This window comes from Schistocerca gregaria, chromosome 1 (assembly GCF_023897955.1).
Source record: "Schistocerca gregaria isolate iqSchGreg1 chromosome 1, iqSchGreg1.2, whole genome shotgun sequence".
NCBI classification, from domain to species: Eukaryota; Metazoa; Arthropoda; class Insecta; order Orthoptera; family Acrididae; genus Schistocerca; species Schistocerca gregaria.
In genome coordinates, this window is record NC_064920.1 from 457,191,807 (window position 1) to 457,263,895 (window position 72,089).

Sequence of the window (72,089 nt, forward strand, 5' to 3'; positions counted from 1 at the left end):
TGAATATCAACAATTCTGTGACCGTAAAATACACTCATTCTCTGTGCTTTTTATAATGTTAAAATATTTATTTAAAAAAGAAAATATTAGCAATTCATTGTGACCCACATCATTTCTCTGTGCTCACCTTAATATTGTACTAACAACTAAGATTAAAGTATTTTATTTTCATTCCGCTAACTCTGAAAGAAAAACACGGACTTCTGATGACCCCACCATACAAGTATTGCAGAGACAACTTCAGCATACCAGTTACTCTGCACTGTAGTGTGCGCTGATATGAAACTTCCTGGCAGATTAAAACTGTGTGTGGGACTTTGACTCGAACTCGGGACCTTTGCCTTTTGCGGGCAAGTGCTCTACCATCTTTTTTTTTTTTTTTAATTCAAGCACAAACAATGATTAAATTCTGAACGGGAAGACTAATCCATTATCCCACCCTTCTTGTCATTTTTTTTATATACGTGCGGAAGAGAGAAAGTGACAAAACGAAGCTACAAGGGTGGGGACTCAAGTTCAGACAAGAAAGAGGGGTCACCGGGGCACTTAACACACAGACGGTTAAACACAAGAAAAAGCATATTCACAAAAAGCATTCGGCATGGTGGCAACCGCTGCCATTGCCAATGCGCAGTCGTCAGATAATGGTAAAAAACGCTGAGATCTGGGTCATTCCCGCCTTCAACGACACAGAGATCATAGTAACCCAAGAATCAGACAATCGTGTTCGTTTTCGTCTGAGGAAAAAAGGATATGTCCGGATGTAGGGAAATGTCGTCTGGGAAAGCAATTTCAGGCCTTCGAGTAAGGAAAGGTAACTGACGGCGGACCCAGAGTCAATGATCCCATCCGCAAGCAACAAGCCTGTGAAGTAAGGTGTCAGTTTGATGACATTCCTCACACTGATCAGTCGGACGAAGGCCAATACGAAAAAGACGATCAGCAATAGGTATCAGACGGTGAATGACCTTATACTACGTTGAATCAATCTCCATCGGCAATATAGGAAGACTAAGATGAGACCAGACCGTTTTCCAAGACGTTGAGGGGAAGCGAGTTGAACAGAAGAAAGGGGACAAGGTGCACCCCAACGGGGTGATAGCATGTTGGTAGTAATATGCGTCATAAAAAGTATATCATCACCTAGGATACCCATAATTAGAAAGCATTCACGACTGTGCCGCAATTTAGGATTAATCCGTGCAACATCAACAGAAGGGGTCAGACGGAGAGGCCGGAGGCGGGAAAGTAAACGAGAGGTAACTGAATGCGGAACCCGCGTACAGGTTAAAACATTGCGGCGGGCAAATGAGATGGATGTCTTCACTTTGATATCGGAAAGACCCAGTCCCCGAGCTTTCGAGGCCTGGCCACGACTTCATACCGGACATGAAAGATATGGCGGCGCCACAAGAATCGACCAGACTGCTGTTTCAGTCTACCCGCCATCATCGCGGGAAGCGAGAAGACCTGTGCAACCTAATATACTTTACGGGTCTGCAGCTCGTGGTCGTGCGGTAGCGTTCTCGCTTCCCGCGCCCGGGTTCCCGGGTTCGATTCCCGGCGGGGTCATGGGTTTTCTCTGCCTCGTGATGACTGGGTGTTGTGTGATGTCCTTAGATTAGTTTGGTTTAAGTAGTTCTAGGGTCTAGGGGACTGATGACCATAGATGTTAAGTCCCATAGTGCTCAGAGCCATTTGAACCATTTACTTTACGGAAGACATAGATCCCTAAAACTCGTATTTTGTGAAGGAGGCAAAAGGAACGGCGTTCATGTTCAAGGATCGCCCCATGAACTCGACTCGTAACCTCACGCCAAATTAGTGTCACTATTTTGATCGGACTGCGATCCACTAAGTCCCTAAGGTCTTATGGCGACTGAAGACCGTCACCCAAGGAATGACGGTAGGAACGTGCATTTACGATCATTAATGCGAGCACCAGCAAAACGACAAAATGAAACCAAGGTATCCTTAAGCCTTGGTATGTCCTCGATATGTGCTAAAACCATGACGTCATCGGCTTATGCATGGACCGAAGAAAGTTCCCCCAATATAATTCAGCCACGTAATTGTATGTCTAGGCGGCGAAGTAAGGGCTTTAAGAACAAAAAAAAAAGTGATATGGATAAGGGACATCTGATCGATATCCCGGGGGGGGGGGGGGGGGGAGGTAGGTTGGCTGTTCACAATCACCGATACACTGATACCGGTAAAAACTCGAGTTAAGAGCTTTCGAGCAGCATTATTAAAGCCGACAGCGGTGAGCACTCTTGTTAAAAAATCGCGACTGACACAGTCAAACGCTTTTTGGAAATCAAGAAAAAGCAATGCCCCTGGGATATTAACGGCAGCCGCCACCGAAATTACATCGTGACATTCGAGAACAGAAGTCAGCATCGTGTCTCCAGGCACACAGCTTTGGTGGGCGGCAATAATGGTATCGAGCAGCGTAGAGAGATAGATATTAATTAGACATTAATTGCTCGAGCGCCAATTTTATAATCGAAGTTAAGGAGAGTAATAGGACGGAGGGAATCAATCGCAGGGCGACCTGTGGATTTTGGAAGGAAGACCAGTTTACCCTTCTGAAAAGGAGCAGCAAGTGAGACTTTCCGCATCGGTTCATTTACCATTGACGTTAAGGTGTCACTAATGAATGGCCAAAATTGGACGTAATACTCCTTAGGAATACCGACTAATCCAGGTGACTTGTGGGACTGAGATCTGTAACTATCTCATATATATCATCCTTGTGAAAGGGATGCAGAAAGGCGTCATTTAATTGAGGAGTGACGACGCGATGCAGCAAGGATGTGAAGTCGTTCAGAGAGTTTGCAGCCGTGACATGGGATTCATACAGATCAGTAAAATAGGTGTAAATAAAGTCGGAAATGTGACGGTGAGAGGTGAACATGCGACCGTCAGCGGTTGTGAGGGAGGCACGGCACACACGTTTCCGGCGCGCCCGTAAACGGACTGGATGGTATAGTGACGTCAGTTCGTCTTGTAAAAGGGAACGTGGTTGAGAACTACGTCCGCAGTCCCTCCATTTGAATGCGTTTGAGCTGCAGTAATTGGGCTTTGTTGCGCTGTATATCAGTAACCCGTAGGGCGGCATGCGTAGCACTATCGTACAGTTGATGTAAGACTGAGTAGTAAAATTCTTGCGTTCGTCGATCTTTTGCTACCTTCGCAGCTTCAACACGCATTAGAGCCCTACGGATTTGATGTTTAGCATGCAGGGACCACCATGCCACAATAGACGAGTAACAGTCCATAGTAAGAGAACAACGAACCTCCAGGACGACACCACGAGAGGTATCTTGCAAATAGGCTATATTGAACATACATGGAGGACGAAACAATTTTACCGGTTGCTCCTCGTAATTAAACGTCACGGCTACGGTGCAATGATTAGTAAACCGGCTGGTATCACATCAACATCCAGAAGTTGCCCACACAAGGAATCGGAAAGGTAAAAGTGATCGAGGCGAATGCTAGGCGTGGGAGTAAAAGTAAAATATGTATGTCGCATAAGTGTAGGATAGCGAGAAACCCACACGTCGCGCAGGCGCAAGGAGCGCAGCGGGTCGTCGAGTTCTTGACTGGAATTAAAATTTGGAGACTGATCGACCGGCCGTAAAACACAATTGAAGTCTCTCACCTAAGATAATCTTTGTCGGGGATTTACAAAGCAGGTAAAAGGTTTATTCTTTATAGAAACTCGAACGTGCGGTAGTACGACCTGTGCCAGAAGGGCATAAAAAAGGAGTAAACTAAGATCCCAAAACGTGCACCCGATCCCCCTTCTACTGTCGAGTACTTCGTAATCCATAAATCCCCTATAAAACAAGGCACTGACCGTAGAAAGTTCGGAAGCTACATTAAAAAAGGTTAAAAACCCAGGAATGGAAAACTGGTCGAATAAGACTTCCTGTACAAAAACAACATCTGCCCCAGACTGATATATAAACTGTCGCAAAGCGGCGAGCCGAAGCTCAGAACATATTCAGTGTAAGAAATGTGTTTGTTTGCATGGAACTTCAACCTAGAAAGAAGAACAAAGAACGGTTAAAATCCATCAGTTGTTGAATCAACTCACAAGCAACCATATCAGAATCAATCGCCGAACCAAAGAGAGAGAAACTACGAAACAGAACCCTTATTTTCCCACTGCTTTTTCTTCGGCCGTGACGCGGCTGTCTGTGGCTGTTTACGGATTCTACTGCGGCTCCGCGGCGCCGACGCTGCCGCGTTCGGTCGCGTGAGAGCACCATGTAGGTATTCCGTTTCAGATTGCGAGGGAGAGGCCTCTACATGCCACTCGTCCGCAGACATGGGTTCACGGAGGGACGGTTGGTGAATAACAATGGGATCCACCGGCTCCTGAGAATCAATCAATTGTTTCATGGGAAAAGGCTGTGACCCAGAGGGGGCGACAAAAGTCGTAGAAAGGGGGTGGGAAACAGAATCGACAGGAGAGGTGTCCGAGAGAACCGGAGAAGACACGTGGGGACTGGAAGCAGGTTCCTTCACGGATGTCTCCGAAGAGACGGCTGCGATAACAGGAACAACGCCAAATAAGGTGTCAGGGATCTCCTGCACAGGTATGAATGCACCTGTGGCGTACTCATCCACGATTTTCGACTGAGAAGGAGGGATCTATACTGGAGGCCCATCAGAAAGGTGAGCCAATAGGGGAGGTTCATCTGCCGCATCATCCTGTGTTCGGCGACGCTTGTTGTGAGAAATCGTGGTGGGCACATCAGGAGTAACGGGATCTACATCCCTACGCAAAGACAGCGGGGAAAAATCACGGGCGTTGTCGGTCAACGGACCACTACATCCCTCAGTAACAGAGAGCGATTCAGTCTGAGATCCTGCGCGAGAAGATCAGCTAAAGTCAACTTTTTACGCTGTTCGTATTTAGGTTTTCATACCTCTGCACGCCGCGTACAATTAGTACGGAAATAACCGGTTTAATGACAATAATAACATGTTCTTTCTTGGCCACTGTATGTAATATGAACCCTATAACCACGTACCTGTAAATGAGAAAGAATATGTTTTTTTATCTCCATTTTCACCGACCGAATACCACTATAAACCTGTAAGCGGTGCTGAGCAGACCAGCGTTCCTTTCGAATATGACGAATTTCCCCACAAGAAAGCAAAACGGGCCTCAGAAAACAGTCGTCTACCTCGGGCGAAAGGTTAAATGCCGGCCGCGGTGGTCTCGCGGTTCTAGGCGCTCAGTCCGGAGCTGCGTGACTGCTACGGTCGCAGGTTCGAATCCTGCCTCGGGCATGGATGTGTGTGATGTTCTTAGGTTAGTTAGGTTTAAGTAGTTCTAAGTTCTAGGGGACTGATGACCACAGATGTTAAGTCCCATAGTGCTCAGAGCCATTTGAATTTTTTGAAAGGTTAAATACCAGGACATTCGTATATATCAGTTCTGCATTTGCCAAGAGAACCACACTAGTGGAACCATCATGGTGCATAAAGGGTACCTGAGAACCGTGGCGAGAAGGTATCCTATCAACCTGGAGCAGGTCAAGAAACATAACAAAAAACACATAATTCGCTGTCATAATATGCAGTATGCACCTGATCAGTAGTGACTTTAATTGTATCGACTAACCAGTCATGTATGTCAAAAGAAGTGGGCTGGACGTGACGAGTGGATTGGTCGAAGGTGAAGCTGACAGTATCTACACGTGGAATTTTCGTGGAAACCATGGTGGATATCACGGCGCGAGACGACGCCGCGACAGGAACGGCCTCATGAACACTAAACACTAGCCGACAACCAGAGATACGACGCGCACGGATACCAACACGACACTACTTCACAGAAGCTCTCCCGTGAACCTTGCAGAACTAGCACTGCTAGAAGAAAGGATATTGCAGAGACATGGCTTAGCCGAAGCCTGGGGGTTGTTTCCAGAACGAGATTTTCACTCTGCAGCGGAGTGTGCGCTGATATGAAACTTCCTGACAGATTAAAACTGTGTGCCGGACCGAGACTCGAACTCGGGACCTTTGCCTTTCACGAGCAAGTGCTCTACCACCGGAGCTACCCAAGCACGACTCACGAGCCGTCCTCACAGCGTAAATTCTGCCAGTACCTCATCTCCTGCCTTTCTCATTCTGGAAACATCCCCCAGGCTGTGGCTGAGCCATGTCTCCGCAATATCCATTCTTCCAGGAGTGCTAGTTCTGCAAGGTTCGCAGAAGTGCTTCTGTGAAGTTTGGAAGGTAGGAGACGAGGTACCGGCAGAATTGAAGCTGTGAGGACGGGTCGTGAATCGTGCTTGGGTAGCTCATTTGGTAGAGCAATTGTCCGCGAAAGGCAAAGGTTTCGAGTTCGAGTCTCGGTGCGGCACACAGTTTTTATCCCGTCAGGAAGTTTCATACCAGTTACAGGTTAAACTCTCGAGTTACCGCGCGTTGTTTGCCGCTAGCGCCGTACCACAGACAACAGGGACTTGCTTGGTGTAGAACCAGAGTGAACTTGATCGTTTAGTGGCTTTCCATAACGTCCGGTGATGAGTGTCCATTAGTGGTTGTGGCAATCAGATAACCGCTACAGTGACCGTTGAAACCTGATGAAAGGTCTCACGAAGCATGCAGTCCGGAAACTCATACTCCAACTTCTAGCATCACGGTGCGGGGAATATTTGTGTGATAAGGAGATTGATTTGGTGATTGTTGAGAGAGACTGAATGCTCTGCACCATGTGTCAAATATGACAAACCCTGTTGTAATATCTATCATGATCAGGATAGAAAACGGAATATTCCAGCAGGATAACGGAAGACTTCAAGCTGCAGCTCACACCAGAGATACCCTTGGGAATGTATACTCGCATATTACAGACGGTTCCGCCCAGTCTATTGATTTTCCACCCATAGCCCATGACTGGGATGCAATGGAAAGACGTATGCTTTCATCCCAGGTTCCAACCAGCAAATTTAATGAACTGACGCATGACAAGATTTTCCTCATGATGACATTAGCAGGTTCTTTGCTTCCATGCGACAACGAACAGAAAAGTGTTCTCAAACCCATGAGTAGAACAGCTCAGCTCGAGTTTATTTTGATGATGGACGTCAGTTGTGAGTGGAATGAAGGTTTGGTCATCTAATAGCTCTTAAGCAATTGTCATTTCCACAAAGTTATGTAAGTATCGAAGTGACAGTTTGTAGGGTTACACTTTCCATTTCTGTAAGAGTATTAATTACGTGTTTGATGATATTTAACATTGTGCAATCGTCGCAGTTTCAGTCACTAAGTATTTATGTTGTGCCATTGCTCGGTGTGAAACCGGTGCCTGTTCAGATTCCGAGTCTTCTGCCGTAGGTGGCGACGACACCAGAGCGCACCTGCGACATGTCGCCTGCTGTGCCAGCCGCTCAGCCACCAGAAAGCCGGAGCACCAACCCCAACGTCATGGAATTGTTGTACCGACTGAAAAATATCCTGAATAACAAGAACACGGTCAGCGGGTGAGTTGCCGTCACAGCAGACACTGCCATCCCAGTAATACTATTTCCTATGTGTCAAAATATTGAGGGGTGTCTTGTCGAGTGACGTGTTCTTGGTTAGATGCCTACACAGTTGAGGATATCGGCGGATCTATCAGCGGAAAGTAACTACTTTATGTTTGAAAGTTAAGGGACAATGTCAATATTAACATATTGTCTATTTGCGTTACATATAATGGACAATACTAGATACTAAAATTTGATGTGCCTGTTACATGGTCCAGTCACGTTACTGAGGCCTCCTGTGAGAATCTTGAATAACACATTGTTGTGGCCCAGATGCGCAGGAAGAGAGTCACTAAGGTTCTGGAAAACACCGACAGGGATGTGGAGTGATACTGAGTCCACCGTTGTGGTCAGCTGCGCTAGGTTTCCCTGCTGTGGATCCATGGGGCGAACAGCTAGATCGAGGTGCTCCCGCGGAATCTCGATTGAATCTAAACCCGGCGAGACTGGTGGACACGGGAGCTAGGTAAACTCAGCCTGGTGCTCTTCGAACCACGTACATACAATCCAAGCTATGTGACAGGTTGCATTGTCCTGCTTGTTTTAATACCAAAAAAAAGATAATGCCTCCAGGGGTCCCAAGGGTAGATGCATATTTGAGTTGATCCACAGAACCACAGAGCCCTCCAGAAAGATGAGATCAGTCAGGGAATGCAACTAAAACACTCCCCAGACAAAAACAATCCTTCCTCCAGCCTGGCTCCTTCCAACGATTGCTGCAGTGTGTCGATCGTCTGTCCAATGGAGCATAAAACGTGTATCATCTGAAAAGGCTATCTGTCGCTACTCAGTGAACCTCCAGCTGCGGTATTCACATACGAATCCCAGCCTTTGTCGCCGATGAAAAGTAGTCAGCTTGGCTGCATAAAGCAGGCGCTTGCTGCGGAGACCATAGGCAGCAACGTTCGCTGAATGATCGTTGAGAAAACGCTGTTGGTAGCCCCTGGACCATCTGGGTTGTCAGTTGCTCAGCAGTAGGACATCTATTCACCATTACGCATCTTCGCAGTCGTTGTTCACCCCTGTCGTCTACGGTCTGCGATGCACCAGAATTCTGCCGGCGCTTGATCAGAATAGGACATCTATTCACCAGTACGCATCTTCGCAGTCATTGTTCATCCCTGTCACCTACGGTCTGCGATGCACCAGAGTTCTGTCGGCGCTGGATCAGGATGACATCATTTTTCCACGCACAGTATACTTAAACGATTCCATCCTTGGTCCAAAGCTAATGATCATGCCCACTTGGACGTCACGTAAATTGTTCCGTTTCTGCATTGTAACCAGCGCACTATTGTTCACATCCATCTGACACGCTTTATGTACCCTTCACTTCAAGTGCTGTCACCTGTCTTCTGTGTGGGTGGTTCTTGCACGTTAACGTTGAACGTAGGCTCTGTTTACATAAAATCCACATACAATTAAAATGGCACTCGATGAAGATGTAGCACGTTAAAACACAGGCGGCACGAACAGCACAATTTAAAACGACGTTCACCGCAAGAAACGACGAAACGTCACTCACTGCACTGATGTGACATACACGGCGAGCACCAAAACATGACAAAGTAACTGCAGCAAAATTTGAAGGGCCTGACATGGGAGGGGAGATCGGAGAGGAGTGAGTGAGGAAAGAGAATGAGAGTTGACGGAGGAGTGGAGCAGGAAGGGGGGAGAAGAGGTGGAGTCTGTAGCACACCATGGAGCAGGAGATGGGGAGTGAGCGCAAGGGCTGGCAAAGGAGAAGTGAGAGTGACAGGGGGGGAGGAGGGACGAAACATCAGAGGAGGGGGAAGAGGAAGTAGAGGGAACCCAAGGGTGGACGGGAGGGAAAGAGGAGGGTCAGAGTTGGAAGAAAGGATAAATATTGGTGTGAAGCACATCATATCGGATGGCGAGATCGTGGAAGTTCCTTTGGGAAAGGAGGTGGAGTGTGTGGACATGAAGAGAGAGAGGAGACACATCAGTAAAGGTGGCGCAGGAGGTGGGGAGTGGAGAGGAATGGGGACACCAGGGGGTGAGGGGATGGAGGTGGCAGTTGGTGCAGAGAATAAAGTTGTGTTCAGAGAAAAGGAAGAGATATGGGAAGGGGATGAGGTCATAGAGGATCCTCATGCGGCATAGGAGACAGATAAAGAAACTGAGGCAGAGTGCAAGGTGTTCAAGGATTTGGAGAGCTTTATAGAATTTAGGAGGGGTGGAGATCCATGAAACACTACCATAACAAAGCATGGAATGGGTCAAGGATTTGTAGGTATGAAGGATTGTGGAAGGGTGCAAGTCCAATGTCAGGCTGGACAGATGTTTCAGGAGACAGAGTCTATTGCGGTCTTCGCATTGTATTGTAAGGAGATGGGGAGTCCAGGTCAAGAGATGGTCAAAGGTGAGGCTAAGGTATTTCAGGGTGGGGGTACGTTGGATAAGGTGGTCATAGATGGTGAGGAAGAAATCATGGAGCCAGAAGGAGAGGGTGAACATCCAATAACGATTGGCTGGTCTGTGGAAGGACTGATTCGAAGGAGCCACTCGTTGCACAATGTGGTGAACTGGTGTAGTTGGATTTGGAGGGAGTGCTGAGAGTGTTGAAGGTAGAATAGAGGGTAAGGAAGGCTGTGTCATCACCATATTGAAGGAGGTGGACGGGTGCTGATGATTTGGTCATATCAGCAGTGTGCAGGACATACAGGAGAGGAGAAAGGATGGAGCCTTGGGACACACCAGCGGTATGGTATAAGGTATAGGAATTAGTATTGTGAATGGTGACATAGGAAGGACGGCGGGAGAAGAATGAGGCAGTGAGAGGATAAAACTGATAGTGAGGGTGTAGGTGTCGAGCCTGAAAAGGAGCGCAGAATGCCGTTGCACGAATTACGCCCTCTTTGCTGCAGCGAGTGTAGGAAGAAATTGATTACCGGCGAAAAGTTTGCGGCATCAGAACTGTAGTAACACGTAACAAAACTTTTATGTGAAACTTGAGGTTCTTTTCTAGAAAATGACACCTCTACCGATTTTGTAAGTTAGCTTAGTAAATTTCTATATCATTCCAAAATTGTGAAATTGTTTTTGACTTGCCCTGTTGGCAAGTTGCAGCGTAGTGGCCTGGCTAGGTAAGCCAGAGTGGGGGATGGGCAGTGTAGCCACGTTGCAGCTAGCTGTGAGTGTCTTCTGTCTGGTTTGATGCGGCCCGCCCCGAATTCCTCTCCTGTGCTAACCTCTTCATCTCAGAGTGAGACATGAAACCTACGCCCTGTATTATTTGCTGGATGTAACCCAATCTCTGTCTTCCTCTACAGTTTTTGCCTTCTACAGCTCCCTTTAGTACTATGGAAGTCATTCCCTTATGTCTTAACAGATGTCCTATCATCCTGTTCCTTCTCCTTATCAGTGTTTGCCACCTATTCCTTTCCTCTCCGATTCTGCACAGATCCTCCTAGTTCCTTACCTTATCTGACCACCTAATTTTCAACATTCGTCTGTAGCACCACATATAAAAGTCTTCGATTCTCTTCTGCTCTGGTTATCCCACAGTCCATGTTTCACAACCATACAATGCTGCACTCCAGATGCACATTCTCAGAAATTTCTTCCTCAAATTAAGGCCGATATTTGATATTAGTAGACATCCCTTGGCCAGGAATTCCCTTTTTGCCATTGCTAGTCTGCTTTTGATGTTCTCCTTGCTCTGGCCGTCTGTGGTTATTTTCTGCCTAGTTAGCAGAGTTCCTTAACTTCATCTACTTCGTGACCATCGATCCTGATATTAATTTTCTTGCTGTTCTCATTTCTGCTACTTCTCATTACCTTCGTCTTTCTACGATTTACTCTCAATCCATAGTCTGTACTCATTAGATTGTTCATTTCATTCGGCAGATCATGTAATTCTTCTTCACTGTCACTCACAATAGCAATGTCATCAGGAATCGTATCACTGATATCATTTCACCTTGAATTTTAATTCCACTCCTGGACCTTTCTTTTATTTACATCATTGCTTCCTCAATGTAGAAATTGAGCAATAGGGGCGAAAGGCTACATCCTAGTCTTACACCATTTTTAATACGAGCACTTCGTTCTTGGTCATCCACTCTTATTATTCCCTCTTGGCTGTTGCACATTTTGTATATGATCCGTCTCTCGCTGTAGCTTATCCCTATTTTCCTCAGAATTTCGAACATCTTTACACTGTCGAACGCTTTTTCCAGGTCGACAAATCCTATGATTGTGTCTTGATTTTTCTTTAGTCTTGGTTCCAGTATTAACCACAAAGTCAGATTGCCTCTCTCGTGCCCTTACCTTTCCTAAATCCAAACTTATGGCCATCTAGCGTATCCTCAATTTTCTTTTCCATTCTTCTGTGTATTATTCTTGTAAGCAACCTGGATGCATGAGTTCCTTAGATCATTGTGCGATAATTTTCGCACTTGTCAGCTCTTGCCGTCATCAGAATTGTGTGGATGATTTTTTCCGAAAATCGAATGCCAGACTCATACATTGTACGCGCCAAAGTGAATAGTCGTTTTGTTGCCACTTCCCCTAACGATTTTAGAAATTCTGATGGAATGTTATCTATCCCTTCTGCCTAATTTCATCTTCAGTCCTCCAAAGATCTTTTAAATTCTGGTCCTAATACTGGCTCCCTATCTCTTCTAAATCGACTCCTGTTTCTTCTTCTATCACATCAGACAAATTTTCCTCCTCATAGACGCTTTCAATGTATTATTTCCACATATTCGCTCTCTCCTCTGCATTTAACAGTAGAATTCCCTTTGCATTCTTAATGTTATCACCATTGCTTTTAATGTTACCGAATCTTGATTTGACTTTCCTGTATGCAGAGTCATTCCTACCAATCATAATTTGTTTTTCGATTTGTGCACATTTTTCGTGCAGCCATTTCGTCTTAGCTTCCCCGCACTTCCAGTTCATATCATTCCTCATCGACGTGTATTTTTGTATTCCTGAGTCTCCCGGATCGTTTTTGTACTTACTCCTTTCACCGATCTATTCTATTGAAGTATTTCTTCTGTTACCCATGGTTTCTTCGCAGTTACCTTCTTTGTACCTATGTTTTCCTTCCCAACTTCTGTTATCGCCCTTTTCAGGGACGTCCATTCCTCCTCAACTGTACTGGCTACTGAGCTATTCCTTATTGCTGTATCTATAGTTTTGGAGAACGTCAACCGTATCTGGTCATCCCTTACTACTTCCGTATCCCACTTCTTTGCGTACTGATTCCTACTTAAATTTCTACCTACTCATCACTACTATGTTGTGATCTGAGTCTATATCTTCTCATGGGTACGCCTTACAATCTAGGATCTGATTTCGGAATCTCTGTCTGACCTGAAAATCCCAAAATGGTATGGGAGGTTGTGCCACCGCCTACTGAAGGAAATGAAGCAAAATGGCCACAAATAATGAACATATCACAACTGAAACTTAGAATACCACTGAAAACACTAAAATTACTTCCAGGCACGTTACTAAAATTCTGACGTGTGGTAGTGAGATGAGATCATTAAAATTATTAAAGTCATTATTAAGAAAGTTATTAACATTTATACAAAAATATTTTATAAAATCAATGACAAATGACGCAGACGCACATATGCTTTTGATACACTGGTAAGTGGGTCTTGAACTCGGAGAGGGAATGGCCATATAGCTATTATTGTTAGACAAATAAACAAATAGAATAACTCATATAAAGATACCAAAACAAAGATTTTTTTCTATATGTACACTAAAGATCGCCAGCTTGAGAAGTTTGTTCCATTATCCCATTATACTTATGCTTATTTAGTGAAATTTAATAACCTAACATATGTGAAAGTGTCATTTAAGGAACATAGAAGTGCAGCAGCTAGGTGAATAAAGTTGTCAACTCGACTTAGTTACAGAATTTCTGTCTGTGGTGTATAAAATTGAATAATCTCAATTATTTAGCTATGTTTAAAATTGTACAAAATTATATCAGATTGCTGATCAATCAAGACTATGTGTAATACCAATTTACAATGTATAAATGTTGTGATATGTATAATCTTACGAATGGTCGTCAAGGTGTTAGTTGCTACATTGTGTCAGCTAGTGGGTCACACGATCAAGTTTTTAAATAGGCAGGCACAGCGAAGATTGTGGTCTCTTTGCAGGTGAGATCCACTTTTGGTAAGCCTGAGTTGCTTGGGCCTATGCCTTAGTCGGGACTGTAAACTATTCGATGTGCATTAATTCAGAAGGTATAATTATTTTGGGACCTTATGCGCTAGTGAACATAGACTCACTGTTGCGCTAGTAGTGTCTGAACATTTCGGAGCGGTGAATTTTCTTACTGTGTAAAGAGCCTGTATGAAGCCTGAACTCAGGTTCTTTAGCTTATATTCGTTACTGCCTACAAAAGTACTGCTTCCACTGCAAAATTAAACATTTTGGTTTCTTGTATCTACATTTTCTTCAGCAACAACATGTGTGAGGCAACCATTTGGAGTAAATTCGTGAGTGATTCGAATAAAACGAATAGTCAAGATTAATCGTTTGATTATGGCCCACATTATTATCGTAAGGGATCACATTTTTAATGTTTTTTTAAATATTTTCAATCCACTTATTAATTTGTTTGATCATTTCCCTATGTCTGTGCTAAATTAATGTGCGTCATGACTGATCCATGCTCATATAAGGGCTTAAAGGAACAGTGCATGACCAGAAACCCTCTGCTTCAGATGTACCATATTCAAATTGAAGTTCGTGCATTCGCCCTCTGGTGCAACGAATTAATGCTGACTGCCGAATATGTTTTCGTTCTTTGCTACCGAAAATCCTGTCACGTTGCAAACCCACTACGACTGTATTGAAGGTACAGCGCCGGTTTTCGGTTCAAATAGGCCAGAGATATACCATAACATCTCAAAATAGCTCAAATGGCTCTGAGCACTATGGGACTTAACTTCTGAGCTTATCAGTCCCCTAGAACTTAGAACTACTTAAACCTAACTAACCTAAGGACATCACACACATCCATGCACGAGGCAGGATTCTAACCTGCGACCGTAGCGGTCGCGCGGTTCCATACTGAAGCTCCTAGAACCGCTCGGCCACTTCGGCCGACGAAACATCTCATCAAACCATGACATTTATGGAACTCCGAAAGAGATGGATCAGGTACACAGCTCTGCTAACTTCGGGATATTAACGGAAACTACTTGAATTTCGAACGGTCTTCTCTTGATAGATGATTTTATAACTTCCTTCATATTCCCATTAGTTCCCCATCATACGACACGATAAAATTGGCTGATGGCGTTGCTATGCTCGTGAGACAGTATGAATAGTCTGAGGAGCTCAACATATGCAGTGTGTTTAAACAAAGGAAAGACGAAGTAATGTAAGTCAGAATGTGCGAGATTCGGTCTTTAGTGCGGATGACAAACAACCGTCCATTGAAGTACTGTGAGCTCTTGTCAGACTTGTGTGCGACCTTGCATTTTGGTGGAGAAGATGTTCATTTGTACTTTTGTGGCGACGAACACGCTGAAGTTGTTTCTTCAGTTTCCTGACAGCAACACAATACACTTCCCAGTTGATTGTTGCAGTTTGATGGAGGACATCAAACAGAATAACTCCTTTAGAGACTCAGAAGGTACCCGCCATAACTCTATCGGCTGATGGTATGGCTTTGAACTTTTCTTTTTTTCTAGAAGATGTGGTGTGGCACCATTGCATGGACCGCCGTGTTGTTTCCAATTCGAAGAGATGAAGTCATGTTTCTTCGCCTGTGACGATGTTCAACATAAAACTGTCACGCTCAGCCTCATGAAGCGCAAGCATTCCACAAGCGCGTGTGAATATCTGTAATGTTCTGGTCTTCCGGCAGAAGAAGCTCAGTGTCAGCTCTCTGGTTGGGACTCACCTCCGTTACAGACGCCACTTTGAAGGCTATGTGGAGCACCACCACCTATCGCAACTTCAAGAAACTATAAGAGCCGAAGCGGTAATATTCCAAGATGTTCCACAACAAATTCCGCCTTTTTTTCAACCGAAATTCGCAGAGGGAAAAATGTAATCCGTTGTGAATCTTCAGGTTTTGGCGGCGCAAAGACTGTTCCATTACGTTTCGGGTGTGCAGCCGCAAAGAATCTCCTTCTTCTTCTAACATTTCGGCTGTATAACGTTCAGCCATCTTCAGAGTGAGCCGCAAGACTGCCGCTCTAGTGCTCGCTTCGTCCCTTTAGACTGTTGTACTGCACGGCTGCGCATGCGGCCAGAGATGTAAATCCGCCAGAGACGTTGGTCGGCGACATAGACTTGCATAATGCGCGAGTTGTATCTATGACTCCCGACAGCCGAAATATTAGAAGAAGAAGGAGATTTCTTGCGACTGCACACCCGAAACTTAATGGAACATGAAATCCGTTATTTATTGTGTTGTGGTTGGCAGGAGAGCCAACACCATGTTGAAACGTCCCCTTAGAACAATTAAGGAGTTACTGTGCTTAAACTGACACACAATAAATTTAGCGCAACGCAATCTGACTTCCAGTAATCCCTACAAGAGAGTGGCCCTGACTAACATTAACCTATACGTTTCACAAATCAATTACCTCACAAAAATCTTCGTTACTCAAGCTACTGCAATACAGCGAGCGCCACTACTGCCAGCTAAATAAAAGATTCAAACTACTGAAGGCACTAACTACTGATAGGCATAGTTAGCAAATGAAAGATTTTAATAGAGAACAAACAAAGTATTACCTCACTAGTCATAATATATATAGCAGTTCATGACACCAATTCTTACAAATTTCAAAACTCCGCCATCTCTCTCCCGACATCCACCACTGCTGGCGGCTCACCTCCAACTGCGCAACGCTACGCGCTGTTAACATCCAGCTGCCCAACACTACAATGGCGAGTATTACAATAATGCCAACCAGCCACAGACCGCACACAGCACAGCCAGTGATCTTCATACAGAGCGCTACGTGGCGTTACCAATATAAAAACCTAAACAGCCTACTTACAGTGTTACTAGGGGAGGCCGAAAGGCACGCGATATAGCTCACGCAGGCTGGCGTGAGGTCTGGAACAGGATAAAGAAATTAGAATTTAGAAACAACGGACGTAGCTGGTGGAATACTTAACTTTAATCCATTAATGACAAACGTCGCTCTTGACGGTACATGATTCACAATATCAATAGTAACTGAATATGGCGCCTTGCTAGGTCGTAGGAAATGACGTAGCGGAAGGCTATGCTAAACTATCGACTCGGCAAATGAGAGCGTATTTTGTCAGTGAACCATCTCTAGCAAAGTCGGTTGTACATCTGGAGCGAGTGCTAGGAAGTCTCTCTAGACCTGCCGTATGGCTGCGCTCGGTCTGCAACCACTGATAGTGGCGACACGCGGGTCCGACGTATACTACCGGACCGCGGCCTATTTAAAGGCTACCACCTAGCAAGTGTGGTGTCTGGCGGTGACACCACATTCCATCCCCGCAAATCGGTGTAATGTTGTGGCATAAGGCTTCCGCCCGCCGTGAGGAGGACCCCATGTTGACGTATGCGACGATGTGGGGAGCCTAACAACAGGCGAGGCTGTGCCACCCGCACCCTGCCATTCGGACCGCGGGGAGCTAGGAAACGCCTGAAAACCTGCTCCAGGGTGCACGCCAACATGAGGTGTATGCGCCCGTAGAGAGACAGGAGGGGCCGAAGGGTCGACCTCCATCGGGCCGCGGCAGCCGACGGGCGAAGACGACATATGGTCCGGAGCGGGCAAGAGTTCCATGTCGGAGGACAACTTGGTCACGGGAAGCGATCGGCGGCGCGTGACCCGACGGCTGCAGCAGCGCGTCCACTGCAGTTGTCGCCGGCGGGAGAACAGGCGGCGGCGGCGGCGGTGCCGGCAGCCCGTCGCCACGGGGCAAAATGGAAGGCAGCGTCGCTAACACCTGGGGCTGAGGCGAGCCAGTAGATGGATCCCCGGGGCGCTGACCGGACGGCACCCGCACTGAAAGCAGACGGCGAGCGGCAGATCCCGTGCCACGACAGAGTCGCAGCTGATTGAGATGCCGACGCACCTCACCAGAGGCCCCCAAAACCAGATACATAGCGCTGCCGGGGCAGCGAAGAATGCGCCCTTCGAGCCAACGCCGTGAACCTCGATAGTGGCGATAGTAGACAACGTCGCCTGGAGCAAAAGCAGGTGTCTGCCGCTGCACAGGAACCTGATGCGGGGGATGTAGCAATGACATCAAGGTTCGATGAGGGCGACCGTGGAGCAACTCAGCCGGCGAGCGACCATCTCGGTGCTGAGAGCGATACGAGGACAAAAAGAGCAATAACGCGTCCTCCCGAGAATGCGACTCTTTCAACTTCAACATCTGTGACTTGAAAGTCTTGACCAATCGTTCAGCGGCACCGTTTGATTGTGGCGAAAACGGCGCGGACGTCAGATGTTGAATACCATTGGCCTTGCAGAATGACTGAAATTCTGCGGACATGAATTGTGGGCCATTGTCGGAAACAATAGTCTGTGGAAGACCTTCAATGCAAAAGATAGCAGATAACGCTTGGATGGTGGCAGATGACGTCGTGGAAGACATCCGGCCAACAAAAGGAAAATTACTGAATGAATCTACCACAACCAACCATCTAGCATTCCAGGATCTGATCGCGCAATTCCACGAAATTGCGGCGGTGCTGGTGTTGGCGTTTTAACTACTGTTTCAACATGTCCCACAGCTTTTCTATGGGGTTCAAATTAGGTGAATTTGCAGGCCAGTCAAGATATAACAGGGAGGAGAAATGTTCAGAAAACCAATTACATGTTCTTGCAGGTCAATGAACTTTGCAGTTATCGTATATATGTGGCTGTGTTAGCAATGATCACTTCGGTGTGACCGACTTCAAATGTTCATTGCAAGCGGGTCTCGTCTCTGTGATCTCTCGATGATGTGTTGAGATGGACCTTCGTTCACTGCCTACAGTAAGTCTTGTCAGGTTTGGAAACGGTTTTGATCCAATAGACTTGAAACGCATCTCTGGTTCCTCCGAGTAAGGATCTTTTTTCGACCATTCGTGGCCACAGGTGTTACACCACTGCTTGTACAGCCGTCGAACAGCCCGCCGCGAAACACCAACAAAATCAACAACGTCACGCATTCTTTGGTCATGGTTATGGACAAACACGACTGAACCTTTTTGCTACTCCGTGAAGTGGCTATATTTACACATGTTTACGTACAATGTCCGCTTGTAACATTGACGACTCATGATAAGTACTACTTTATGCTCACGTAGAAGCAGCGTGTGCGTCGTTGAGCACGTGACTCGATCGCTGTGTCATCTGTGAAGGGTGGTTCATCTGCGTGCGCCCACTGGGGTCACAAATTTTTTCACCGGTTAGCTGAGTAACAGCTGCCAAACAGGAACGCTATCTTACTATCTCAATCACATGTCAATCTAGAGCTTAGAAATTCCTCTTTTCTCCGATAATCAGTTTTGGCAACATCCATTTCCTCTGGGAAAGTGAAAATCAAATACTAACCACAAATTTCCAACAACCGCGCACACATAGTAGTCAGGCGTGAATAAAATTTTCAATGACAAGTCGAAAATAACCATATGTCCTTAGTGCAACCTTTCTGTGTTGACCTACAAACTTAAGCGTCATACTTGCTCCCGCAGATCACAGAAACATTTGTACACTTCTACGCTTTCGTCAAGATACTTGGACTAAACAACGTGCTGATGATATCTGGTTGGTTAGGCGTGCCGTCAGCTGTTCGTACCCCAGCAATACGGAAGTACAACAACGTTCATCTAATGAACGTACTGCAGGGGCCGACTGAGATGAAGCGCTGTGCAACTTCGGTGAATCGTCTCTGGGTACCAGAGCGCCAAGGCAAGCGAGTACGTGGGCCTCCGCAAAGAGGACGCAACACATAAAGGACACATATTCATCCGCAATGTCAATACGCCAATCACATTGGCGGATTTAAAGAAAATGTTTATAACCCATGGAAAGAAGAATGGGAAGAAACATGATGGAAGAGGTGCCACTAGTACTACAACCGTGAAACTACTGCCTTCCCTACTCTAGTCCCCTTCGTAGATCATGGCTGAAGATGCGGCAAAAGATATCTAAAGTCAACGACATGATTGAATTTCCAACCTGAAATTTGAGAAGTCACGCCCACATTACAGGCATTAGAGACTGCTTAACTTAATGGTGCGTGTGTACGACAAACGATGATTTAAACCACGTGTGCCTTTCGTGTGAGTTGCGTAGCGATTAGAAAATGATTGTTGAAGAGACTAATAGGCGGACACACTTTTTCACTAAAACCACCAGTGAATCAGAAAATGCAACACCTGTAAAAAAAAAAAAAAAAAAAAAAAAAACGGCATTTAGGGAAGTGTGGCTTACACATACACTACTGGCCATTAAAACTGCTACACCACGAAGGTGATATTCTACAGACTCGAAATTTAACAGACTGGAAGAGGATGCTGTGATATGCAAATGATTAGCTTTTCAGAGCATTCACACAAGGTTGGCGCCGGTGGCGAAACCTACAACATGCTGACATGAGGAAAGTTTCCAACTGATTTCTCATACACAAACAGCAGTTGACAGGCGTTTCCTGGTAAAACGTTGTTGTGATACCTCGTATAAGGAGGAGAAATGCGTACCATCACGTTTCCGACTTTGATAAAGGTCGGATTGTAGCCTATCGCGATTGCGGTTTAACGTATCGCGACATTGCTGCTCGCGTTGGTCGAGATCCAGTGACTGTTAGCAGAATATGGAATCGGTGTGTTCAGGAGGGTAATACAGAACGCCGTGGTGGATCCCAACGGCCTCGTATCACTAGCAGTCGAGATGAGAGGCATCTTATCCGCATGGCTGTAACGGATCGTGCAGCCACGTCTCGATCCCTGAGTCAACAGATGGGGTTGCAAGACATTAACCATCTGGACTAAAAGTTCGACGACGTTTGCAGCAGCATGGACTATCAGCTCGGAAACCATATCTGCGGTGACCCTTGACGCTGAATCACAGACAGGAGCGACTGCGATGGTGTACTCAACGAAGAACCTGGGTGCACGAATGGCAAAACGTCATTTTTTCGGATGAATCCAGGTTCTGTTTACTGCATCACGATGGTTGCATCCGTGTTTGGCGACATCGCGGTGAACGCACATTGGAAGCATGTATTCGTCATGGCCTTACCGGCGTATCAACTGACGTGATAGTATGGGGTGACATTGGTTACACGTCTCGGTCACCTCTTGTTCGCATTGACGGCACTTTGAATAGTGAACGTTACATTTCAGATGTGTTACGACCCGTGGCTCTACCCTTCATTCGATCCCTGGAATCCATACATTTCAGCAGGATAATGCACGACCGCATGTTGCAGGTGCTATACGGGCCTTTCTGGATACAGAAAATGTTCGACTGCTGCCCTGACCAGCACAGTCTCCAGATCTCTCACCAATTGAAAACGTGTGGTCAATGGTGGCCAAGCAACTGGCTCGTCATAAAACGCCAGTCACTACTCTTCATGAGCTGCGGTATCATGTTCAAGCTCCATGGGCAAATGTACCTGTATACGCCATCCAAACTCTGTTTGACTCAATACCCAGGCGTGTCAAGACCGTTATTACGGCCAGAGGTGGTTCTTCTGGGTACTGATTTCTCAGGGTCTATGCACCCAAATGGCGTGTACAGGTACAGCTCCCTATGCAGCTTCAACACTATACCGCAGGACTTATATGCTCGCATGGTACCATTTATAATTTTAATTAATATTGTGTTTATACTGGTTGCTGGTGAGGAGGAAAGTTAGTTGTTAGTATTTTATTAATGATCTCATTCATTAGCAGCCATATCAGAGTCATCACTGTCGCTCAAGAAAGTTATAATTAAGCTTTACTCATTTAATCAGAATCGGACGATGACTCTCCTTGTCCGCAGTCTCGATGATTCGAAGTGTTCTGCAATCCTGTGTAAATAAAATGTCTTGGTTCTATTTCGTTGTGTAGTCAGTCGGGAAACCTCAGATCAGCGGAAAATTTGCTTTGATAGAGTTAAATTATCCGATGAAGTAATGGAGCTCTTGGATCTAATAACTGCAGGTTCGTTTCCATTTCATCGGAAGTTCCCTTCTGATTAGCAATGAAACGACACCTCCGTGCAAATTTCCAATTACAGAATACATACATAATGAAATTCCTTACACGCCTTTGATGTTAATGCTCATTATATATTTTCTTTAGTAGCATACAATATATTTTCAATCTCTTTCTTCCAGTAATCTCGCTAGCAAAATTACAATTATTCAATGCGGCTATTTGGCACGGAGAAGATCCAAGAAGTCTTCTCAACACACCAGAGAGAATATTACAAAGAGTACTTTGCGCTCATGGTATAGTAATAGTACTGTACTACTTTGCGCATCGATTCTGTGAGTATATAGATTGTCAAGTAGGAAACGTAGTTCACTCATACAGTTGTGCAGGGATAATTAGTAGAATATAAAGAGATTTTACACACTTTAGTGGTCGACATCTGAACCAACGTCTTGCTGCATCAATCTTCTCTCTATCGTCCACGTACCCTTTACTGCAGAGTTCATCCTTCATAATTGGGACAAACAGCTGAAAGTTGAAAGGTGCGAGATTCTGGTTGTACAGAGAATCAGGGAGAACAGTGGAACGACGTTTTATGAGCTCCTCTCGGGTGTGGAGACTTGCGAAAAGCCTTGCGTTTGCATTTTTGTGGCAACGAAAACGGCGAAGTCATTTCTTTATTTTCCTGAGAATAATACAGTACAACTCAAGAGTTCATCGATACACCATGAGGATGGACAAGCAGAATAATCCCTTCAGAGTCCCAGAAGACCGTCGACATAATTATACCGGCCGAGGGTGCGACATTGAATTTTTTGTAGGGAACGGAGTTGGTGTGGCGTCACTCCGTGGATTGCTGATTTGTTTCCGGTTAGAAGAGCTGAACCCATGTTTCATCGCCTGTGACGATTTTCGACGAAAAAAATGTCACAATCAGCTGCGTAACGCGCAAAAAATTTCTCACAGATGGTTCTTCGTTTCTCTCTCTCTCTCTCTCTCTCTTTTTCTTTTTTTTTTTTTTAAAAAAAAGCCGACGAAGGACCTAGCGGGCACACAGCTTTGAGTACTTCAATTGAAGGACAAGTGTGTCGGCACTACCGCCATGGACGTCCAGTTGAGCAGCATGGTGTTTGATTGTGATCTGTCGGTCACCTTGAATGAGAGTGGCCCCCCATTCCAACACTGTAGGAGTCACAGCTGTGAGCAGCCGACCGGCTGACAGCTTTGCCATGATGATAGACGCCGCGTCCAACGACTCACTGCGCTTTTGTTTACTGACAGGTACAGTTTTTCGTAGACATTCTCCAAGCGCCTATGAATATCTGGTTTTCCGCCAGTAGAAACTCAATGGCAGACAGCTATTGCTTGGAACATACTTCCGTTACAGATGCGATTTTGAAGACTACGTTGCCACCTATTGGAACTTCATGAAACTACAAAAGCTGAAGCGAGAAAATTCCACGATGATCCACATCAAATTCAGCATTTTTTCATTGGAAATTGCCCGAAAAAAAAAATTGTGTAACTTACTGAAGACCCCTCGTTAGTTGCGTACCTTAACAGATAAATGAGGTGATTTTAGTGCAGGGTCGCTTAATGTGGATTGCTCAGAACGAGGAGGGAAACGTAATCATTTGGTTCTGCTGCTGCAGGTCCCTGCTGTCGCAGCTGGACTGGATGGAGCGCGCGTGCCTGGCGATACTCTCGAACCTGCAGCAGCGCGCGTCATCGCGGCTCATCTTCAGCTCACAGAGCTACTGCGATGATCGCAGCAACAGCGGCAGCTGAGCCAACCGCTCCTCTCTCTGAGCCCACTCTGCAACTCGAAAACCGTCAAAATCATCTGAAGCCTCAATTTTGCATGAAGCTACCGCTAGATAACATAATTCTCATAACGCAATGACTGTTTTGGAACTGTACTTCGTTTATGAATTGCTATTACTATGCAGGCTAAACGTCCATATAAAATAAATTAGATGGGAGACTCATTTCTTAGCTTAATATGAGTATATTTACCGTATGGAAATATATTTTAAAAAATATTTAAATGTGTGTGAAATTTTATGGGACTTAACTGCTAAGGTCATCAGACCCTAAGCTTACTCATTACTTAACCTAAATTATCCTAAGGACAAACACACACACCCATGACCGAGGGAGGACTCGAACCTCCGCCGGGACCTTTATTTTAAAAACAATTAATTAGTGAAAGTGTGAACCACTATGTAGAAACTTGTGGGCTTTCAAATAACTACGTACCCTCAAACTCAGAGTTGCAATGTTAAAAGTTTTTGCTGGTTTGGTTGTCTAGGGGTTGGGATACTTAGTTTCCGCATTACAGGCCAAATACTGCTGAGTCTACAGTATACGATAAGAATACAGACATGAATCGAATGGTCGAAGGTTTCTATCACTCGGCAATTGCGAATTGTGAAAGTAACATATAAATTTATAAATGAAAGACTGCAGTTAAATAAAATCTGCAGGTACTATATTAACGATTTTAAATGACGAGTATGATAGTAGAAGTACTTTTGAGAATGCGGTATAATTCTACAAAACACTTATTGGTGTCCATGGTCCAGCAATTAAATAAAATATAAATTGAATAACAGGGAAACAATAGATTCCTACAGCACGTAATTAGTTATGAGCAACAACATACCTCGGGAGATATCACATCCAAACGCGTACTACGTCTTCACTGCAGAAGCCACGAAAATTTCACAAGTACACAAGTCGGCATTACGAAATATTTTTATCTCTCGCGACCACGCGCAGACTGCTCTACTCCAAGTCTTTCCCGCCACTGTGCGCCCGTCGCGCCGTCCGGCACCTCCCGTGTCCTGTGCGACTCTCCCGAACTCGCTTCAATCCAGTCTCCCCATTCACGAGCGCTGTTATTGGCTAGAGCGCTCGCGCCGTGTCTTCAATTCAATATAGACTAACAAACATATTTAAACACATACGAAATACTGGACCTACATTTAAATAACTTGAAATTAAATAAATATTCCTACGGTTGGACCATAAACACGCTCTAACAAACGTTATTAGATATATAAACAAATTAAATGAATATATATCAAAAGAGTAGAACAAAAGGTAGGCCAGTAGCTTAATGTCTCTGTGCTTTGTAAAATACAGTAAATATTTAACCAATTTCTTCATGAATAGTACATATCGGATATAAACAAAGACGTAGATGAATAAATACGTTTATAAGCATGCTGATACCGTTTTTTCATGTAACTGTGGAGTACATATGGCCTGACGCGATCGACAGTAATCGGTCACTTTGACTTCCAATAACTCATGTACTATTCAAATTAGATGCCTGTAATTCAAACCAATTTAGGTTTACACTAGTAGCTTTCTAAAGACACGGCGATCGACAAAATCGGATGAAGCGTTTATATTTTGCAAATTAGTTGCTGTGTGTTACTTGTATAATTTATCGTCAGATACTAAACTTTAAACTAATAAATTTACTGAAAATTTGATTACACTATCAGAACGTAGTGCAAATAATGGTAATGTGCATGTATATTTTTGTGGTATCATGATTCATCTGGCTACTATTAATTTCTATACGAACTGTGAAATGTGTGCCATTAAGGTTTAACGAAGTCCGCCGTCCCACGAAAGGCAAAGGTCCCGAGTTCGAGTCTCGGTCGGGCACACAGTTTTAATCTGCCAGGAAGTTTCATATGCAGTACTTGTTTAACACTGCTGTGAGTAGTTCTTGTTCCATTCTTGGACAGTGTTTTACAATTATCACGAAGTAAACCTGTTCCTTGTAACACAGTATCAGTTCAGCTGAATGGCTAGTCCTACAGACAGTATGCTCATGTGCCCGGCACCCTTTACACTGATAACTGATATCTACCATATTTTGCTCCTTCTGTCTCTGGAAAAAAAGTTTTTCAAACGGAGAATACGCATACAGAATGTTCGAAAAGTCACATCTAGCGGTGATAAATAACTTCTGGGGGTAACTTCTGTTAGACACGAAATTTTTACTGATGCTTCCCAGCGACGTTAAGCGTTTTTACGTACTGGACAGCAGGACAGAAGCACCCTTTTGCGTGTCTGTGCGTTGTGTATTGCCTGTAATCCAGTCACCTGGCTTGTATGAAGAGCAATAGGCGGAGCAAAATTTACGTTACTGATTCGCTCCTAAAACATTTCTCTATGCTTAGATACACTCATTGCCAACGTTTTCTTGCAAAAGTTCACTGTGTCAAAAGAAAAAATGTCCCACACAAATTGCTTTGGAATTTAATGACGATTTCCTTTCTGCTGTGTGAAAGCACTGCTTCTCCGAAATTTGTTACTCTAATATTGCCTTTTCTTAAATTACATGAAACTATTAGGAATTTATAACTAACGAATAACAGTATTTCTAGCGCAATAAATGTAAAGTAAACATGTCTGCCCTTAGCGTACTATTGCACAGAAAAGATGGTTTTTACCATACTCGCCTATACTGACCTTTTAAAGTACATTTAAATGATAACCATATCATTTAGTTGCTCAATACTTTTGAACATAAACCATCGTGAACGTTTTAGGTTAACCACTGAACTCTTAAATGTTCAGAAATATAGTTCATACAGAATGAATACAAAACATGCTATAAAAGGTGGTTGGCTACTTGTTGACAAACCTCTCTTAAGTTTAGACAAAATCCACTACAAAACGTATTAAAAACGAAACAGACCACTTGTTCACAAAACTGTCTTAAATTTATAGAAACGTGAGTTCAGAACATGTTACATAAGACGGATGGCTATTTGTTCATAAACCTGAGCTGCTTATCGTAATAGTATTTCTGGAATAGGGAGATTACAACAAAAAGTATGATTCCAGGAATGCCACATGTTTACTCCTGGAGTTGTCTTCTATTAGAAACTATCAGAAACAAGTTCAGATTTCAGACCGATTGCTATAAGCGGAAAGGGAATGACCGTGATGCACCTATGCCTCAATAAATTGAAACTCACAAATTCTACATTTGCAGTTCTTAAGGAATTATCCTCTTTTACTAAGGAGCGATTCAGTTAGCTGGCGTAGGTAGTATACAGCACACCTGGTTAGTAGACTCAGCTAGTGCGGTGAAACCTCGTCGTACCAAGGCAGGTGAACACTAAGGGACACATAATGTCGCCGGGATGCATCATCCAACATATTGCCTCTAACGAAAATTACTGTCCATGACACGATCTGTCACTTATAGATGTTTGATGCAAAGACGCTAAACACCTTGCATACAGAATGTCCCAGGGCGAATGTTCAATAATCAGAGATATGACAGGAACGATCATTCGAAGGAAAAACGTCTAATAAACGTGGGCCCTAAAATGCATACCTTAAGAGCTTTGAACACTTCTTCGTCTTCTACACTTCTTCGTCTTCTGTTTTACTGAAAATTCCTTGCTTTACATATTTTGAGAGGTTATAGTACCAACAAAAACAAGAAAAAATGTCCACTAAACATTAATTATAAAGTTCCTTATGAGCTATGAGCACTTGTTCATCTTTGTCGTAGTGAAACACATCTCTTGCACAGCCCTTAAAGTGTGCATTTTAGAGCTCATTGTCCTTTTGAATCGCCCGTGCGTCGTCACCATGTTATAACAGTTCTTCTTTTTACGCTTCACTCAAACTTAGACGTAAGACGTTTTTATATGTTTAGTAAAAATTAGATCAGACTGCCAAAAATCTGCGTCCGTCTTACTTAAGAAAAACAGTACAAGTTTTTAGCGTTCAGTGCTTCATTTGTTCTCCAGCAAAGAAAATAGTGAAGAATCGCATATCGATCCTATTCTTCTGTTTATATTGCCGCCCAAAGACGAAGGATTACATTATTTAAGAAATTCCACCGTCGCTATGCGACGCCTTGTTATGCATTAATCATTCTTTATAAACAAGTTTTTGCGTTCTGGCTGAAAGTATTAAGTATTTGCTGTTTTAATGAAGCTAAAAATAACGAATATCACACCGCCTACCATGAGTAGAGAGGGAATGTCGAACGGTTTGCTGGATCCTCATGTCATGGTGAGATATTCGTGATTTTTGGGATGACACTTACATAACTTCGGAATTTATTGGCGTACTAAGTACACAAATTGAAATTACGTTTATAAACATGTATCAGATATTTGTCATTTTTTAAAATAAAGCTTTTCACTCTTTGTTCATCAGTCACTTCATTCCTTAATACCAAGATTCACATTTATGTGCATATTTAAGTTTAATCCATATTTGCTTATAACAATAAGTGACTGTTGATTTCTCACTTCAGGGGATAGAATTAAGAAATTACATTCTCTTGAGCTTAACAACTGATACATGAGTACAATGAGTGTTTATTTTCACTGAACTCGTCTGCACAATGTTCAAGCATCTGTTGACTCATTGTGGTTCAGTTACAGTTTAATAACGTAGCACTATACTTTGCGATATTTCACTTTCTGTGTTAGGTGTCTACGGCGTTCATCATGCAGTTCATCTGTCCTTTCCACTGTGGTCCCAGGAATTCAAGTGGCTTACCGGGATTTTATTTACATTATGAAACAGAAGAAGTGGAAAATGATTAGTATAACTTACAAGCTATTGGATACATTGGTTAAGGATCGGGACTGGTCTCGAGTTCAGAGTCTTCCTACAGTGCACATTCATTTTCTTTGTCCATCAAGAGACAGGATTATAATTCATTTTAGCAGTGATCATGAGTGCCGGTATTAATGGATTTAAGGTCTGGGTAATCTGACAATCTACTTCTCACTCATATTAACTCCAACTCAAGAAAATTGCTTAATTTACGTATGAAAATGTAGTCACACAAGTGTGCAAATGTCTTTCCTCCAGTATGTACGATTGAAGTCATGGCGGTTAGCATTGTTTCGTCACCCACACGTCAGCCACTCACAGCGGCTGCACAGTGTTGCGTGAGCTCCAATACTCCGTGTCCGTTCGCGCTCAGGCTGTAAACAGCTGCCTGTCGTCGATCGCCTCCCTCCCCTCCTTTTTGTATGTGTGTGTGTGTGTGTGTGTGTGTGTGTGTGTGTGTAAACGTCGTATCACGTGAGTGCATCCATACACACACCTGGCGCGCGTTTTCACCCGGAGGAGCCGGACACTGAAGCTGCCTGCATACTTCCCTGTCAACTGCCTCCCATGAGGCTCACAGGTAAGTGACGACAAATATTTTAGCTGTCGCTGCACTTACAACACTGAACTTTGAATTGCACCTATTGTTGTAACCTTGACATCTTTTTACACTTGCAATATAACACTGCCACTAACACACACTAAACTCTTATTCTTATTATGCACGTCGCGCTGTGGTGTGCATCTTCACACAACATTCGTACACACTTCCTTCGTCGAAAGCGTTCATTTACAAAACAGTCATAATTGCAGGTTTCCCCCATTTGTACAGAAATACTTATAATCTACTTTTGACAAATGATCATTTACGAGCTAATATTTACAATTAATGGTCACTCCTTTGGTTAAGTCCAGTGAACAGCTGCTTTATGAATGGACTCTTTATATTTCAAGGTTTACTTTCACTAGTGAACCTAAAAATATTCTTTAAATCTTTCTTATAAGGGCTCATCTCCTCGTTATTAAAACAACAGCTTTTGCAACACTCGTTGCATTTATTCTTTAGTGCACCCAAGATCATTTCCTTCTGCCACGGAACATATCTACAAGGCAAAAAAAAAAAAAAAAAAAAAACAGCACAAGGAAACTGGATTTCATTTTCATAAGAGGATTGTCTTAGGAGACATTTTTACAATAAAATCTGCATGTAAATAAAATTTTCATCATAAACATAGACACATATATAAATTTTTAACCTCTTTGTTACTTTTACACCTTACTCTCGTTTTAGTCAGTATTAAGTTTAAATATCATTACATTACTTGTTCTTTAGATTAGCCTTCAATTAGGGCATTAAATGGTCGCTAGATTACACTACAAAACTTCTGAAGATCTTTACTTGGACTTATTTATGATGCAGGGGCTTGCTGTGTTGTTATTTAGTACCTTGACTCTACTGAAATCAATTCATCAGCTAACATTCCTCATATACTCTTTAGATTGGGCTCAGATCACAGGGAAACAGTTTACTTTCTTGACAATTAATGGCCTCGTGGTGTACTTAAGCTACGTTATTTATGCTTAATGGTTTGTCTCTTTTTGTACTGTGCTTCAACAACTTAGTTTACTACAGCTTATCGTCTACTTGCCTGAACACATGTGGGTTACCACTTGTTTTCTCATTTAACACCACGCTTTAACTGAACTTTAAGCTAAGATATTTTCCCCACTCCTGTTTACTGTCTGGGCGTTTCGAACATATATTTATTCAAACAAGGAATCTGGGCGTTTACAACAGAACTTCAAATGAAACTTCCTGGCAGATTAAAACTGTGTGCCGGACCGGGACTAGAACTCGGGACCTTTGCCTTCGCGGGCAAGTGCTCTACCAATTGAGCTACCCAAGCACGACTCACTCCCCGTCCTCACAGCTTTACTTCTGCCAGTACCTCTTCTCCCACCTTCCAAACTTTACAGAAGCTCTCCTGCGAACCTTCTAGAACTAGCACTCCTGAAAGAAAGGATATTGCGGAGACATGGCTTAGCCACAGCCTGGGAGATGTTTCCAGAATGAGATTTTGACTCTGCAGCGGAGTGTGCGCTGACATGAAACTTCCTGGCATTTTAAAACTGTGTGCCGGACCGAGACTCGAACTCGGGACCTTTGTCCTTCGCGGGCAAGTGCTCTAGAGCACTTCCATGTAGCAGCCGTTACCATGTAGTCAGTGCGCTGTTCAACACAATACTTATTATTAACAGTTCACACAAGGAAATTTCCAGTACGCAAGAGGCAAGAAACCAAAATAGATTCTATCTGCAGTTGAGGCTGTGTCTGTAAACTAACTCTCTGTTTCAATAGACCAATTGCTCCCGACATGAAGCAACCCTGAATCGACAATGATAAAACTTTTGAAACAGAAGACACATGTTTGAAGAGACATAATGACATGACATTGATGTTTGCTCCTGTATCAACAATGGCTGTGACAGGAATGTTGGCAATAGCAATGTTAATCGAAGCCTGAACCTGTTCATCATAAATGTCATTAATGTCTTGAGTTTCTTTGTCAGGTGTAAGATCATCTCGTAAGTCGGTCTCATGATCGTACCGCATCGCATTAACATACTCAGAACCAGAGGATTCGTTGGTGCCCCCACTCAAACCCGTAGCGACCTTTAGGAGGCTGAAAGGTGTTATCTCTAATTTTCCGCAAGATGTTCAGTCAGTTTGTCGTTCATTGCCTTAAGTGTTTGTTTAGTTTCATATTGGTACTGGTTATGTGGTATAAATGCGGGGGTGTAAAGGGGTCAAATCCACTGGGTGCATTTACTTGTGAATAGAATACTTGAGACGGCTGCTGTCGCCCCATGTTTTGGTTGGCGGCAAAACCAGTCCCTTGTGAAGGAAAGTTCGCATTTGGTGCCGTTTGAAAACTGTTCCGCGGGCCTCTACCCTGTGAAAAGTTGTTCTGATTTGCAGGATGGCCCCCGCCTTGCCCATGCCACTTGCTATTTTGCCACCTATAACTTTGACTGTACACTGGCGCATTTGAAAAATTACCACTTGTTTGTGGAGAATTTCCATATTGCTCAGGCGCAGAATTAAAGGGTCGGTTTCCATACTGATGTTGTACCTGGTGGTTATAAATTGGGTGGTATCCCTGCTGATTACTGTAATTGGTTTTCTGCTTCAGTTTAAAGTGATTGCCGTTTGTGTTTTGATAACGGCTGGCAGGCTGGCACCACCGGTTGCAGTAGCCCGCTCTCTCCTTCGGCGCATTGTTGTCCGCTTGCGATGCTTCTGCTGGCTGCGAGGGAAGAATTTGCCGCTGCCAACCTTGGAGCGCACATTCTCGCTAATTAAATCTAAGGAATCCAGCACAGAAAGGAATGCATCCGTGTCTCCTTCGGACACAGGGAGTTTGCTTTTGAGAATCATAATTACGTCCTTGGAAGTAATCGGAGAATCCCAGAATTTAATTTTTGCTAGATACTTCTCAAAGTATCGCCGGAGACTTCCATGCTTCTGATTGAAAATTTCCGCACCATACACCTCCTTCCTTAATCTGTGCTGTACACCATTACTCCAAAATTTTGCCAAGAACATTTTCTCAAACTCTTTATAATTCCTACACGTGTCTATCATTTCCGTTCCCTATAATGCTGCGTCACCGGAAATAAATACAGTGACAAACTGAATTCGCTGCCTATCTGTCCAGCTCCTGGGAAAAACGCCGGAAAAATTCTTTAGGAACACGATGGGGTGTATTTCTCGCTTCTGCGGATGAAAAACTGGAAAAGTGCGATGCTTAATCACACTTTTCTCTCGCGTTAAACTCACAAATGGGGGCGGATCTTTTATTTTCCCCACTCGGGTCTCAACAGGACTGTTGTGTTGCATGTAATTTGGCGGTGAACCATAAGGAGTTGATTGACATTCGTCACCGTCTAAAGGGGTTGCTCCCTATAGTTTGCGTATGCGTGTGCGGATTTTCTACCCAGTTTCTCAGCATTCTGACTTCGTCCGCTGCTCGCTGCTTCCACTCAGGAAGATCCCGTGTAAGTGTCCTCCGAATCTGTCCCAGTTCAGACACCACTGTGTCTCCCGACTTACCAGGAGCAGCTAAGATTTCATATGTTACATCCTTGACAGTCTCCCTAAGCTCCTCCCTGACCTTCTTTTCGATAAAAATATCTTTACCCTTTATCCATTCACTGTAGTGTTCCGACAATACCTCTGCGTGTGCTTTCACGGTGTTCTTAACCTGTTCTTAGATACTGATTGATTCTATCTGCCCCGACAGATCCTCTACTACACCTTCAATGTCAGATACCGCATTTCTAACTCAGTTTATTTCTCTTGTAGCTGCCTGAATTTTTGTGTTTAATATTCCAGATACTCAGCTATCTCAGCTTTCACTTGTTTCTGCATTTTCTGAATTTGATCGCCGATCTTAATTTGCACCTCACCTAATGGGGGTATTTAATTCAGACGTAATTTCTTTATGCAGTCCTGTTTTGATTGTGCCTATCTGTGTTTTAACTGATTCTCTTACAGCATCTAATCGGGCGTTATGTCTCATTCTGTGTTTTTATAGTCTCATTTACTGCGTCAAACTGTTGTTTCAGCATTTCCATTAACGCACCGAAGTCATTTGTAGCTGCAGCGGGAAAAGTTTGTACTTTAAGGCCACTTTCCTCTGTTACAGACATAGTTCAGTTTCCACACGGGAACCTACCGTTCGCGGTCGTAAAGGGTATGGAATACTGTTAAAGTCTTCACTCCCGTCTCGTGTTGTCACCTGTCTGTTTACTATCAGCCATTTTCGTCAGTAAGTCACGTGCTACTGATACACTACGCCAGAGAGAGTGGCCATAGGTGAAGTTGCCCGTGTTTTATTGATTAGCTTTGGCAGAAAAATGGCGCCAAACGTCTCCCGCGCTTCCTACGTTCGCCGTGCTTTTGAGTTGATTTGAAGTTCAGAGGACTTTTGGAAACGATTAAAAGGTATTTGAATTACTGCGAGACTCGTTCTGCGTTGTGCATGCATGTTCGATTTAGTTGCGTATTGTTTTTAGTACGTAATTAGCGTATGCGATCTTAAATACGAGTTGAAATAATGAAGTGTTTTGTGATGAAGTCGGTAGGCCTACATGTTTGAAGTAAACACGTTAATAATTGTACAGCATTGTTTTTGACATCTGTAATTCGTTCTGCAGACGTTCGTAAACGATGCCAGATTGTGCTGCATTTGGTTGTTCCAATAGAGGCGAAGTTGGATTTCGCATGTTAGCAATGAAGAAAGACGAAAGCAGTGGGCAGTCGCAGTCAACAGGGCTTACATAACCGAGCGAGGTGACGCAGTGGTTAGCACACTGGACTCGCATTCGGGAGGACGATGGTTCAATCCTGCGTCCGGCCATCCTGATTTAGGTTTTCCGTGGTTTCCCTAAATCGCTCCAGGCAAATGCCGAGATGGTTCCTTTGAAAGGGCACGGCCGACCTCCTTCCCCATCCTTCCCCAATCCTATGAGACCCATAACCTCGCTGTTTGGTCTCTTCCCCCAACCAACCAACCAACCAGGGCTAACATAAATCAAACAGGAGCCTTGTGGAAACCAACCAACTACTCTTATCTATGCGAAGTAAGTCGTTTTCCTTTTTACTACAAAAATAAACTTGCAATATACATAGTTCAGTTTGAAAGTAGACCTGTAAATTGCCTGTGTGAAAATTATTATAACACATTATTCTCATAAACAAAGGCATTTAACGCATGATTTCGCCAAATTGTCTTGTGCTTTTGATTCGGTGAGTGTGTACTCCACTACTGGCCATTCAAAAGTCCCGCCCGCAGTTTGGAAGAAAAATGGCCGCCGTGTCGTCCGGTTGGCCCTATACAGGCTCTCTACACTACGCGAGGCTTTCGTCGTTTGTCAGTGACGTGGTGCACTGCTTGCTGGTGTCCGCTAAGAACACCGCTCTCGCGTGAGCAACAAATGAAATTGTATCTGGCGACAAGACAAAATGGAACCTAAACGCTTCAAACGAATGAAGGTGCTCTTCACTGCAAATTGCACACAATATCCACCATGTTGAAAATGTAATACAGCTATTTTAACAATGGAGAAAAAAAATTCTATTATCTGACTACGAAGAATTCTACTTTGAAAGTTAAAATAAAGCAGATTTTTTATAGCGAGAAGGAGATAGAAAAGATGTGGATCGACTTGGAAAAGCAACATCGCTACTGAAGCACTACGCTGCGTATGCAAAATTCCGACTTACGTTTTGATGGCTTGATTACCGCTATGTTGTCTCAGAAAATTCGCGTCTCTTTCCTTTCCCTTTCTCTCGGTAATTAAACTGCGTTATCGACCAGCATATTTTCCGTCTTTCTCTCAGAGGGATGATGTGTACATGAAACGACAGAACATTTATTAACACAAGCACACAGAAAAATTTTCAAGTGTTTGAACTAATTTTTGGTCAGGTCCCTGGTCGGGCACCAAGTGTGATGTAACAAAATAGAAGTGATGTTGTTATTCAATGTAAAAGTTGGCAATTGAGATGTCGCTTGTTGTTTTATCAATCACAATTGCCGTACGAATCATGGATTGACCATTGTCATAAAATAGCCTATTGCATTATGAAATGTGAGTAGTCTTTACTTGCAGTTTCGCGTGGCCTGAAGCAGTCACAGCTTCTTTTTGTCAATTTAACACGCGCATTGGATAGTTGATCTTGGTGTCTGTAAGCTTAGCAATATGCGTAATTAAAATGAAAATAATACTAAGGAGATGATAGGAGTGACCACTGCTAAATGATTCAATATTTACAGAACAAATATTTATTATAACTAACACATATATCGTACCTTATGCTTAGTACTACAATGACGGTAGATTTTTATATCCGTTTCATGTCCATTGAGCACACTTTTATATAGTCATTGTCCTTTTGAGTCGCCCGTGCGTCGTCACCATGTTATAACAGTTCTTTTTTTTTACCCTTCACTCAAACTTAGACGTAACACGTTTTATACGTTTAGTAAAAATTAGATCTGCCAAAAATCTGCGTCCGTCTTACTTAAGAAAAACAGAACAAGTCTTTAGTGTTCAGGGCTTCATTTGTTCTCCAGCAAACAAAATAGTGAAGACTCGCATATCTATCCTGTTCTTCTGTTTATATTACCGCCCAAAGACGACGAATTCCATTATTTAATAAATTCCACCTCCGCTATGCGACGCCTTGTTATACATTAATCATTCTTTATAAATAAGTATTTGCCTTCTGGCCGAAGGTATTAAGTATTTGCTGTTTTAATGAAGCTAAAAATAGCGAATATCACTGGCTGAAGTTATTCCAGTTTCCTTTTTTACCTCGCCTTCATCTCTCAGTGATGTGAGGAGTCGCCAGAAACGTAAGTTATTCGGATTAGACGTTGAACTTTAGGTCCCCTTCTGCCGACTGGATGAATGGGTTAGGTGGGAGACAGGGGAGCTGCAGAAATGGCGTCCAATAGAAAGACGTGCACCAGGCCACTGAGCAACACGAAATTGTTGTTATTATTATTGTGTTCATACGTTATCAAATTTGTACGGAGACTTCAGAGCGCGAGTCCCACTTACACATGCCCGCCTCTTAACATAGTTTAAGACCACTGCTGTAAAAATGGTGTTTCATCCCGTAGATCACAAATTTTAGGCGTCGAGTTTTCTTTTTTACTTTCTAAAATAGCCTAGGTTCTTACTCAGGGTTCATGCTATTTCCATACCAAATTTAATCGAAATTAATTCGATGGTGTATTTGTGAAAACGTAACAGAGCTACTTTCTCACATGTTATATCGTGGTAAGAAAGTACTGATTAAACACGATGTGGACTGTATAAGCGTTATATTCATTATGTTGAATCGTACGTACATCATATCTCTCATAAAATCACTTCCATAAATACGATAAAATCCAAAAGTCGAAGTAACTATTGTCTCTAATTCACGTAGTATTCTTTAGTCATTAAATATCTTGTACTACACACTTTTTAAAGTATCCTATAATCTTCCTCAGCGCTCAGGCTATCTCCATATCAAATTTCATCCTAATCGGTATATTAGCTTGGCCATGAAAGAGTAACAAACATACTTTCGCATTTATGAAATGTTACATTTTCGTTTTTCCGTGATCCGATGTTGATTAAAATACTCCTATGCGTTGCCCAAAGCTAAGCTCAAGTCGCCTGCGAAAACCCTATGGAGATTCGTCTGGTAGATTTGGAAACAAGAATGTTAAAACATTCAGAATCGTCAGTTTTAGATAAAATTTTACTTATGATACCTTTTTACTCCGCGATCCGATTTTGATGAAATAAAGCTGTATGTTTCTCCGAGCTACCGTGAAATTGTGTGTGAAAACCCCAAGAAAAACCGTCTGGTAGCTTTTGGTATTAAGCGTGGTTAAAAAGACACCACAGTTTCATTATTAGTACCGATATGAATAAGACGCTCAGAGGTTTGTTGTACCTGTTGTGTGTTAGTTTGTAAGCAAGGTCTAATTTTCTAGATCTTAATGTGACTGCATCTGTCCATTTATTCTTCTCATACTTAAATATTAATGCCAGTTCAGTTGAAAGACAGCTGAAACCGCTGAACTGGACAAGGCTCAGGGACCTGTCAGATTCTATGCGCTATTTGCAACACTTCTATGAACTACAATACTGCATACAACACCTGAAGAAAAGACTGAAGCCAGTATTACAGTTGACACCCATCTACAAGAAGTGTAGGAAAAACGATCCAAAAAATAGCTGCCAATGTCGTTGACATCCATCTCTTGTACAAGTTTGAAACATGTTCTGAGCTCAAAAGTAATGTAATAAATACCTCCAGCAGAATTACCTCCTTCATTCCAGTCACAAGGGTTTCCGCAAACATTGCAAACCTGACTCAAGCTTTTCTCACGTGTCATTCCATAAGTAAAAGCAAAGGGGTGGATGCAGTGTTTCTGCACTTCCGAAAATCCTTTGACTCAGTCGGAGACCAACAAATATTAGAGAAAAATTTGTGATTGGATTAAGGATTTCTTGGAAGGGAGGACGCAGGATGTTATCTTTGATGGAGAGTCATCGACAGATGTAAAAGTGACCTCGAGTGTACCCCGAGGAAGTGCGTTGGGTCTCTTGTTGTTCACGTCTTATATTAACGACTGGCAGAAAATGCTAAGAGCAACATTAGCCTTTTTGTAGATAACGTGGCTATCTACGCGGTGTAACAAAACTGTACGGTTAAACTTTCAGGGAATATTCCTCACAGGTGATGAAATAAACTGATTTATGGACATGGGTCTGAAAATGCTTTGTTCCATGTTAGAGCTAATTTTGCACTTTTCTTCATAATCACATTAACCATGGGAATAGCGCTGAAACAAAACGTACCAGCATTACATAAAACGTATTTTATTACGTGAAATGCTGAAAATACCCTCTTGCTTAAGTTTGGTAGGAAAGGACAGTGAATTGTAATTCTCAGATTGACCTCCACTGACAGATGGGTAGGGAGAGAGGTGGACCAATTCCTTGAGCTCCATTCTCTCCTGACGTAAACCCTGTGGTCTTTTTTATTTGTAGGGTATTCGAAAGCTTTCGTGAACAGAATCTCGATACAAGGTGTACAGAATCTTTGTGACCGTATTGTGTAAGTCTGTGAAACAATACGCAATTCTCCAGGCATTCATCAGATATACAGCATGACGGCGGGTTGGTGCATGTATCCTTGCTAACGGAGGAAAGTTCGAACATGAAATTTAGTAATACGTTCTTTTCCTGTGTGTTTCTCATGGTTAATGTGTCGAGGAGTTGTAAATAATGAACCTGAATATGGAAACAAAGCGTTTCCGGACCAGCATTACATAAAACGTCTTTCATTATGTGAAATGCTGAAAATATCCTCTTAGTTAAGTTTGGTTAGAAAACACAGTGAATTGTAATTCTCAGGATTGTTTCCTGAAAGTGTGGCCAGACTTTTCTGTAACACGCCGTGTAGTGGAGTAGTATTTGAAAAAGTCCCACACATTTCAAAGTCATGTCTTGGTAAGAGTTTAAACTGCAACATAGACTGGCAACTTGTTTTAAATGTGCAGCAATAAAACTTTGCATTTCACAAAACGCTACAACGTGGTATCCTATGACTTCAGTATCACTGAGTCATAATTGGAATCAGTCAGCACACACTAATACCTGTGTGTAACAATTTGTGTGAATATGACGTGGAATGATCACAATAGCTCATTAGTAAGTAAAACAGGTGGCAGAGTTTGTCTAATTGGTGAGGTTCTGGAAAAATGCAGTCTTCAAATGAGATTGTTTACAAAACGATTGTGCAACCTACCATTCAATATTGCACAAGCTGTGTGAGGTCAGTGCCAAATACAAAACGCTTGTGCGACGTGTCATTTAGTATTGCACAAGTGTGTGTGAGTCATAAACCAAATAGTTCTGACAGAGGATTTGCACATATACAAAGAAGGTAAGCATGAATGTTCACAGGTTTTTGCACTAGTGGGAGAGAGTCTCGGAAGTACTGAAACACCTAAAGGGTCTGCCGCTTGTAGAAAAATTATAACTAGCCCATAAATACTACTTACAAAATTCCAAAAATGTAGGAATTTTCACACCACCCCCTACGTCTCGCTAATATAGGAACTGTGAAGGTAATGTTATGGTAATTAGAGTACACTCAGAAACACTGAACAATCATTTTCCCCTCGCCACAAGTAAATGAAGCGGTCAGATTTGGTAGTACGCATTATAATCGAAAGTACTCTCTGCCACCTTCTTCGCAGTGGTTTAGAGAGTGTGGATGTAGTTGAAGACCTAATTACAAATTAAAATAATTATGGACATTGCGGACAGCGTAGAGCTTTTCTGGTGGATGAATTGGTTGTGTATAAAGGTATCTGCCTCGTGAACTGACTAGAGAGATCTGCTGACCTTCAGGCGGTAGAGAATTTATGCTACGAAATCGAGATGCGAGTAGCAGCCCATCAGCTGACGATAGTGTCTTACACCTATGCGCATAGATATTTTTAAGTTATTGAATTTACTCCAAATAGATGCCCTGGACCACCTCGCAGACAACATGTCGCTGCTAGGCGAATGTAGACACTAAGTATAGAAACTTTTGTTGTTAAATTTTTAATTGTGTTTCTCAGCCCATAGTCTAACAAATTACAAGTCCGTATTCTTAATATCTCATCGTCAGCTTATCTATTTAAAACGGATTAAATAAAATAGCAAGCTGTTTTTATGGGAAAACTAAATGACTTCTGAAGGTGTTACATAGCAGCTGTGAGGGAGATAAACGATGTGCCTTCCGTTTCATAACTACTCTAAGTATATGATCTGAACACTGTAGTAAGCTAGCGGTTAAGCTTTACATTGTTCTGTAGACCAAGTCGGCAAGCCATACTTTTGCAGTCATTGAAAATACTTATCGTAAATTTTTCAAAAACTATATGGGATATTTCAGAGCCATATGACTTGTTGCGTGGCCAAAAGCGAAAGTATTCCAGGAAATGAAAGAGTGCAGTATAGAATTTTACAATTGTAAGTGGAACATTTTAGCTCAAATTGTTATCCGGAAATCTTAATAAACATTTACCTCATTTTTCTGCTGAATAACGGAACAGAAAACTTTGAGTGAGTCCTTTAAACTGCCCTCAGTGGTTTTTCTCCGACCTCTGTTATGTCTGAGTCAGTTACCTCGTTTTTGGGGGTTTGATAAGCTTAAGTGAATGTTACTCGAAGAAGGCGTCTAATCAAACAGAATAGCGTTGGCTGAAAGGTCGACTGCCTCTCGTGATACTGAAATACGCGAGAATTCGAACAACTGTTTGTATTGGGGATTTATAACGTCTGTTTATTGTGTTATCGGATGACTGCATTTGTTTTTACTACCTTGAAACAGGATGATATCCGAACCCGCCACCATAAAAATGGCAGTCGAATTCCGCTTCGCAATTCCATCTTACTGGAAATGTGTAGGGTTTATGTATATTATTACTGGAAGTGATTGTGAGCACATCAAATTTTAGAAAAACGACAAATGTTATCGCATTAACCCGTTGTCCGTATTAGGACCTTTCTTTTTCAGATGTGAAATTAATAACTTGGTGAGAAGCATTCAGTGGTACTGTAATGTGAAATATTGGAAAGAGGGAAGACAAAATTCCAGTATCTGTTGCGATTTAATGCTGTCTCTGAAGTAATTAAGGCGGATATAGCTCTTTGTAATGGATGACTCTCTTGAACTTCAGTTTGCCCTTTATCATACCTTAATTGTAAACTGAGTCTAAATCTGCTGCTGAGCACGTCTTATAATCCATTGTCTTATTTCGGAATCTCTGTCTTGCCTTTATGTAAAAGCATTGGAATTTCCCCGTGACTCCAGACGTTTTTCTCCCATATCTCCTCAATATGTGAAATCTGAACAGGGACTTCGCTATTACTTCCTGAAATTTATTTCAGAACTAAGTTAACTCTTCTCTTGTCTCATTACTGATACTGAGCCCATATTATAACTCTGTCTTCTGTTCCTTTCCATGCAACAGGGTTCCAGTCAGTCATGATTGTTAGATTTTCATGTATTACATACTGCACTACACGATAAATATACTCATATACATGCTACATCTTTTAATATTCTTATTGACATGTCTGCATGTATACCTCGACCATATTGTTGGTGCTTGTTTGCTGTCGATTCTGATGAGAATAATCACACTACTGATGAGTTCACAGTTATTCACTCTTCGTCCTGCTCATGACGAATCTTACTCCCGTTTCACCACTTTCTGCAGCTACCGGTATTACCATATATTCATTTGACCGAGGAAACTGATCTCCTTTCCACTTCACTTAACTGACCCCCAGACTATCTAGACTGAGCCTTTCAATTTCCGTTTTCAGAATTTCTACCTCCCTAGCTTCTTAGATTCACAAATTCTTCTGATTTTCTCGTCGTTATCGTTTCCTGAGCTGTATGTGGAAGATGTAAGATGTTACTCCACTCTTCTTAGAACTAACGCTCTCGGGATTTCAACAGTAAACTTCGCTGCGATGGAGAACGTCTCTATTGTAGCGTATATTTGTACGCTTGGTTGAGCATCTCCGAAACGCCCTGGCCCTTCCTAAACCATTCCGTAACGAAACGTGTCGCTCTTCGTTGCACTCTCTCCACTCCTTTGCAAAGTTTCCTCATCTTGTTATTGTGACATGGGGAAGCTCCAGTTTGTCAACTGTAATATGGGAAGTATCATGCAAGTAAACTGGTATCAGGGACACAAGTTCGTGTGTGACTGTTTTGAGTGTTTGGTTTGAGATTTACTTAGAGCAGTTGGAGATCTAACTCGTCAGAAAATGTCTTGCACGTCGCAGTAACTAACAGAGGAGAAGTTTCATGGAATGTTAACGTACACGATAGACTTAGTAACTATAAAGTAATGTGTGCGTAGTGTATGTATGGTTCCAGGGAATGTTGTGATAAGCATGAAAGTACTTTGACTTCGCTGGAGACTGACTGGAAGCAAAGTCTGCTAAAATCAAATATTCAGCTCTTCGCACGAAGACGTGAAGCAAAAAATGGATCAAATTCAAAAGCTATGTACAGTAGGTCCTTCACCTGTAGGTGCCTAGTAAGGATTTCAGAGACGAGGAAAGCCCGCCATAGTTCAGTATCTACGATAATGAAGTCTCAAGGGAAATTTAATTGTTGAATATTGCTCATTAGCATTCTACAACAACTTCCAGTGAGTCTCAAAAGACATATCTGCAGAAATCGTGGAAGGTAAACGTGTTTCTTATTGCCGAATAGTCCCTCTGGCGTAAATATGTAAGGCATCTTGTTATGGGCTCTGAATGAAACAGAATAATGAGTTTGGAGGAGACCGTGAAATAAAACTCCTCACCACGAAATAGACTTCTTTTGCCAGTGAAGAATACCGTCAGCACATTTCTTCATTTGTAAATTAGATGATACGACCAACTCCGATATTATGCAAGACTTGTACCCGTCGAAATTTACAGTTCCCCAACTTTTGCTTGAAATGTACCCGTGTAATACATATAAAATATGGCTGTTTTATTAGTATTGTTAAGACACGGTTTGTACCGAGTACAGGAGACACATTTTAATCGAAAGTCACTCGATCGGTCCCGCAGATAAATACGATATCGCAGTGCCCGTGTTGTTCTGAAATACCCTGAGGTGAAGTCATGGGACACTTTCTAACATCGTGTCGAACATTCTTTTGCCCGGCGTGTGCAGCATCTCGACGTTTCATACATTCAAAAAGTCGTTGAAAGTCCCTTGCAGAAACATCGGCTTCTAGCCGACGGTAATTGCAAAAGTGTTGTTGGTGCACGATTTTGTGCACGAACTGACCTCTCGATTATGTCCCATAAGTGTTCGATGGGATTCATGTTGGGTGATCTGGTTGGCCATATCCTTCTCGCGAACTGTCCAGAACGTTCTTCAAACCATTTGCGAACAATTGTGGCCCATTGTCACGGCACATTGTCATCCTTAAAAGATTACATCGTTGTTTGGGACACTGAAGTCCACGAATGGCTGCGAATTGTCTCAAGTAGCAGAACATAACCATTTCCAGTGGAAGACTGTTAGAGTTGGATCAGAGCACCCAGTCCATTCCATGTAAACAATATCCATCACCAGCGTGCACAAGGTCTTGTTGAAAACTTGGGTCCATCGCTTCGTAGGGTCTGCGCCACAACTTGAACCCTACCATCAGCTCTTACCAACTGAAATCGGGATTCATCTGATCAGGCCACGGTTCTCCAGTCGTCTGTAGAGTCCAACCGATATAGTCACGAGTCCAGGAGAAGCTCTGAAGGCGATGTCGTGCTGTTAGGAAAGGCACTCTCGTCGGTCACCTCCTGCCACTGCCCATTAACGCCAAATTTCTACTGTCCTAACAGATACGTTTGCGTGTGTCTCACGTTGATTTCTGTGGTTATTTCACGCAGTGTTGCCTATATGTTACCACTTACAACTCTAAACAAGATACCTAGCGAGGTGGCGCAGTGGTTAGCACACTGGACTCGCATTCTGGAGGACGACGGTTCAATCCCGCGTCCGGCCACCATCTTTTAGGTTTTCCGTGATTCCCTAAATCACTGTAGGCAAATGCCGGGATGGTTCCTTTGAAAGCCCACGGCCGACTTCATTCCCCGCCCTTCCCTAATCCGATGACACCGATGACCTCGCAGTTTGGTCTCTTCCCCCAAACAATCCAACCCTCTACTCAAGTACCGCTCCTCTCGGTCGTTAAGCGAAGGCTGTCAGGCACTGAGATGTCCGTGGTGGGGCTCTCGTATGTCTTGATGTTAATAGTGTCGCACATCAGGCAGTTCAGAAGTCTGAGGTGAGCGTGGGGGGAGGGAGGGTCGGGAGGCGCCGGGGAGCCATGGCCCTGGGCGGCACAAATGGGGGTGCGGCGGCAGGGATAGGCCAAGCTGGATAGCCCTCCCTGCATGGTGATTATATCAGTTAATGCCTTGTCATCGGGACTACATGGGCATTTACGCAGGAGGCACTTGGAGAAATGGAAGAGGTTCAAAATCGGGTTGTAAGGTTTGACCTAAACAATTATATCGTAAACTACGGTTACTTGAGCATTCAGTGTCAGTATTATTTTCAGCTCAAAACAGAAATATAGTTTATGTGTGTTGTCAGAGTCAACAGTTACTGGTCAGAGCGTTAGAACCATAATTTTCCGATAGGTAGCAGCAGTTCTTTAGGCCAACGGTTCAAAAATGGTTCAAATGGATCTCAGCACTATGGGACTTAACTGCTGTGGTCATCAGTCCCCTAGAACTCAGAACTACTTAAACCTAACTAACCTAAGCACATCACACACATCCATGCCCGAGGCAGGATTCGAACCTGTGACCGTAGCGGTCGCGCGGTTCCAGACTGTAGCGCGTAGAACCACTCGGCCATTCGGGTCCCCTCATATCACTGAAGTTAAACGCTGTCGGGCTCTGCTAGCACTTGGATGGATGACCATCCAGTCTGCCGAGCGCTGTTGGCAAGCGGGGCGCACACAGTCCTTGTGAGGCGAACTCAGGAGCTACTTGATTGAGAAGTAGCGGCTCCGGTCTCGGAAACTGACAGACGGCCGGGAGAGCGGTGTGCTGTCCACATGCCCTTCCATATCCGCATCCAGTAACGCCTGTGGTCTGAGAATGACACGACCGCTGGTCGGAACCGTTGTGCCTTCATGGCCTGTTCGGGAGGAGTTTAGTTTTTAGTTTAGCAGCAGTTCTTTAGCACGAGACAGATCTGAAATTTCATATATTGGCCACAAGAACCATTGTTCAGGCTCGTCTGTCACAATGAGAAATTGTTGTTTTTATTTATTCCTGAACTTCTGTCTCCAAAAGTAACGAAGGATGTAGAATGTTGGTGCGTGATTTAGTTTTCAAATTTCATACCTTTTACGACTCGATCCGCTCTAATGTTAAGGTTTTTGTGAATTGAACCATACAAACACGTTGATTTAAAAACTTTCAGCCTAACATGAAAAAATGACCTTCTTTAGCCCATTGTTTTTTCATATGATTTGAGGTCAGGTGACAATGAATCACATTTGTAACTATCTAATGCGGTATTATAGTGGGTTCAAGTTCCCTTTAAAATAGATTCATTTTCAAAAGTTGACTCCTGTGTGTAAAACGTGCTTTATTCAGGGGGCCTCGAACTGAATCCATAATCCCCATCAACAAGACCTGAAAATTGGCAACATCGACGGATATTTTGCAAAGATGTTGTTGGAAAAATAAAGTCTCCAAAACTCGTGGGGGAAGTTCTTTTAACAGTCGCTAAAAACATACACTACTAACCATTAAAATTGCTACACCACGAAGATGATGTGCTACAGCCGCGAAATTTAATCGACAGGAAGAAGATGCTGTGATATCCAAATGATTAGCTTTTCAGAGCATTCACACATGGTTGGCGCCGGTGGCGACACCTACAACGTGCTGACATGAGGAAAGGTTCCAACCGATTTCTCATACACAAACAGCAGTTGACCGGCGTTCCCTGGAGAAACGTTGTTGCAATGCCTCGTGTAAGGAGGAGAAATGCGTACTATCACGTTTCCAACTTAGATAAAGGTCGGATTGTAGCCTATCGCGATTGCGGTTTATCGTATCGCAACATTGCTGCTCACGTTGGTCGAGATCCAATGACTGTTAGCAGAATATGGAATCGGTGGGTTCAGGAGCGTAATACGGAACGCCGTGGTGGATCCCAACGGCCTCGTACCACTAGCAGTCGAGATGACAGGCATCTTATCCGCATGGCTGTAACGGATCGTGCAGCCACGTCTCGATTCCTATGTCAACAGATGGGAACGTTTCCAAGACAACACTATCTGCATGAACAGTTCGACGAAGTTTGCAGCAGCATGGACTATCAGCTCGGTAGCCATGGTTGCAGTTACCCTTGACACTGCATCACAGACAGGAGCGCCTGCGATGGTGTACTCAACGACGAACCTGGTTGCACGAATGGTAAAACGTCATTTTTTCGGATGTATCCATGTTCTGTTTACAGCATGATGAGGGTCACATCCGAGTTCGACGACATTGAGGTGAACGCATATTGGAAGCGTGTATTCGTCATCGCCATACTGGCGTATCACCCGGCGTGATGGTATGGAGTGCTATTGGTTACACGTCTCGGTCACCTCTTGTTCGCAGTGGCGGCACTTTCAACAGTGGACGTCACATTTTAGACGTGTTACGACCCGTGGCACTAACCCTTCAGTCGATCCCTGCGAAACCCTACATTTCGGCAGGATAATGCACGACCGCATGTTGTAGGTCCTGTTCAAATGGCTCTGAGCACTATGGGACTTTACATCTGTGGTCATCAGTCCCCTAGAACTTAAAACTACTTAAACCTAACTAACCTAAGGACATCACACACATCCATGCCCGAGGCACGATTCGAACCTGCGACCGTAGCAGTCGCGCGCTTCCGGACTGAGCGCCTGAACCGCTAGAACACAGCGGCCGGCTGTAGGTCCTGTACGGGCCTTTCTGGATACAGAAAATGTTTGACTGCTGCCCCGGCCAGCACATTCTCCAGATCTCTCACCGACTGAAAACGTCTGGTCAACGGTGGCCGAGCAACGGGCTCGTCACAATACGCCAGTCACTAGTCTTGATGGACTGTGGTATCGTGATGAAGCTGTATGGGCAGCTGTACCTGTACACACCATCCAAGCTCTGTTTGATTCGATGCCCACGCGTATCAAGGCCGTTGTTACAGCCAGAGGTGGTTGTTCTGAGTACTGACTTCTCAGGATCTATGCACCCAAATTGCGTGAAAATGTAATCACATGTCAATGCTGGTATAATATATTTGTCCAATGAATAGCCATTTATCATCTGCATTTCTTCTTGGTGTAGCAATTTTAATGGCCAGTAGCGTAGCATGTCAGGCCCGGCTGTTCATATTTTGTGTGAATAAATAGTTGTCCAAAACAGAGTGTGCTTTTGTAAATACGATTCAAAATTATTCTTAAAATATTATTAATTTTATTAAATGTTATTAAGTACAAAACGTCACTTGCATAATGCAGAAAATGTGCTGCGCTTTGCGTTTCACGAAATAAATGTGGTAAATAAATCATCGAAATCTAGCTTATTGGTAACATCTTAGTAAGATCAGCAACATCGTGATCACTTTTACATTTAATTTTGTCGAATCTGATTTAGGACGTAATCATTGGCCCTCTAAAATCAAAGGTGCAAAATACAAAATCTACCGTCTGTTCCAGATGACCTCCAGGATGTCTGCCCGTTCTCTGGATTCCGCCAAGGATTTCTTATTAGGTACTCTACATCCCTAGTCGGGAAGGCATTCATTATAGATTAAATGTTTCAGTCAACGAGTACTGTGGTATTAGATTTACTGGATTCCGCTGCAGAGTTTGAAGAGGATTCAGAACGCACGCCGGGGCGCATGAGGCGATGCAGTAAACATTACACAGAATGATTAGAAAGAAATTTTGACAACATTAGAGATGCTAACAGAAATAGACGAAAGTTTGAACACAAGAATGGACGCAGAAACTTTGTTAGTGCGATCATTTTCGTTTCCACGTTTCTTGAGTCTCTGGCAATCATTGCTCCAGTGGATGACGCCGAAATTATTTGCAATCGGGGGACATGACGTAGATCAGTGAGTTCAGTATAAGCATAATCATTCTCCTCTGCTGCTAATACTTTTCTCCCTGTTATTAGCACTTCCATCAAGTGAACGACACATATTCTTAGGTACCTTCGTTGCAGACATTGGTGTTAACATTGGATGAATTATTTGTTGCCTGACTCCAGCGGTTTCCTGACACTGGTTTAGTAGCGGTGTAACGTGTTTCCCCTTCTAATGCTCTAGGGTTATCTGAGTTCATCCCATTGGCAAGTGGTAAGCCGATGAATTGGAGCCGTAAGCAGAATGGATCCACCTCGTGTAATAGGCAGTGGAAACGCCTAGTGAGGTCCTATTGAGAAGGAATTAGGATAGACTTAATATAGGTAGGTGTACTCACTATAGTTAAATCAGAGCAGTATACCCATATAGGTTCAGATGTAGCACATTATTTACTTCTCAATGCGTTAATGTATATATAAACTCCGCCGGCCGGTGTGGCCGAGCGGTTATAGGTGCTGCACTCTGGAACCGCGCGACCGATACGGTCGCAGGTTCGAATTCTGCTTCGGGCATGGATGTGTGTGATGTCCTTCGGTTTGTTAGGTTTAAGTAGTTGTAAGTTCTAGGGGACTGATGACCTCAGAATTTAAGTCTTACAGCGTCCCCAGTGCTATATTACGAAAAGACTTAAAGAAACAGTATTTATTAAGACGTTTAAAAATTGAATAATATATTTTTAACATGTAGCCGTAAAATAATAATTTCCCTGTGTAAGTTTCGAGTGCAAAGAAATATAACTAAATGATCTAAAGAGATGACAAGATACGCTCTTTTGTTAATTTTTTAGTCGTCTTCATTTCTTCTCTTGTCTTAGTTGTGTGTAGACGGACATCTTGCGAGTGCTGGCAAATGTAAGCATATTTGTATGAGTTAAGCAGATAATATATTGATTTAATCTTGTTGTGCACTTTTAATTTGTAAGAGGTGATCTCGATTTCATGTCCGCCTTCCTTGAATTAACCTGTATTCAAGTAATTTACAGTTCAACAATCGCAGCGGCCGATGCAGCCAACGACGCCATTACGTGGCACATTAACTTATGAAAAATTAGCGGAAGCGAAATACTCGCCCGCTATTAACATAATATTAATTTTTCTCCACAGCCGCACGAAGTTGCAGAAATACGTAGCTTTAAGATTCTTATTTTCAGTACCATAGCCGACAGCCAGAGCCAGGACTCCGATTACAATACAATGGTTATCGGAGGTAAAAAATACTCTCACGCGTGTGTTGGCCGCAGTTGTGATTAATAACCAAAGATTTCTTGCTTTGAAGTGAACTGACTAGCCGAGGAAATTAATATGAAAAGTTTATTTCAATTGTTCAACTTGTATGCCCATGTTTTAAGATTCAGCGAGTCTAACATTCAGTAACGTAACAACTAATTTAAGATTAATATTGTTAAAAAGGAGAACTTCACAAAAGTATTTAACTGTAAATGAAAATTGAATGAAATATCATTTTTATTAAGGCCCACCACGTAAGTCGGCAACAATACAAATAATAAACATAATAATAATAACGTATTAAAACTACGACGGCCGACGGACGCGAGAGACCTATAGTGCTCAGAGCCATTTGAACCTGTTTTATATATAAACTCCTTTTTGAAACTGTCTTAAATGTATGCTGGTTTTTTTGCTGTTACGGACAATGCACACAAACAAGCCATATAAATAATATTCGAAAACAAGTTGTTCACCGTAACGGAAAGCATAAAAGGCACTCAAATATTATGCAGTTAAAATAAATTGTAACACCTCTATCTTCTGATAACAAGTATTGACCAAATACCACTACGCAATGTCAAAAGTCTTAATTATATCTGCGTAATTCCGAAAGAGAAGGGACGTGCGACAGGTTTACGTTTCGCCCCGTGTGGCAGAAATCCGCCCTACTCCACTCAGGAGCCACTAGACGCTCGAGGCGTCGCCCTCTTGTGACGTTTTCTGCCCGCGTTGAAATACCGCCCCACTGCCGGCATTTTACGACGTGGCAGGCGGTAAAGCGGAGGCCGCGTCCACAAAGGCCGGGCCTGGAGGCCGGCGCGTCGTCGTCATCGCGTCCCTCCAGCGGCGACAGTCAACCGTGACACGGCACACGTTCCGAAGTTACCGCCGTGGACGGAGGCATTTTCACGAAACGTTGTGAGGTCTCACATGTAGTTATGTGCAGGAGTGAGTAGAGACTGGACAGCTTAAACAGCAGATTGTTTTGCGGAGTACAGTTATCCCCAGTGGAGGTTTAGAGCACCCAGGACGCTTTAAATCCTTTGTGTTCTTGAGCTGCAAACGGTGCTCTTACATTAATCACAGAGCATTAAACCATCGTAAAATTTACTACTTCACATTTTATTCTAAGGAAGTCATGTATGTATAGACTATGCAGTAGGTAATTACAATACTGTTAGAGCTCCAATGGTGTACAAAATAAGCATAAAATATCCTGTCTCTACTCTATAACGACAATTCTACTGCACAATATATTATTGGAAAAGAAGTCATTATTTATTTTATACGCTAGTTGCAAGTTATTACAGTTATAATTCCAGGGATATTTTACACACAAAACGAGCAGAGATTCTTCTGCTTTCGACCCTATAATTACAATCTAAGCACAACCTAGCTCGCTCTCCACTGTCAACCAGGGATTCTTCCTCCGATTGCTTGTTTTCCTAATTTGCTGCTTCAAAGTCTGGGCCTACGCCATTCTCAAATGTACTCCAAATTATCCATTCTATGTGTCTTTCTCAGCTTCTTCCAGCAAATCGCCCACAAGGTTAGTGTGAAAATCAAACTCAGCACCATGCATATTGTACTAATTTAAGTAAAGAAAGACGAAATTTGCACTAAAGAGACTCAGTGTGATATAAAGTAACACTCTTCTGAACGTGACTGCTTGATATTTCACCAAATATGCAGCACAGAAAAATTCTGAAGGATAAAACAAATACGCCGACTTCTATCAAACAGACACGCTATATACTAAACATCCGAAATATTTATGACATGAGCACCAGCCTAAGCAAAGCGCTGGAGCCCAGCAATAAATAATTCAGCCATTTCTAGCAATGTCTGCCAAGAAGGCACTCAAGAGCACGTATCGCCAACGTGTCCATGTTGGCAGAAACCAAGAAGAGATACTAACTGACATCAAAAATTTTGCGAGGGTTTAGTAATCTAGGGTTAATGTCCCTCTCTCTCGCACTTGCAAACACGGGCTCAGCTACTCAGAAAAGGTAGAGGAAGGATCCAGTAATACACCCATACTAGCACCATCTTTGCGGTGGTGTGTTAACAAAACTGAGGCAATACTCCTGTTTTTTGTTTTGTTTTCTTAACGTGTGTTTGAAATCGGAGGTAAACATTAACGTTTTTGTTTCGCTACCCTCAGTTTCAGTTCCTGTGCCGTTCATCGGCCTGTAAACATTAACATTAGTGTAGTGCCACTAAAAGCCTTTATAAATGCTCAGAACATCTTTGGATTTTATGAAAGATATTTCGATAAGATTCTGTTACCGTAGCGATTGAGGGCTTCACGTATTGCCCTCTTGACCGTCAAAGGCGTTTCGTTTGACATTTTTTTTATCTATGGGCACATGCTTCGATTTTCATCTGCTGTATAATAGTCTATGTTTCTTCAGAAGCTTCTTTACACTAACTGTCTACCAAGGAGAATCCGTCTCGTAATGAACTGTACCATTATATACATGTACAGGATGAGTCACTAACTATTGCCACCTAGAATAACTCCGAAAGTATGATAATAGCTGAAACGTTTTTGGGACAAATGTTGCCTGGGACAACGGGGGCTATAATATGACGTTGGGTTTTGTTGCTAGGTGGGGTCGCGTCCGAGATATTGAAACGTCCGTTTTGAAAAATTATACATGACTGTGCTTAAACTGACACACAATATTTTTTTAGCGCAACACAATCTGACTTTCAATAATCCCTACAAAAGAACGGCCCTGACTAACATTAACCTATACCGTTCACAAATCACTTACCTCACAAAAATCTTAGTTACTCGAACTACTGCAATACAGCGAGCGCCACTATTGCCAGCTAAATAAAAGATTCAAACTATGGAAGTCACTAACTACTGATAGGCATAGTTAGCAAATGAAAGATTTTAATAGAGAACAAAGAATGTATTTATCTTAATAGTCATAATATATACATATATAGCAGTTCATGACATCCAGTCTTACAAATTTCAAAACTCCGTCATCGCTCTCCTCACATCCACCACTGCTGGCGGCTCACCTCCAATTGCGCAACGCTACACACTGTTCACTTCCATCTGTCCAACACTACAATGGCAGACAACAATGCAAACCAGCCACAGACTGCACATGGCACAGCAAGTTATTTTTCATACAGAGCACTATGTGGCGTTACCAATAAGAAAACATAAACAGCCTACTTACATAGCCCCATGCACCCCACAAAAAAAATTTACAAATTGTTTTGGGCAGTGGCCAATACAGATTTGAATTTTTTTTCATAATTATGATTACAATAGCAAAGAAATCAAATGCACACACTTATTGATGCAATGTTGGTCAAATGCTAAAATTTTCTCACAGTCCATAAAGACAATCCTGATCATTCATCACAGTAAAATAGCAGTGTTTTTCTCAAAGTCTGAGCAATACAAGAAAATGCACACGGAAGTAGTGGATTTCCATGCAGTCTTGAAGTAGTGTTGTTCTTCCAATGGAATGACAGTGCTGACTCTCGACATGCAGACAGGTAATGGGCCACAACAGAGCAAACTCACAGCAAAGTCAGTAGAAGTTTTGAAGAATATTGGTACGTAGGTCATCACAGAGCGGACCTACTGCAGTCCTCGTAGAAATAATGGTGTTGGTGAGTCATCAAAGGTGTAGACCCACTGTAGTCTTTGTAGAAATAATGGTATTGGTGGGTCATCAAAGGTGCAGACCCACTGCAGTCCTTTTAGAGATGGCCAGCAGCCATCTGCTGTGACTGTGCAGGTGCACAATCACCATCGAAGAGTTTTGCGGACAATATAGCAAGTCCATGAACCACCACTTGTGCACTCACAAAAAATTTTTTTTAAATGTCCTTAGAACCAGCAATGCTGTTATCCAGTCTCTTGCTGAATAACACACGTGCAAACACTATCAGTCCCTACTTCTCACATATTGTCCATATACTAAGACAAACAGAAACGTTTGCAGTGAAATTTAACTTACAAATTACTTAATACGATGAACTGGTGTCAATTACAGTTTTATAACATAAGAATAGAATAACAAAGGTACAAAATACATCATTAAAGAACATAACAGAACAGATAACATTTGTAGCAACACAGGCTTTACAAAAGAATCGAACTAACATACATCAGTGTTATCGGAATTATGACATAAGTAAATACATAAAAGATCAGAATAACTTTTGAAATATCAACTTTACACATGAGCATTAAAACAAAACAGAATAAATAATGTCTAAGTATCTTTACAAGGTAAATAACATATTACCAGAAAAATTCTACAACATAAATCTTATTAGCTAAACACATACAGACAGGAAAATCACAAATTCACATAGTGTAATAACACAAAAATACCGGGCAGGGTTTGTTTTCAGTGTAACATTTGGTACTGCAGTCCAAACCAAAACTTCATTCCATAGAATTTTCGTCTTATTTCAACATTTGTCTCCACCAAAAAAAATCCTATCCAAGCATGCTTTCTGTATTTGTATGTTCACATATTTCTTACCTCATTATTTATTTTCCAATATCTTATCTCATCATGTATTTCCAAGACAATCATACCTATACCTGCTTTCTGTACTTTTTTCGTATAACTTCTCAATGCATTTCTTCCAATTCATCGCAACTCATTTTCTTATATAGTCTACCCCCTCTTAAGATAACTTAAATCTACTGAGCTCAGATGCTAAACTAAGGGACGAGGCAATGCAGCAGCACAAAACAATTAATACAAACAGCAATGATAACAATGGAAATTGTGAAAGCAAGCAGCAGCAAATGCAAAAACTGATATCTAAACATGACAAAGCTCAAGCAGAAAAAATACTACAGTAAAAATGGCCATGTTTAATACCTATGTCACAGCTTAACACTAGAGTGATACATCACCTTGACTTACTGTTAAAAAATTATTTTTGCAGTTCCTATGAAGGGAAATGTCTATTTGTGCTCTCTTTTCTACGAAAGTACATCATAAAATTATTCTTTACTGGGTCTGTAGACAGAAAATAGTGATATTAGTACATCTGTGAAGTTCTATTTTAACCAATGCTGCTGCAGCTACAAACTTGATATTAAACAAAATGAGCAAATATATATATAAAGCGACATATGAAATGTCATACGCTAGGCAATTTTCGTCTCCAAAAGCAAAAAAAAACAAAAAAAAATCTCTCAGCTATAAAGACAATAGATGTAAAATGTTTCTCAGCATTTCATTAGGCATTTTAGTAAATATCATAAATTAAGATCTCCACAGTATAATCATATGTTTTCAAGTTTGAACGTATTGTATTTGCGATGCTTTCTACAAAGGAATGTCAATAGCGAGGATAATGGCCTCTTTTTTTTTTCTTCTCCACCTGTGCCTCTGAAAGGCACACACTAATGGCTTTTTCCAGGCGACTGTCGCACAGCTGGGTGCCCATGACGCATTATGTGAAGGTGGTCACTTAACTTTCTTACCGAAATATTTACGACAGCAGTTTCCGCTACAGTGGCAGTCTCATATAAAAAATTTCACAGGTTGAGAATTTGCGTTACAAATGTGTAGAAACAAAATCCTGTAAATATAACAGTGCCCAAAAAATTTTCGTCAGCATTGTGGTACATTCACGCATTTACACACATTTCATAACTCTTAAAGTACGATTCTTGGTTTCCAACATCCTTTCTCATAAGTCAGAGTCCCTAACCACTACTCATTATTCCTTACCTTATTACACATATACATATTCGTAGACACTTCTTCAATATTTCATCATAATAAATACATAGTATAATCAAATTCCTCATATAGCATCAGCTTATTAATCATAAACATACCTCAAAAGCATAATACACATCGTCGTCGTAATAATAACACCATAATACCTCAGCCAAATCTCGAAATCGTTGTACCTTTCCCCAATAATTTCAAAACCTAAAAAAAAGTCTCTGCCACTTCAATGTGTCAACGACCTGAAACATACTTTAAAAATCATGATCCCGTACCAAATACATCATTCAAAGCTCTCGTAGTATCACAATGGTTCCAAAAAAATATGAACAGTTCACAAAGTACAGACAAAATACAATTTCATAAGTGTGAAGTTATCCAACTGTGTAATTGCGTAAGCATGTGTCACTAATTTAGTAAAATAAGATGTTTATGGAATGTCCCCTTTGAAAAATTATACATGACTGTGCTTAAACTGACACATAATACACTCCTGGAAATGGAAAAAAGAACACATTGACACCGGTGTGTCAGACCCACCATACTTGCTCCGGACACTGCGAGAGGGCTGTACAAGAAATGATCACATGCACGGCACAGCGGACACACCAGCAACCGCGGTGTTGGCCGTCGAATGGCGCTAGCTGCACAGCATTTGTGTACCGCCGCCGTCAGTGTCAGCCAGTTTGCCGTGGCATACGGAGCTCCATCGCAGTCTTGAACACTGGTAGCATGCCGTGACAGCTTGGACGTGAACCGTATGTGCAGTTGACGGACTTTGAGCGAGGGCGTATAGTGGGCATGCGGGAGGCCGGGTGGACGTACCGCCGAATTGCTCAACACGTGGGGCGTGAGGTCTCCACAGTACATCGATGTTGTCGCCAGTGGTCGGCGGAAGGTGCACGTGCCCGTCGACCTGGGACCGGACCGCAGCGACGCACGGATGCACGCCAAGACCGTAGGATCCTACGCAGTGCCGTAGGGGACCGCACCGCCACTTCCCAGCAAATTAGGGACACTGTTGGTCCTGGGGTATCGGCGAGGACCATTCGCAACCGTCTCCATGAAGCTGGGCTACGGTCCCGCACACCGTTAGGCCGTCTCCCGCTCACGCCCCAACATCGTGCAGCCCGCCTCCAGTGGTGTCGCGACAGGCGTTTATGGAGGGACGAATGGAGACGTGTCGTCTTCAGCGATGAGAGTCGCTTCTGCCTTGGTGCCAATGATGGTCGTATGCGTGTTTGGCGCCGTGCAGGTGAACGCCACAATCAGGACTGCATACGACCGAGGCACACAGGGCCAACACCCGGCATCATGGTGTGTGGAGCGATCTCCTACACTGGCCGTACACCTCTGGTGATCGTCGAGGGGACACTGAATAGTGCACGGTACATCCAAACCGTCATCGAACCCATCGTTCTACCATTCCTAGACCGGCAAGGGAACTTGCTGTTCCAACAGGACAATGCACGTCCGAATGTATCCCGTGCCACCCAACGTGCTCTAGAAGGTGTAAGTCAACTACCCTGGCCAGCAAGATCTCCGGATCTGTCCCCCATTGAGCATGTTTGGGACTGGATGAAGCGTCGTCTCACGCGGTCTGCACGTCCAGCACGAACGCTGCTCCAACTGAGGCGCCAGGTGGAAATGGCATGGCAAGCCGTTCCACAGGACTACATCCAGCATCTCTACGATCGTCTCCATGGGAGAATAGCAGGCTGCATTGCTTCTAAAGGTGGATATACACTGTACTAGTGCCGACATTGTGCATGCTCTGTTGCCTGTGTCTATGTGCCTGTGGTTCTGTCAGTGTGATCATGTGATGTACCTGACCCCAGGAATGTGTCAATAAAGTTTCCTCTTCCTGGGACAATGAATTCACGGTGTTCTTATTTCAATTTCCAGGAGTGTATTATTTTAGCGCAACGCAATCTGACTTACAATAATATCTACAAAAGAATGGCCCTGACTAACAATAACCTATACTTTTCATGAATCACTTACCTCACAAATATCTTCGTTACTCGAACTACTGCTATACAGCGAGCGCCACTACTGCCAACTAAATAAAAGATTCAAACTACAGAAGGCACTAACTACTGATAGGCATAGTTAGCAAATGAAAGACTTTAATAGAGAACAAACAATGTATTTACCTTAATAGTGTTCAAAAGTGATAATATATATATAGCAGTTCATGGCATCCCGTCTTACAAATTTCAAAACTCCGCCATCTCTCTCCCCACATCCACCACTGCTGCCGGTTCACCTCCAACTGCGCAACGCTACGCGCTGTTCACATCCAGCTGCGGCTGCCCAACACTACAATGGCAGACAACAATGCAAACTAGCCACAGACTGCACACAGCACAGTCAGTGATTTTCATACAGAGCGCTACATGGTGTTACCAATATAAAAACCTAAACAGCCTACTTACAACCTGAACAGACAAACAGATTATTACCATTTCAGAAAAATTGGATAATTTATTCAAGATGAAGAGCTTCAGAATTTGAGCAAGTCAGTAACGAGCTGGTCCAACTCTCGCCCTATGGCAAATAGTTATTCAGCTTCTCATTGATTAATAACGTTGTTGGATGCCCTTGTGAGGAATATCGTGCCGAATTCTTTCCAACTGGCGCGTTAGATTGTAAAAATCGATAGCTGGTTGAGGGTCCCATCCACAACATTCAAAACGTTTTCAGATGGGAAGGGATCCAGCTACTTTGCTGCCCAAGGCAGGGTTTAGCAAGCACGAAGACAAGCAGTAGAAACTCCTGCAGCGTCCGGGCGGACATTATCTTGCTGAAATGTAAGCCCAGGACAGCTTGCCATGAATGGTAAAAAATGGGGCGTAGAATATATTCGATGCACCGTTGTACCGTAAGGGTGCCTAGGATGACAGTGAAAGGGGTCTTGCCACGAAATGTAATGACCCCCCACACCAATAGTCTTGTTCGTCCCGTCGTTTGGCTTTGTTGTCCCGTCGTATGGCTTAAGACATTCAGTTTGGGGTTCCTGTGTCTGTGGGTCTCCAGGCACGCCTTCGCTGCCCGTCGGGCTCAGTTCGAAGCGAGACTCATCAGTGAAGACAATTCTACTATGGCCGATGAGATTCCATGCCGAATGTGTCCGACCTCTCTGCAGACGGACTTGTTTGTCTACAGAGGGTCGCAGGGGGAGCCGTGAGGTCAGTGCCCTTGCTGTGAGCCGCCTATTAGTGGTTTGGAGCGCATAGTTACTGTACAACTGTGTTACACGGAATGAAAATCGCGAAGACTTTGTGCCCTGGTATCGAGATGTCCCCTGTTTACTAAAATTTCCAGCTGTGCTGCGAAACTGCGCTGATTCACCGGCCCCCAAAGTATATAACTTTGCCTTTTCCGGCGATACCTGTATGAATATTAGTTTGTTAGAGTTTTCATAACTCCTTCGTAGGGCGTCTTTCTGTTTTGTTTACTTTACTGTATTTCCATTTCTGTTGCGCTAATCCTTGCTGGTAAAACAGCCACATGCCCTCTGAGACCAGTTTAATTCAGGATACTCCCAAAGAGGTCTGATCTGTTTGTTGTTATTAGATCCAAGACATTTCCATTATGACTGGGTTTTCGAAGTACCTGTAAGAGGTAGCTTCGTAGGATATCTTCTTATGCCGAGCACTTATAAAACTGTAAGTATACGAATTGATTGCTGGATGATTAAAATCTCCTCCGATGATGACGGCAACATTGAGGAACTTATGTACTAGTGAACAAAGGTTTCCTCTAAAGTCCTCGGTTACTACTGTGGATGTATCAGCAGGTCGATACAAGGATCAAGTATCTCTGAAGATACTCGAAGAAAATCTCAGACGTAGTAACAAGTACGAGACTAGTTCACACTTCTGTACACAAATTTAATTTTTTCTTTGCGAATTTATGGCAGAGAGACTGGGGGTGTGCGTGCTGTAGTCACAGCACTGCGGGGGCGTCCGGTGGACGGCGCACCAATCAGCGGTCAATTCAGTCGGCCGCTCCGGACTGGGAAAAAATATTGCCAGATCGCGTAGCCGCCCGCCTGCCGGCCAGCCCTTTGAAGTGTTGTTAACGCTATTCATCTGCACGCCGCTGTGAGCATTGGGGTTTGTTTACATGTCCAATACACGAAGTATCATATTGCTCATCATTACACTCTTTTTAAAGATGGAACTACAGCTAAAAATCGTTCCCGGAACACCGTGATCACAACATACTGACTATTCACTTCACGGCGCAGAACAAAAAAGGTCCTATCTGCGAGCTGCAGCAAAAGCAGAAGGAAGCGCGAACATTTTCAGCCAACACGATGTTGCTGCAACAAAACCATAAATTACTACTGCAACGTGTACCGTTAGGGACAAAATTCCATTGCAGTACATAATGTGAATGAAACATATACAGGGTGGTCCATTGATAGTGACCGGGCCAAATGTCTCACGAAATAAGCATCAAACGAAAAAACTACAAAGAAAGAAACTCGTCTAGCAGCAAGGGAGGAACCAGGTGGCGCTATGGTTGACCCGCTAGATGGCGCTGCCATAGGTCAAACGGATATCAACTGCGTTTTTTTTTAAAAATAGGAACCCCCATTTTATTACATATTCGTGTAGTACGTAAAGAAAGATAAATGTTTTAGTTGGACCACTTGTTTCGCTTTGTGATAGATGGTGCTGTAATAGTCACAAACGTATAAGTACCTGGTATCACGCAACATTCCGCCAGTGCGGACGGTATTTGCTTCGTGATACATTCCCCCTGTTAAAACGGACCGTTTACCAATTGCGGAAAAGGTCGGTATCGTGTTGATGCGTGGCTGTTGTGATCAAAATGCCCAATGGGCGTGTGCTATGTATGGTGCTCGGTATCCTGGACGACATCATCCAAATGTCCGGACCGTTCGCCGGATAGATACGTTATTTAAGGAAACAGGAAGTGTTCAGCCACATATGAAACGTCAACCACGAACCTGCAACAAACAATGATGCCCAAGTAGGTGTTTTAGCTGCTGTTGCGGCTGATATGCACATCAGTTGTAGACAAATTGCTTTAGGGTCGGGAATTTCAAAAACGCCAGTGTTGAGAATGCTACATCAACATCCATTGCACCCGTACCATATTTCTATGCACCAGGAATTGCATGACGACGACTTTGAACGTCGTGTACAGTTCTGCCACTGGGCACAACAGAAATTAAGGGACGATGACATATTTTTTTGCACGCGCTCTATTTAGCGACGGAGCGTCATTCACCAACAGCGGTAACGTAAACCGGCATAATACGCACTATTGGGCAACGGAAAACCCACGATGTGTGAGACAAGTGGATCATCAGCGACGTTGGCGGATTAATGTATGGTGCGGCATTATGGGAGGAGGGATAACTGACCCCCATTTTATCGGCAGCAATATAAATGGTGCAGTGTATGCTGATTTCCTACGTAATGTTCTACCGATGTTACTACAAGACGTTTCACTGCATGACAGAATGGCGATGTACTTCCAACATGATGGATGTCCGGCACATAGCTCGCGTGCGGTTGAAGCGGTATTGAGTAGCATATTTCATGACAGGTGGATTGGTCGTCGAAGCACCATACCATGGCCTGCACGTTCACCGGATCTGACGTCCCCGGATTTCTTTCTGTGGGGAACGTTTAAAGATATTTGCTATCGTGATACTCCGACGCCTGACAACTTGCGTCACTGCATTGTCAATGCATGTGCGAACATTATGTAAGGCGAACTACTTGCTGTTGAGAGGAATGTCGTTACACGTATGCATTGAGGTTGACGGACATCATTTTGAGCATTTATTGCATTAATGTCATATCTACAGATAATCACGCTGTAACAGCACGCGTTCTCAGAAACGATAAGTTCACAAAGGTACATATATCACATTGGAACAACCGAAATACAACGTTCAAACGTACCTACGTTCTGTATTTTATTTTAAAAAAAACATACCTGTTACCAACTGTTAGTCTAAAGTTGTGAGCCATATGTTTGTGGCTATTACAGCGCCATCTATCGCAAAGCAAAAAAAAGTGGTCCAACTAAAACATTCATATTTCTTTACGTACTACACGAATATATATTAAAAATGTAGGTTTCTATTTTTTTTAAAAACGCAGTTGATATCCGTTTGACCTATGGCAGCGCCATCTAGCGAGCCAACCATAGTGCCATCTGGTTCCCCCCTTCAAGCTAGACAAATTTTGTTGCTTGTAGTTTTTCGTTTGACGCTTATTTCCTGAGATATTTGACCCGGTCACGATCAATGGACCACCCTGTACATTGGGTGATTCTTATTAACATTTAAACAGGTCCGAGAAAACGCACATGACGCTGAGACAAGTAATTTACTATAAGACGCACGGGACTTCAAACGTCGGGACATACCCCCCAACTGGGTGACATGTTGACTGTGTGACGTAACTAGATGACGTATGTCGCCGCACGTGCAACGGTTGAGTCTACAGGTCTGTTGCACCCGATTATCACAATCCAAGTAAGGTATTCACGGCGATGTAGCTCCGAGCCTACGTGCTTGAGCTTAGCGCGTGGAGCTCAGGGTTCTAGTCATGCGTTTAGTAGGAGCTAATTTTTTCATTGGGTGAGGCTATTGTCTTATTACATTGAGATATTAACCCGTTTACCGGTCTCACGGTCTCCGCTGGTTTGTTGCAAGGTACAGTACAACAAAAACCTAACGTTTTGCGTCACAAGTAAACGAGTATGAGCTACCGAATGCGTCATTACCAGAAAACAACCTATGTATTCTTTACTATAAAAAAATGAAAAAGGAAAAGTGAAGCAACACAAAATAAGAACAGCTTCTGCTTGGTTAGAGCGAGAGCAATAATTTTGTAACTTATACATTTACAAAATGTCCCATTTATAAACGGTGTTCGAAATTTGCATCGCTCAGTCAGCCCTTCACGCATGCGCTCGAAAGTACCCTCCGTGTTTTGGATGTGACGTCACATGTTCAATACGTTCCACTTTTGGGGTACATCTCGACATTAGCGGCCTCATGTGTTTCATATTAAATTAATTGTATCAGCATCATCTACGTCGCTACGGAGTTTCTTAAACATTGATTAGAATCACGCTGTATAGAGAATGAAATGCTTATAAAACGCAGGGTGTAACAGAATAGCCTTTAAAAAATTTTTGAAATTCTAGACAATGAAATTCGGAATATTTTGACGTAAGAAACATTTAGCTCGAAATGCGTAAAGGCTTCCACAGCATTATGCATTTTCTATGCACTCAGGTATTCTCAACAAAACATCAGAAGTTTGTAAAACTTTGGTTGGCAGAACAATCGAGTAGAATCAAATATCGAAAATCGATTTGGTGGCTTCGCTACTTTAGAGTAAATGTTGTACGTGATGACCATCAGCTTCGTTACATAATATACAACGACGAACCATGTTTTCTTCGATTCTCAGCAACGTTCCACGCACTCCACTGCTGGTGTCAAGTACTGTGAAGAAGTCCTCAATAAGCTAGGAACTGTCCCTCTTAGTATTGAATACACAAGGGACTTCTACTTAAGTCGAGAGGGGTGGGGTCAGAGAAGCGGGCAGGCCGAGGGACTTGGCATCCCCTTCCAATTAATCTATGCCTGAAGTTGTCTGTTAGATAAGCCCCTGGCTCGTCGATCAAAGTGCGCTGGAGCACGGTCGTGCTGAAGCCACAAATCAGCGGACAATCGCAAGGGAACTTCCTCCAGGAGTACAGCCAAGGCATTGTGCAGAATGTTCAAATACCGTGCACCATTCAAAAGACCTGATAAGAAGTGAGTCTAGTAAGGTGAACTCCAAGAATTTCTACTCAAATTTTTACTCTGAATCTCATCTGGTAACGTCTCGTACGGGTAGAGCTTGGATTTTTAGCAGAACGTACATGACTTGTAGAATAAAAATACACTTCAGTAGCCAGTAATTTCTTAATCTACTTCACGACTGGTTTTGAAGCATGAAGCTTCATCTTCAGGTGCCACCAAATAATTAGGGGAACATAAATGTGTGGCGGTCGGGCCAGTCAGTCATGGAGGAGTCACACCCATCTCAAAGAAACGCATTGGAGTGTAGAACCAGCAACCATGACTGACTGCCCCGATCGCCACACATTTATGTTCCCACAATTATTTGGTGACACCTGAAGATGAAACTTTATGCTTCGAAACCGGCCGTGGAATAAATTAAGAAATTACTGACACGTTAAGCGGGTTTTTATTCTGTAAATAAGTTCCTCAGTTGAGGATGTTCAGCTGATCAAATATTTTGCACCATTGGTAGGTATTGCGGGGTTTAAAAATACCTTCCTTTCTAAAAGCTGACTCGTCAGTAAACAGCACAAAGCCTGGAAGATTTGGAAGAACAACACACTGACGAAGGAATAACTTTGCAAATTGTTGCCGTAGTTCAAAATCAGGGCGTCCCATAGTTTGAACTGGTTGACCTTGGAGTGGATGTAGGTGAGCATTCTGCAAGACCCGCCTGATATTCGCTTGATCTAAGTGCTCTGTGTGGGCAGCTGTAGGGGTACTTGTTCTTGAATCGACAGCTACGTGTTCCGTAACGTCTTGTTCTAATTCAGGGGTTCGAGGTCTTGTCCTTGCTCCTGTCTGTTGTGTATTAGCTGTCACGTTTATTCTCTCCCTCAGTAGACAATTAACACTGGTGAATAATGGGGCGCTAGGAAGTCATCTATTTGTATACCTTCCTGCCTAATACGACGAGATGATTTGGCATTCCCGCGAGCTTCACCGTAACACAAAAGAATATCAGCGTGTTCACCTTACCCTCTATGAAGTCAACTAGACTATCTAATGCACGATAAGCAGACAAGTATATAGTGACTCATGTTGCTTAGCGTATTTGCAGCACAGCGTCAGTGAATTGTTCAAAATGGTTCAAATGGCTCTGAGCACTGTGGGACTTAACTTCTGAGGTCATCAGTCCCCTAGAACTTAGAACTACTTAAACCTGACTAACCTAAGGACATCACAGACATCCATGCCCGATGCAGGATTCGAACCTGCGACCGTAGCGGTCGCGCGGTTCCAGGTCTGTAGCGCCTAGAACCGCTCGGCCACCACGGCCGGCGTCAGTGAGTGAAGTGGGTGCACTGAAGAACGAGAAGCACTAAGTTCCTATACACAGTCTCAGATAGAGCACTGTGGTTGTGTTTTTACAGGCTTCCATCAGCAGCAAAAACTTAACGTCAATGGATGGAAGGGTACGCACCAAAGTGATAAGTCAGGTACCTCCTACTGCTGTAGTAACTTCGCATTTCCGGCTATAGGTTTCTTATATACTCATAGTTCATTACAATTAAATACTTCTGAATGTGTGACCGCATAAAATGTGCAGTAATTTTTGTACTTTCTCTGCCACTGCTTATGATTCTGTTCCGGTGTCGCCTCTCGTCGCATACGTTCTTACGCTCATGCACCCGTTTTCCTTATAGGCGACGGCGCCGGTTCAGCTTAGCTCATCTAGGTGGCCTCTGTGTCTCATTCAAGTCACAACGACGTTACACCTGCCGTATGTCTACAAAGTTTTAATTTTATACTATCTCCTGTTCTTCCTTTAGCTAAATGATTGTCTAGCAGCACGTTATTTAGATTGGGCCTTTGTTACGTATGTACAATCTCACAGACTCTGCTTTATGAGATACGTTTTACGTTATCTGTGTGAACGTAGCTTTGGGGATCTAGACATATCGTTTACTTTATCCTTTTACATACACCTGGTTCACCGACTTGCCATTATTCTGGATTTTTTGTATTGCAGTGATGTTCTCTGCATTACACTGAATTTTAAATTGGTCTACCAACCTCTTGACGGTTGAACATTTTTGTCACAACTGGACAAAGGATCGTGAGTCATCTGTTAGCTATCGCCTGAAATAAGTTATTAAATAAGTGTGAATATACAATTTTCCTACACAGTTTCGTGTGTAGCTCAATTACATTTTAACCGCAACCGCATCTTTATACCTTTTGCACTTGTTTATACAGGGTGTTTGCGTAAGAGCGTCTACAAATGTAACAGGGCATAGAGGATGCTCCAATGAACAATTTGAGGTAGGAACCTGGGGTCGGAGAAGCCAGCTGATGGAGACGATAGGAATAAAATTACATTACCATGTACTTTTTTATTTATATTAGTTACAGATCACTGCAAATACCATCCTTGACTCAATAAACGTGTCATTTTTATTTTATCTTACAAAATGTGCTAAACTGGCCGCCATCAACCTCAGTGCAAGTATGACATCGTCGAACAAGATTCTGATGCACCCTGGCAAACATCCCTGGTGTGTTTCGAATCACATCACAGGCAGCTGCAATTACGGTAACTAATTCCACCTCCACATCCATTGGGGTCTCATACGCACGTGACTTTAGATATCCCCGTAGTAATTAAGAAGGAAATTTATGTCAGGTGACCTCGTAGGCCATGGAATAGCGACTCCCTTTCCAAGCCAGAGACCAGCAAGTACAGCATTGAGATGGTTGCGGACATTTACACTCAAGCGAGGCGGTGCACCGTCATGTTGTATCCAAAAATTGGAAATTTGTTGTAAGTTCATATGGGACCAAATTGCTGAGGTAATCAGGCCCTAGGCTTACACATTACTTAATCTAACTTACGCTAAGGACGACACACACACCCATGTTCGAGGCAGTAAGTATATAAATGATCAGAGCTGCAGTTCTCTGCGACAGCTTGAGTGGCCACCACAGTGCTTTAGTGTCGTTGATATAACGTTGTGTTGCACAGCAACCCTGTTCCCGGATGCACTAATAAATATTCTAAGGTATTGTTAGATGCAGAAGGTAAAATATGCACTATGTGATCAAAAGTATCTGAACACCTGACTGAAAATGACTTACAAGTTCGAGGCGCCCTCCATCGGTAATGCTGGTGTTGGCCGGCCCATAGCCTTGATGACAGCTTCCACTTTCGCAGGAATTTGTTCGATCAGGTGCTGGAAGGTTTCTTGGCGATTGGCAGCCCATTCTTCACGGCGTGCTGCACTGAGGTGAGGTATCGATGTCAGTCGGTGAGGCCTGGCACGAAGTCGGCGTTTCAAAACATCCCAAAGATGTTCATAGGATTCAGGTCAGGATTCTGTACAGGTCAGTCTATTACAGGGATGTTATTGTCGTGTAACCACTCCGCCACAGGCCGTGCATTATGAACAGGTGCTCGATCGTGTTGGATGATGTAATCGCCATGCCTGAATTGCTCTTCAACAGTGGGAAGCTAGAAGGTGCTTAAAACATCAATGTAGGCCTGTGCAGTCATACTGCTACGCAACACAACAAGGAGTGCAAACCCCCCTCCAAGAAAAACTCGACCACACCATAACACCACCGCCTTCGAATTTTACTGTTGAAACTACACACACTGTGAAACGTCCCTTAGAAAAATTATACAAGACTGGTCTATGTGAAACGTCCTCTTTGAACAATTGTACACGACTGTGCTTAAACTGACACACAATATTTTTTAGCGCAACGCAATCTGACTTCCAAAAATCCCTACGAAAGAATAGCCCTGACTAACATTAACCCATGCGTTTCGCAAATCACTTACCTCACAAAAATCTTCGTTACTCAAGCTAATGCAATACAGCGAGCGCCACTACTGCCAGCTAACTAAAAGATTCAAACTACTGAAGGCACTAACTACTGATAGGCATAGTTAGCAAATGAAAGATTTTAATAGAAAACAAACAATGTATTTACCTCACTAGTCATAATATATATATATATATATATATATATATATATATATATATATATATATATATATATATATCAGTTCATGACACCAATTCTTACAAATTTCAAAACTCCGCCATCTCTCTCCCCACGTCCACCACTGCTGGCGGCTCACCTCCAACTGCGCAACGCTACGCGCTGTTAGCATCCAGCTGCCGCTGCACAACACTACAATGGCAGACAACAATGCAGACTAAACACAGACTGCACACGGCACAGCCAGTGATTTTTTCATACCGAGCGCTATGTGGCGTTACCAATAAGAAAACCTAAACAGCCTACTTACATAGCCCCCATGCTCCCCACAAAAAATTTTTACAAATTGTTTTGGGCAGTGGCCAATAATGATTTGATAACATTTTTCACAATTACTATAACAAAGATATCAAATACACACACTTATTGATACAATGTTGGTCAGAAGCTAAAATTTTCTCACAGTCCATAAAGACAGTCCTGATCGTTCACCACAGTAAAATTGCAGTTCTTTTTTTTCAAAGTCTGAGCAATAAAAGAAATTGCACTTGGAAGTAGTGGATTTCTAAGCAGTTTTGAAGAAGTAGTGTTGTCCTTCCAACGAAAGACAGTGCTGACTCTTGACATGCAGACAGGTAATGGGCCACAACAGAGTCAGTCGACGTTGAAACTATCGGTAGGTAGCTCATCACAGAGCAGACCCACTGTAGTCCTGGTAGAGATTATGGTATTGGTGGGCCACCAGAGGTGCAGACCCACTGCAGTCCTTGTAGAAATAATGGTTCTGGTGAGTCATCAAAGGTGTAGACCCACTGTAGTCCTTGTGGAGATGGCCAGCAGCCATCTGTTTGACTGTGCAGGCGCACAATTACCATTGAAGAGTCTTGCGGATAATATAGCAAGTCCATAACCACCACTTGTGCACTCACAAAAATTGTTTTTGAAATGTCCTTACAACCAGCAATGCTGTTAACCAGTCCCTTGCTGAGTTATTAACACATGTGCAAACACTATCAGTCCCTACTTCTCACATATTGTCCATATACTATGACAAGAGAAACGTGTGCAGTGAAATGTAATTTACAGGTTACTTAATTTGATGAACTGGTGTCAATTACAATTTTATAACATGAGAATACAATAACAAAGGTACAAAATACATCTTTAAAGAACATAACAATACAGATAACATTTGCAGTAGTACAGGCTTTACAAAAGAATCGAAATAGTAAATACATCAGTGTTACAAAAATTACAACATAAGTACATATATAAAAGATCAGAATAACTTTTGAAACATCAACTTCACACATAAGCATTAAAACAAAACACAATAAATAATGTCTGAACATATTTACAATAAAAATAACATAGTATCTGAAAAATTCTACAACATAAATCTTATTAGCTAAACACATAAAGACAGGAAAAAGACAAATACACAAGGGTACATAAACACATAGAGCGATAATACGAAAGGAAAGAACAGCCTTTGTTTTACTGCAGTATTTTTTATAGAGATCTCCCTTAATTCATCATTATTCCCGAAAAGTCCTATCTAAACCTGCTTTCTGTATTCTGTTCACATCCTCTTTCAAAAATAGTTTTTCTCCACTGTACACTACTTTTTTTTGGCCAAACCATTTTCTTAAAGCTTCTCAATGCTTTTCACCAATTCATCATAGTTAGTTTCTTATATAGTCTACCCCCTCTTAAGCTAACTTAAATCTACTGAGCTCAGATGCTTAACTAAGGGATGAGGCAATGCAGCAGCACAAAACAATTTACACAAACAGCAATGTAAAAAAAATGGAAATTGGCAAAAAAAGGCAGCTATATTACAACTAATATAAGGCAATGCACAGCAAACAAGAAAAATAAATCAGTAATAAAATTGGCTTAACCTAGTAATACAAAGTGACAACAATGCACATAAGGACAATGTCTATTCACATCTTAATGTCTATGCAATTAAAGTGGTGCACCACAAAAATTTATTGTAAAAAAATATTACCATGTACTTGAAAAGACAATTCTGTATGCAATTTCTGTGAAGTGAAATGTCTTTTTGTGCTACATCGTTTATTTTTTAAGTACATCATAAAGTTATTATTTACTGGATCTGTAGGCATAAAATATTTATATTAGTACATCCATTAAATTTTATAGTAACCAATGCTGCAGTGCAGCTATAAACTAGATATTAAACAAAATAGGGAAAGCAAGGCGTGAAACGTCATTCGCTAGCCGTATGGCGTTTCATAGTGCAGTAAACAATCTTTCAACTAGCAAGACAATAGACATGAAACGTTTCTCATCATTTCATTTCAGTAAATATCATAAATTAAGAACTCTACAGTGTAATCATGTTTTCTAGTTTGAGGGTGTCGTATTTGCGATGCTTTCTACAAAGGAATGCCAATAGCGAGGATAATGGCTTCCCTTTTTTTTTCTCCACCTGTGTCTCTGACAGGCACACACTAATGGCTTTCTTTTGTCAGGTGGTTGTCGCGCAGCTGGGTGCCCACGACGCATTACGTGCAGGTGGTCACTTACCTTTCTTACTGAAAAATTTACGACAGCAATTTCCGCTACAGTGACAGTCTCATATAAAAATATTTTCACAGGTTGAAAATTTGCGTTAGAAATCTGTAGAAAACTTTTCACCAGCATAGTGATACATTCATGCATATACACACATTTCATAACACTTAAAGTACGATTCTCGGTTTCCAACATCCTTTTTCACAAACCAGAGTCCCTAACCACTACTCATTATTCCTTACCTTATTCGTCGACACTTCTTCAATATGTCATCATAACAGATACATAGCATAACCAAATAACTCATATAGCATCAGCTTAATGATCATAAACATACCGCAACAGCATAATACACATAGTCATCGTAATAATGACATCATAACACCTCAGTCAACGCTCTAAATCGTCGTAGCTTCCTCCAATAATTACAAAACCTAAAAAAAATTCTCTGTTCATATCAAAAGTATCATGAGCCTCAAACGTACTTTAAAATTCATGATCCCATACCAAATACATCATTCAAAGCTCTTATAGTATCACAATGGTTCTGAAAAAATATAAACAGTTCACGAAGTACAGACAAAATACAATTTCGTAAGTGTGAAGTTATCCAACTGTGTAATTACGTAAACATCTGTCACTGATGTAGTATAATAAATGTTTGTTTCTCTCACTTAAATGATCAGATAGCTGTGTAATTTATGTGTTAGAGAAATATGGTACCGATGTGTAAAGTTGTATAAACAAACACCATATTAGCTAGGGCTCCTTGTGCTTGCCAAACACATGGTACACAAAGTAAGCGTGTACCCCCCTGAGGATTAATGTAATTTTATCCTCAGATGTTACAGATTACAGCAATGGAATGAAATGTATCACAGAAAACCTTTGTATCATTCTATTTCAAATATCTTTAAAAATAAATGTTTTAAGTACAAAATTAGGCACTCAACTACGTGTACTGTAGCGCTAAACTGTGGGTTGTGTGTAAGATAATTTCTGTGGAAGTGTCGTAGTTATTGTCCTCCGAAAGCTAAGTTCTGCAGAAGTCAATGTGCTTACCTCATGATAAACAAAAGTGAAACGCTTTGCGTATGCATATCTTCGTTATTAGCCTTATTGCCATGATGAAGAAAGTACTGTGCTGTAACGTATTGTTGTGCTACGGGAAAGACTGTCTCCTTGTAGCTATACCACAAAAGTTACTACTAAAACATGTTTTACTTTCCAGAAAAAATTCAGATAAACTGTGCAGATATAAAACAGATAAACTGCAAAAGCAACATTGTAAATCGTGTCACATATTAGTAGCGTCGTGATATAATCGTGTAGCTATCAGAGAAACCAAATGCTAAGTTATCTTTAATCTCAAAGAATGTACTTCAAATAAAGAATGTATTTTCAAGTAAACAAAATGTTACATTTAAATCTCATTGGCAGTACTGGTAAATGTTCTAAGTATGTAAGCCTTATAGTCGTTACGTAATCGTGCCACTAACAAGCAAGAATGTACCACACACACAATGACACTGTGTCATCTGTTCACTGTAACAATGCATTCGTAATTTCTGTTTAGATAAGTTCTCTTGGTTCTAGATTGGATATTTAACTTAAATATTGCTGCATGTTAAGAGATTATAAGTCTGACAAAGCATACTAGTAATGTGAAGTGAAAAGTTATATGGCAAATACAAAGTTAAAAAGCAGATTATCTTTCAATAAACGGTTTTACATGTGAAATGTGGTGTAAACCTTTACTCTTCCTAATACGCAGACTGTCAACTGAAAAGCAATTATCATATGATTACGTCGGTAAGGAACACTGGAATTTTGCTCAAGGTTAGCTTATGTTATTTTTCTCTGAGCCAGCCGGCGCACGCGGTTGCCTGCGGTGCGACTCATTGTCTGTTTCTTTGTTGGCGCGCGTCGTTATTGGGATTAGGAGACCTAACTTCTACAAATTCACCTTGGCGAGAGGGCCCTGCTCTGTTTGAATCCCGCCAGTTCTGCTGCAATTCAGGTCTGTCGTTACGATCATATCGTGTGTCGTCATGTCAGTAGATTCCATAGTTTCTTTCTTGTCGGTCACGTGGTGGAGAATTTCTCCCTGAATCGTAACTGCGCGCTGGACCGTTGCGTCTGAAGTTATTCTGTCTCCCTTGATAATAATTATTTTGGTTTCCATATTGTCTGTTTCTCTGATTGTCTCTGTGATAATCATTACCGCGGAGAGGTGATCTTTCCCTGTAATAATTACTACTCTGCCAACGGTTGTCATACGGGTGGTGTCTGTTTTGGTCACGATTTACGTTGTACGAATAGCCTTGTCGTGTATTATTTCTGTCATCGCGGAATTGTGACAGGTGTGACCTGTAATTGTTGTGCTCCTGTTTTCGTGTTCCGCGATTGTCAGTGTCAATTTCCAGTTCTTGTAACAGTCCCTGAAAAGCTTCAATGTCGTCTCTGCATCGTCCTGCTAAAATAATCTGTCGTAAATGTTCAGGTAATTTGATTAAGCAAATGCGGATGAGTTCTGAGGGGCTGTATGGGTTTGAAAGATACTGATTCTTATGTAACATGTCTTCAAAATATTTGACAAGACTGGAAAATTCAGATTGTTCGAAATGTTTCATCATCATGATGCTATGTTTTACTCGGTCTTGTGTGGCTTGGGACCAATATGCTGAGAGGAAGGCATGGTGAAATTCTCCTTCACTGTGGCAATCGTGAATGACCGATCGCATTCTTACAGCTGGTTCATTCTCTAAGTAGCCACACATAAATTCTAATCTGTGCTCTAGTGACCATTTGGGAGGAAAACAATGAGAGAATTGATGGAGCCACGCTTGTGGATGAATGTCGTTGCCAGAATTCTTAAATGTTTTGAATTTACGTGCAGTAATGAACAGCTTATAGTCAAAATCATCGTCTCGGCGGGTAGCATATCGGTCATTGTTACGTCGTGTCGGCGGTTCCATCTCAGAATTCGATGTACCTTGCCAATTTCTTTCATAATTTCCGAAGTGCCCTGTGTTATTATTTTGTGGCTGTTCCGTATTTCTATGTCCCTCTTCCCGTATTGGAGCGCGAGTGTCCTCTGAAATACGTAATTGTTGTATTACCTGTGTCAGCTGATCTTGTACTTCCCGGATTTCTCTTTG